General features: G+C 48.7%; 1 long non-coding RNA gene across 2 annotated transcripts; it reads right to left on the minus strand.

The window, feature by feature from the left end:
- Positions 1 to 27,510: 27,510 nt before the first annotated feature.
- LOC100988233 (uncharacterized) lies at positions 27,511 to 60,594 on the minus strand. Of its 2 annotated transcripts, none has more exons than XR_158581.6 (3): positions 57,612 to 60,594; positions 51,073 to 51,206; positions 27,511 to 30,680 (listed from the first exon to the last, which is right to left on the minus strand). It is a non-coding gene; the product is annotated as an uncharacterized LOC100988233 (long non-coding RNA). The 2 variants fall into 2 exon arrangements; XR_004665445.3 differs by lacking the exon at positions 27,511 to 30,680 and adding an exon at positions 34,569 to 34,804 and having other exon boundaries at positions 57,612 to 60,593.
- Positions 60,595 to 63,652: the final 3,058 nt, after the last annotated feature.

Here is a 63,652-nt window from a genome sequence, read left to right on the forward strand (position 1 = left end):
ATATATATATGCTTATTGCTGGGAAACTCCAAGAGGTCCAGCATTCTTACTGTGGCATTCACACATCCAAGAAACAATTATTGAGTGCCCACTGTGTGCATGCTCCACCTAATGTGTTAGGTGTGGAAGCACAGGAATGACTGACATCATCTTATTTATAATTTGCTGAGTGCTTATATATATAGCAGTAGGGCCAAGGGCTGTACATGCATTTTCTTTTCTTTTTTTTTTTTTTGAGATGGAGTCTCGCCCTGTCATCCAGGCTGGAGTGCAGTGGCGTGATCTCGGCTCACTGCAACCTTCGCCTCCTGGATTCAAGCGATTCTCCTTCCCCAGCCTCCCAAATAGTTGGGATTACAGGTGCACGTCACCATGCCTAGCTAATTTTTGTGTTTTTAATAGAGATGGGGTTTCACCATTTTGGTAAAGCTGGTCTCGAACTCCTGACCTTGTGATCTGCCTGCCTTCGCCTCCCAAAGTGCTGGGATTACAGGCGTGAGCCACCACGCCCAGCCTGTACATGCATTTTCTCACTTTCCTTTTACATCCCAATGATGTAGGTACTATTATTAGTTTTTTGTCTTACAGATGAAGAAACAGAGGGCAAATAAGAGATGGTGGCAAGATTTCACCCTAGGTCAGTCTGACTGTGGCAGATTGTATTTTCAAAGATGACCGCCATCCTTATAATGTGATCTTGACCTTCTTCCACGGAGTGGTAGGATCTATGCCCCCTCCCTTGGAACCTGGAGTTTTTGACTGCCTTACTGATGGAGTATGCTAAGCCAGAAATGACATTATGTGACTTCAGAAGCTAAGCCCTAGGAAAGTGATGCACTTCTGCTTGTTTTCTTGGGATGCTCACTCTTGGAATCCAGCCACCATACTGTGAGGAAGCCCAATTTAGCCCATGCAGAGGAACTAGTGAGAGGCCACATGGAGGTGCTTCAGTTGACAGCCCCAGGTGAGGTCCCAGCAGACAGCCTGACTCCGCCACCAGACATGTAAGTGAGGGAGCCTTTGAGATGACTCCAGTTCCAGCCTCCATCCACCTGTGACTGCATGAAAGACCATGAGCAAAACCATCCAGCTGAGCCCATCAACTCTTGGAACCAAGAGAGATAATAATAAAATGATTGTGTTTTTAGGCACTAGGTTTTAGGATGATTTGTTATGCAGCAAGAGATAACCAGAGATTGTCTCCAAAAGCTGTTCTCCCAGCCACTATGCTCCACGCATCTCCTACCAAAGTGACCAGCCTGAATGGAGAGGTGGACAAGCAGCAGGCAATTCCATCACATGTGGTTGGCTATGGAGTGAGCACAGGCAGCCTATATTTCCAGCCCCACCTGGATCTGTACCAGGAAGATTCTGGAGAGCTCCAGAAGTCTTCCCAGAGGTGGCGACACCTGCTCAGCTTTAAAAAACAGGCATTCCTAGGGCATCTCAGACACAGGGAACAGCCCATAAAAGGACTTAGGCTTCAGAGACCTTGGCATCTTTGCAGAGCAGCCTCAAGGCCTGGCCAGAGGAAAGGCAGCACCTGCTGGGGAGGGAGGTAGGAAGCAGGTGGTAAGGTCGCTGGTGGGGGCCTGGATGTGAAGGGCCTGGACCATTCCTCTGGAGAGGTAGAAGGTGTTGCAGAAGGAGCGCTTGCTCTATACTCATGCTCGGAATCAAATCCCAATTCAGGTGACCTTGCACAAGTCACTGTATCTCTTCAAGTGCTATGAATGAGCAACTAGAAACCAATGCTAATACTGTAGTTACCACGTCTGTTCCTATTCTGGGGCACAGGGTGTGGGTTCCAGCTCTGGGTTTTCCTCACTGTCCATGGAATCTCCAGCAAGTCCCATCCCCTCTTGGAACTCATTTCCTCCCTGGTCTCATAGGAGAATGATTCTGGTCTTCCTTCCCCATGATGCATAGTGTGGCTCTGAGACACAAACGTTTGAGGGGGCTGCACACACTGTGAGAAGGAGGCAGGCTGCAGAGGGGCCTGTGTCTTTATGTACAGATAACTAAATAATGCCATGGGGGTGGGGGTGGGTGAGAGGCAGGGGGAGGACGCAAATGCAGAGTTCAGCGCTGTGGGTCCAATAGATGGGGAGGGAGGGGGCTTGAAGCTGTGGAGAGGAAGGAAGACACCACTCTGACCCTGAGGTTAATCATGATTACTTCTCCATCAAATCCCACCAAATTAAAAGGAAGTGTGTATAGGGGAGACAGAGAGAGAAAGAAGGACAAAGAGAGACGGTTGCCCAGGTGGCACAGTCTTGGCTCACTACAGTCTCGACCTCCCAGGCTCAGGTGATCCTCTGAGCTCAGTTTCCCAAATAGCTGGGACTACAGGCATGCACCACCATGCCCAGCAATTTTTTGTGTTTTTTGAAGAGAGCGAGAGAGATTAAGAGAGAGAGAGAGAGAGAGAGAGAGAGAGTGCTTTGCAAGCTGTTGCTGGAGAACCATGAGAGTGATTTTCTGAAATGAAGATGAAACTGCTGAGAGAACAAGAAAGTATCGCAGGTTCTGACACTCATCCGCCCTTCCAGCTTTCCCTCTCCCTACCCCTCCATCACTCTCCACAGGGCTCACTTGCCATTTTACCTTTACCAGGGCTGAGCTTTGGCCTCCTGGGGCTGCTCCTCCCTGGGGAAGAATGCTGACCTCCCTGCACAGAGAACACATCCCCCTCCAGGGCCCAGCTCCTGTCCTGGGAGGACTTCTTGTATTCCCCACCTCCCTACATAGGTTCTTCTGCTACTATTACCTTGGCTAAGCTGGCCACAGGGGATGGGACATGTGTCCCCATCCCATGACTGTGAGTTCCCAGAAGGTGGACCCAGCATAGCTGGATCCCAGAGCTCACTTCCAGACAGCCCTTCTCTCCTATCCAGGGCAAGAGGACACTGTTGGGGAAGGGACTGGGCATGGGGGTATCGGGGTCACCCCCAGAGCAGTGAGCTTTCACCTGCCCTGGAGTTGATGTCTACTTTGCCCATCCCCACAGTGGCCCACTGCACAGATGGGGAGAGAGTGGCACTCCCCGACACTGTGCCAGGCCCGAGCCTCAGCACTTTACCACTTCTCTCTTATTCCACATAGAGCACAGTACTTGTCCAGGATCACCTAGCTGGGAGGGGACAGAGGATGAATCTGAGCTCAGGTAACTTGGTTCCAAGCCTGAGCTCTTCAACCCTGTGGGTCCTGAAGCTCAATCCTTTTTTCTGGCATAGTGGTGGAAAGAGGTTTATTCATTTATTCAACAAATGGCCAGGGACACACAGGTGAATAAGACGGAGGTCGCCTTGTGCAGGTGGGGTTAGGGTGTGGTGGGGAAAAACATAGTGAACCAATCATGATGCTAAGGATTGAGGACTGAGGCCCTTGTGGTGCAGGGGACTTGAAGGAGTTGAACTGCAAGAGCTATCCTGTGGGTAGGAGGGGGACAGGGGTGGGAAAGTTCTCAGGGAAGCTTCTTAAAGGAAGGACTTGTCACAGCCTGGGAGGAATGTTCTAGCAGATTGGCAAAGGGTGGTGTCCAGGCAGAGGGAATAGCATGTAGCCAGGAGGCTGGCAGGGGCATGTGAGACACAGCAGGGAGGGAAAAGGTGGGGGAACTCAGGCCAGTATGTGCAGAGCCTTGGAAGTTTCTGGAAGGACTTTGAGTACTTAGGACTTGCTAAGCATTTCACATGATTTGAATCCTGACATCACCCAATGAGGGAGCTCATGTTTGATGCCCAGTTTGCAGATGGTGTAACTGAGGCTCAGAGAGTTGCATTCACTTGCCTGAGGTCACACAGCAAGTTGACTCCTGATTCTTTGCTCTTTTTTTTTCTCTGTCTCTCTTTTTTGAGATAGGGTCTCACTCCAGTTGTCCAGGAGGCACGATCTTGGCTCACTGCAGCCTCCGCCTCCCAGACTCAGGTGATCCTCTGAACTCAGTCTCCTGAGTAGCTGGGACTACAGGCACATGCCACTATGCCTGGCTAATTTTTTGTTTTATTTTGTGTAGAGACGGGGTCTCGCTATGTTGCCCAGGCTGGTCTCAAACTCCTGGGGTCAGGCGATCCTCTTGCCTCAGCCTCCCAAAATGCTGGGATTACAGGCATGAGCCACCGCACCCAGCCTGATTCTTTGCTCTTAACGCCCCCTGTGGCCTCTTCTCTGGCTCTTTCTGTGGGAGGTTAGAACCAGGACAGGAGAGACCCCAGTCCTCCCCTGCAGCCTCCTCAGCCTTGGCTCCAGCACCCTTAGAAGGAGGAGGAGGAGAGGCATGGACACTGAACTCCACAGCCCGAGGAGAGGGAGGAGGCAAGAGAGAGGAGAGGAGTGAGGCTGAGGGTTTGGCTGCTGCTTCTGCCTTTTCCAGGTTGGAGTGGATTAAGGGCTTGCTAGGAAACAGTTTTCCAGGATAACAAGTGGTCCTTGGAGGGTCAAAGTCCAGCGGCCTCTCCCCTCCCCCGTGGGACTGCACAGACACCGCAGTGAGGGGAAATGGCAGGCTTGTTGTGCAGGACAAAGATGGAGTCAGAGTTGGGGGGAGGAGAAGGGGAGGAGGAACAGGAAGGAGAAGAGAAGGAGGAGAGGGAGGAGTGGGAGAAGGGAGAGGAGGGGAAGGGCAAGCTTTTCAGTGGCAAATATTTGATTTCCAGAGTTGACCCATTTCCAGCAAGGACAGAATGATGAAGGGTGACATGCATAGGTCTCTGCAAGAACACAGGAGATCATACTCACGCCAAGCCATGCACCTCTCAGGGACCCCACAACCACCCGGCAGCCGAGCCACACTGGGTTAGAAACCGCAGATGCAACCCACGACCTCGTTCTACAGACTGAGAGCAGAGCCAGGGAAGAGGTGGGGCCCATAATGGTATGATGGCAATTCTAGCTACGGTTAATTGAGCACTTACTCTTTGATGGACCTTGAGCTCGGCACTTTCTATTCAACAAATAATGCAGCTTCATTAACTGCCTTCTATTTATTTAGGTATGGCCCTATCCATTTATTTATATGCCTTTGTGTTTCTCATATAAATTCCTGAGGGAGGTGAAGCTGTCCCTTTATCTGCTGGGAATCTCATGCTGGCATGCTCAGCGCCTGATGCATATTATCTCATTTAATCCCAACAACAGTCCTATTGTAATCATGATTTCTATTTTTTTACTCTTAATTTTTTGAGACAGGGTCTTGCTCTGTAGCCTAGGCTGGAGTGCACTGGTGTGATCACAGCTCACTGCAGCTTCAAACTCCTGGACTCAAGCAATCCTCCTGCTTCAGCCTCTGGAGTAGCTGGGACCATAGGCATGAGCCACCGCCTCCGGCCCCATATTCATAATTATATCTGGCACTGATTTCATTCTTGCTGCCTGCCCAGCATTGTGCTAAGTGCTTTCACATGACTGACTTTGTTTAACCCTTATAATAATTCTATGATGTGTTAGAGAGCTTTGCCATTTCCCTTTTGCAAATGAGAAAACTGAGGCTCTAGGAGAACTGATTTGCCAAAGGCCACTCAGCCCACAAGTGGCATTGCCAGGACACCTGCCTGACTCCAGCGCCCTAAGTAAGATCCTGAACGTCAAGTGCGGTCTTGTCCAGGGATGTGAGGACTGCGGAATACGTTCCCCCTGAGAACAAGGAGACGTGGGCTGCAACTGCAGTGTGTGGATTTAGGTTAACTTCAGGAAGGACTTCCTGACAATCTCATGGGCCCAGAGGAGTTTCAGATGTGTCCCTGAAAGCAGGGTCAGCCTGTTCTTTCTGGCTCTGCCAAAGGCAGGGAGGTGGCCCCATGGCCTCTGGAGGCTGTTCCAGCCTGGGCTGGGCTTTGCAGTCCCCTGTTTCTCCCTTTCTCCCCGATAGGTGCATTGGGGTCTGCCTGGCTTTCTCTCTGGGTGGGGGCTTTCCTCCCAGCCCCAGGCTCCAGGGGCCTCTCATCCCCATTACCCTCCCCCAAGGCCACCCTTCTCTCTGTGCCCACCCAAGCCAGCAAGGTTGAGTTCCTTCCCTATGCCCCTCTCTCCTCCTTTTCTCAGGACACTGCCCACTCAGCTCCCCCTCTCAGAACATTCCTGATGTCCAGGGCGTGGCCTGGCTCAAAGAAGGTGTTCCAAAAAAAAAAAGGCTGGAGTGCAGTGGTGCGATCTCGGCTCACTGCAACCTCCACCTCCCAGGATCAAGTGATTCTCCTGCCTCAGCTTCCCGAGTAGCTGGAACTACAGGCATGCACCACCACACCTGGCTAATTTTTATATTTTAAGTAGAGATGGGGTTTTGCCATGTTAGCCAGGCTGGTCTTGAATTCCTGACCTCAGGTGATCCGCCCAACACAGCCTCCCAAATTGCTGGGATTACAGGCATGAGCCACCACACCCAGCCAGCTGAATATTATTAATATGGGGCCGGGGGCAGTGGCTCATGCCTGTGGTCTCAGCTGGGCAGGAGGTTTGCTCAAGCCCAAGAATTCGAGGCTTCAGTGAGCTATGATTACACCAGTGCACTCCAGCACACTTAGTGGTCCCAGCTATTTGGGAAGCTGAGGCAGGAGGATCACTTGAGCTTTAGAAGTTCAAGACTACAGTGAGCTATGATTGCATCACTGTGCTCCAGCCTGGGTGACAGAGCAAGATCCTAAAAAAAAAAAAAAAATTCAGCAATGACTTGAGGTGAGGGTCACTATGTCAGGCTAATTTTTAAAATGTTTTCATAGAAATGGGTCTCCCTCTGTTGCCCAGTCTGATCTCAAACTCCTGGCCTCAAATGATCCTCCCACCTTGGGCTCCCAAAGCTGGGGATTACAGGCATAAGCCACTGCCCATGGCCAGTTTTTTTTTTTTTTTTTAAATTAAGTTAAGGCCAGGCACAGTGGCTCATGCCTATAATCTCAGTGCTTTTAGAGGTTGAGGCATGAGGATCACTTGAGCCCAGGAGGTGGAGTCTGCAGTAAGCTATGATTGCACCATTGCACTCCAGCCTGGGTGACAGAGTGAGACCCTGTCTCTAAGAAAAAAAAATGAGATCAGCCTTGGAGGGTCCTTTAGATATTCATTCATTCATTTATTCCTCCAATCACTATTGCCCGAGCATCTACTGTGGGCCAGCCAATGTTCTAGGTGCTGGGGACCCTGTGATGAACAAACCCGACAAACACTCTGCCCTTACGAATCTCACCTTCTCATGGGTGAAAGGCTGAGAGCAAACAAACAATAAGTAGATACTATACTATTTCAGAAGGTAGTGGGCAGGGGGTGGTTACAGCAGGACAGGGGTCAGGGAGTACCAGGGGAAGGTTGGGTGCATTTTTAGGTAAGGTGGCCAGGGTAGCCTCATAGAGAGAACATGTTTTTAGCAACGACTTGAAAAGGGTGAGGAAGTTTGCTATGGGGATATAACAGGGAAAGAAATGCAGGCAGAAGCAAACAGCCAGTGCAAAGGACCTGCGGTGGGCAGCCAGGGGCTGGGGTAGAGGGAGGGAGGAGTGCGCAACAGGGGTTGGGGTGGCCAGAGGGGCTGGCAGCAGATCATGCAGGCCTTGTCTGACACGGAGAAGACTTCGGCTATTTCTCTAAGGGAGATGGGAGCCATGGGAGGATATTGAGCACAGGAGGCACTGATTTATTTGTCTAACAGGATTCCTCTGGGAGTTGTGGGGAGGTGGACTGTAGGGGGCCAGGGTGGTGACAGAGACCACAGAGGAGCTACTGCAATAGTCCGAGTGGGAGATGATGGTGGCTTGCACCACACGGTGGCACGGTGGAGTGGATGGAATTGGATCTGTTCTGAATTTTTCACTCACTCACTCATTCATTCATTCCATTATCTATCCAACCAACCCATAATTTTTTTTTTTTTTTTTGAGACAAGGTCTCACTCTCTCACCCAGGCTGGAGTGCAGTGGCACAATCTCGGCTCACTGCAACCTCTGCCTCCCCACCCTCCCCGCTCAGCCTCCTGAGTAGCTGGGACTACAGGCATGCACCACCACACCTGGCTATTTTTTTTTTATTTTTAGTAGAGATGGGGTTTTGCCATGTTGCCCAGGCAGGCCTGAAACAATCCATCCTCCTAAGCCTCCCAAAGTGCTGGGATGACAGGCGTGAGCCATGGCACTTGGTCCAACCCATAAATATCTATTGGGACCCTCCTATGTGGCAGACAGGAGGGGAACAAAAAACAGTATGCAAAAGAGACCTAGACCCTGCCCAAATGGAGCTGAGGTTTAGTGGAGAGACAGATACTCATCCAATAAGCATGAAATCAACATATCGTTACACACTGCAATAAATGTCAGGAAGGGGAGGGCCAGGGGGCTACCAGAAGACTGTCACAGCCCCAGCCCAGGGACCTTCTGGCTCAAGCCCCTCATCACGCATGTGGAGAAACCGAGGCACACAGAGGGAGCATGACTGGCTCAAGGTCACACAGCAGGTCCTTGGCAGAGCTAGAGAAAGAACTCAGCCCCGTGCCTCCCAGCAGGTAGCTGTCAGCAGCCCCATCACCGCTTCCAGAGCTCAGGCCTCCCCCGCCCCCACCGCAGCCACCCGTGGTTTATGGCCCCCGGAAGCCCCTCCGAAGTGTCTCATCAGCGAGGCCCCGGGCCACGGGAGATGGGCTCGTCCCAGCTCGGGCCAGGCAGCCGCCGATCGATTGCGCGTGTGCCGCCCCGATACTCCATCTCATTAGGCCTTCGTTTTCATCTCCCGGCTTCCTGGCAGCCTTCAAATTATCCCATAAAATTTATTTACTATTTCATGAATACATAAGCAGCAGGCAGGCACAAGCTTTTTATATATTTACACTGTATATATTTCACGGGAGACTTATAGCTGTCTCTAAGGCAGAGGGGGGAGAGGGAGAGAGACTGAGCAGACGGAGCCGGCAGCTGGTGGCAGAGGGAGGAGACAGGAGGGAGGCGCGTGGAGGGCAGGCGGGGATGAGGGGCCCACGGTGCCCACGGCGGCACTGGGCCACACTGGGCTGACCTGACACTGCTGGGCAAGGGATGGGGGAAGGCTCCACTTTGGGACACGCATTTCACGTCAGTGAGGCAGGGCTCCTGGGCTCTGAGGTGTGGGGCTGAGGTTGATGCTGCAGGTCAGTGGTGCTGGGTGTGAGGCTCCAACCTTAGAACAGTCTAGTATGGAGGTACTGATGGGTCACAGGGGATCCTCATGCTGGTGGAGAGCTGGACCCTCATTCTGCACCCAGAGTAAGCCCTGACTCTTGCTCTAGACTAAGCCCTGATCCCAGTCACAGAGTCCTGATCCCAGTCACAGACTGAGTCCTGATCCCAAGCACAGACTGAGCCCTGATCCCAGTCACAGAGTGAACCCTGATCCCAGTCACAGACTGAGCCCTGATCCCAAGGCATAGACTGAGCCCTGACCATTGTTTTAGCCTGAGTCTTGAGCACAACCACAGAGTATCCCAGTTACAATGTGAGCCCTAATCTTAGTCCCAGCATGACTCTTGACCCTAATCCCAGACTAAGCCCCAACTCTGGTCAAAGATTGAGTCCTGACCCGAGTCACATACTGAAGCCTGATCCTTGCTCCAGACTGAGCCCTAACCCTGGTACAGACTGAGCCCTGACCCTAATCCCAGACTAAAGCCCTATTCTAGTCATAGACTGAACCCTGATCCTAGCCATAGTCTGATCCCTAACCCTATTCCCCGTACCCATGACTCCTCACCCCAACCTGCCATCTCTCAAGGTTTCACTCATGTACACAAGCCACAAGCAGCCTCTCCTCTTCCCCGTGAATCTGCATGGGGACTGTGTGTGGTGACCACATGGTGGTATTGCCCTCCCCACCCCCTCCACATGAGGCATGGCCGTGTGACTTGCTTTGGCCAGTGAAATGGGAGAAGCAGTGAAGCGTGGCCCTGTAGGCTGAAGTCCAAACATGGCAACGTGTGCTTCCACCTCCCCATCCCCCATCCCATCATCTACCAGCTGTGTTCCACCAGTGAGCGCTCCCATCAGCCTGGCACCTGGTGGGGAGGACGATGTGGGGTGTAGCCCTCACCGACCCACAGGGTGAGATGTCAGCCTTTGATGAGTTGTTTTCAGGGACTGAGATTTGGGGGCTGCTTGTCATTGCAGCATAACCTGACTGATACAGCCAGAAACCCCTTTTCCTCTGAAGTCAGCTGCTCAGGGTTCTGTCCATTCCTAATCTCCAAGGTTTTGCCCTACAGAAGGCAGAGGACAGGTGCAGAGAAATCACTCAACATGTCAGAAAACCTGTTGCACAAGACTAGGCACACTGTAGGTGCTCAATAAATGCTTGCTGAATGGGAAAACATGTATTTTTTTCTCCACACTTCTGTCTCAGTCCTTTAGAAAATCTGCTCATCCCAATACAGTGAGATGCCAGTCCAGGAGCCTTGAAGGACAGTAGTTCTGCCCAGAAAGTTCTTCTGGAATCGAATCCTGTCTCCAATATCAGCCGTGTGGCCTTGGGAGAGTTTCTCTCCACTCTTGGTGCCTCTGAGTGCCCTATGTATATGGAATGGAGAGAGGAATCCAAGCCTCTGTGTGTCTCACATCCTGGCTTCTCCAGAGATCTGGCTGGTCAAACCCTCCAAATGTCAAGCCACTGGTACCATCTGCTATCATTTTTGTATTTCTCCACTCAGCTGTTCTATCTTCATTGTTATCACTGTCTTGACCATCCTCATCACTGCTAATGTTCACTGAGCACTTACTATGTACCAGACCCAGAGCCTTTACTCATTTTAATCTTCTTAATGACTCTCAGAGGTCAGTTGTTACTCTTTCATCTACCCATTAATTCATTTATGAACTCTCTGTTCACCTAATGATCTCTTTTATATCTCCCTCTCTCCTTCCTTCTTCCTTCCCTCCCCGCTTCCTTCTTTCCTTCCACTGTCTCTTCCCTTCCTCCTCCTCCCTCCCTCCCTCTCTTCCTTCCTTCCTCTTTCCTCCCTCCCTCCCTTCCTCCCTCTCTCTTCTCCCTTTCTACCTCCCTCCTTTTTCCCTTCCTTCCTCCCTTTCTTTCTTCTCCCATACCTCCCTCCCTCCTTCTGTCCCTCTCTCCTTCCCTCATTCATTCAAAAGCAGTCTATTACAAGGTGAGGAACATGGGCTCTGGACTCTGACTGTCTGGGTTCAAATTCTGGTGCCATCTTTTACTAACTGTATGACACTGGGCAAATTAATTCCTCTGTCTGCCCTGGTTCCTGCATCTGTAAAATGGAAATAGTAATCACTTTTTCCTCCAGGAATTGGTGCAAAGATGAATTGAGTTATGCTTCAAATAGTACTTGGCAGAGTTAGCAGTGAGTAAATGCTGGTCATGATTATTCACAGAGCCACTGATAAACCCACATGTACCAAACCCTTCTCAGGGTTTCAGTGAGGGACAAGACACAGGAAAGTAAACAATGACAGTGAACATTGGAATGGTCACTATGTGCAAGGCACTTTATGCCCATTGTCTCAATTGTCACAGAAGCCCCGTGGGATGGGCACTGTCATTACAACTATTTTGGGAATGAGTGAACTGAGGCCCAGAGGGGCTAAGCAACTTGTCTGAAGACACATGGTTCATAGGTGATGAAGCCAAGATTGGAGTCTCTTTGGCCTGGCTGCTAAGCTTGTGTGCCTCACCATTAGGCGATGCAGCCACCATGCAATGCATGCATTCAAGGGCAGCAGTACTCTCCAAGAGGGTGTGCAGAGGCCTCTGCATCGGGGACTGAGCAATGAGGCTTCCCCAGGCCAGGGGGGCAGTGGGGTCCTCTGAGCTGGCCCATCCAAGGGAATCTTCTGGAGTCTCCTTGTAAACCACCAACACCCTGACCTCCATCCAACTCCAGCAGGACTTGCTTTCCCTGTGGGTCCTCTGGCCTCTCCCACTCTCCCAGGGAGGCTGTGAATCCACATGCTGCAGAAGCAGGGGCTGCTAGAACCCCACCCGCCCTCCCCGCTCTCCTCCATGAAGAGAGGAGCTCCGTAACTGCACAGGGCTCAGTGTGAAGGGCTCCGAGGCAGGCACACATCTCACATTGCAGCTTCTTTTGTCCGGACCATGTAGCACTTATTATTAATGGTAATAATAATTATAATTGCTTATTGATCTCCTCCAATGCACCCGGCACTCCACCCAGCACTGAATTCAGGTCACTGCCCAGCAGACACACAAATCTATGCCCCGTGCAGTGCATCACACAGTGTTAGTGCTCAATAGACATCCAATAATGTGACCATGTCCACATGTACGGTCCTGGCCTGCCACGTCCAGGCGCACAGGCTTATGAGGTTCATGTCTAACCAGAGAGCCTCCCCATCAGCCACATGGAATCAGTCTTTGACCCACAGGCATTTATTAATTGCTTTTTTTTTTTTTTTAACATTTGCATTGGACCAAGAAAATGCTGTCTTGGAATATGAGAAATAAAAGGAAGATGCTGTCCTCTTCCTCAAAGACTGTCTAGGACAGCGCTTCTCAACCTTTAACATGCACACACATGCCCTGGAGACCTCATTAAAATGCAGATTCTGATTCAACAGCTCTGGGACCGGGGACTGTGCATTCCTAACAAGCTCTAGGAGCTGCTGATGCTGCTGGGCTGGGAGGTTGCAGGCTGTGCCCTGAGCAGCAGGATCTAGTTGAGGACTGACAGTGTTCACTGCAAATAAGTAAACATCCAAAGGGGGCAATGGGAGAAGGCAGAAAGAACACATGTTTTAAAGCCCAAGATTGGGCTGTTTAGCTGTGTGACCTCAGGCAAGTGACATCACCTCTCTGGGCCTCAGTTTTCTTGTCTTTAGAAAACATGGATGATGTTACCTACTGGATAGACTCATCATAGTGGTTTTAATGAGACAGCAGATATGAAAGTGCCGTGCACATGGGAGGTACTGAATGCCTTTCTCCCTCCCTCCCTCCCTCCCTCCCTCCCTTCCTTCTCTCCATCCCTCCCTCCCTTCCTTCCCTCCCTCCCTCCTTCCAGTTTTTGTCAGCATATGTAACCTAAAGACATCAAAATGATTCAAATTATTGCCACTTTTTAAAGGGAAGATGGTGAAGGTGAGGGTGGATGGAGAAGAAGCCTTCGAGGCTGGGAAGGCTGGGGATTGGTTTTGAAGGATGGATCTAGCTTGGCTTGACAGGGCTGGCCAGGCGCACACCATGAGAGCGCAACAGAGGCTGGGGATGCCCCACATCCCCTTGCTGAGCTCAGAGCTCACCTGCAGCTGGCGAGGACATTCTGTGAGCTGCCAGTTGCCCTCATGCCCCTCCATGTGCCCGCAGCCTCCTGCTTTTCTGGCCAAAGGTTTTCACCAAGGTGCACAGGGCAGCCAGGAAATGCTGGGGATCTAATATCTCCAAAAGCAATGGGAGTAGGTGGAGAAATGCTACAACTTCCATGTCCCTCAGTGGGAAAGTTCTGAGGCAGGATCTGCATGGCTCGTCTGAGGGTCCCCATGGACTGACACCCTGTAAGTAACCTGCGCCTTAACAAAAACTGCACTGTTTTCCCCTTCTCTGCCTCACTTTCCCACTTTCTTCCCTCCCAAATAAACAACCTGCACCCAAGTCCTTGTCTCAAGATCTGCTTTTGGGGGACCCCAAACTAAGGCAGATGGGTCGTAGGCAGGAAGTCACCGTCATCCTTCCAGGGATTCAGGTGCAGAGAGCATCACTAGGTTTCTCCAGCCACAGCTTGCTTTCCTTGGTGCTTATTAACACGAAGCCTTTCTCTCTCTCTCTCTCTCTCTCTCTCTCTCTCTCTCTCTCTTTCTCTCTCTGTGTGTGTATGTGTGTGTGTCTCTGTCTCCCTCTGTCTCTGCCTCTATCTCTTTGTCTCTCTGTCTCTCTCTTCTCTCTCTGCCCTGTGTACCTTCCATCTCTCATGTCATTTTCCATGGAGAGTTCCTACTCTGGCCACACTTCAACCTCAAAAGTATCAGGTGTATCACCTCAAAAATATGAGGTGAGTTAAATCACCTCAAAAAATAGTGGGCAAGGCAGAGATGATTATCCCTCCCATTTCACAGATGAGGAAACCGAGGCCTGCAGAGGTTTTGCTTGTTCAGGTGTTCATTCAACCAGCCTATGTTGGATGTCTGCTATGTGCCAGGCACTGGGACAGGCAACACCTTGGACAGGGGCTCACCTAATGATTCTGAGACATCATCGAGCACCAGGGCCCTTCAGGGAGCTTATTAAAATTCAGATCCAGGCTGGGCACCTTGGCTCATGCCTGTGATCCCAGCACTTTGGGAGGCTGAGGCGGAAGGATTGCTTGAGCTCAGGAGTTTGAGACCAGCCTGGGCAACATGGTGAAACCTCATCTCTACAAGATATACAAAAATTAGCTGGGCATGGTGGCATGTGCCTGTAATCCCAGCTACTCAGGAGGCTTAAACACGAGAAGCGCTTGAACCCTGGAAGCGGAGGTTGTAGTGAGCGAAGGTCACACCAGTGCACTCCAGCCTGGGAGACAGAACGATAGTCTGTCTCAAAAAAAATGCAGGTTCCAGGGCCCCATCCCCAGAGATGGCAATTCAGTGGGTATGGTTCAGGAGAAGACCAGAAATCTGCAGAGTAAGCCCCCCGAGCTCTACCAAACACTGCAGGTGATTCTGAGACAACGGGTCCTCCCTGGAAAGACTCTGAGAATCACCAATTCAGAAGAGGTAGATTTGGGCCAGGACAGGAGGATGCACAGGACCCAAGGATGCAGCGGAGCCCCACCCCAGGGTGGGAGGCAGGAACTCTCCAGCCAGTGGTTTCCCAGTGCTGGGGCCCTGCCCTTCCAGCTGTCTGGTCTCCCTCTGCCAAGATCTCAAGGCTGTAGATCCTATCCACAGAGCTAGACCAGCTGAGCACTCACATCTCCCCAAGGGGAGGTTTGTCAGGTGACTTGGGCCAGACAGGGACCAGAGTCAAAAAGTTTGAATTTTGTAATGTCCTTTTCAATGGATAAAGCACTCTACAGTGTATAAAGTGCTCACCCACATCGTGAAGCACTTCCCAGTGAGTAAAGGTTTCCAGAGTGCTTCTGCCCTCCTTGCCTTTCATCCTCACAGCCACTCCTTGAGGGGGACTTCTCATCACCATTTTGCAGCTGGGGAGACTGAGTCTGAAGTAGCCAGCCCAAGGGCCCCAGCAAGTGAGTTGAGACTGGAACCCCTGGGCTCTGAATCTGAATTCTGAGCTTTTTCTGATCGGGAGGTCATGGAGGACAAGACGTGGCCTGAAGGTGTTTCTAACCTCAGATGACCAATGCTGCCACCCATTGATGGGGAAAATGCCCAGCACAGGGCATCTTGCCATACCTTCCCCCCTCCTAGCATCCTCTGGCTCCCGGCACTTGTAGCAACAAGTCCTCGTCACTAGTTGAGGTCAGCTGCCTGCACATCCTTCCCGCCAAACCTGCCCTCCACTTTTCAAAAGGCTCCCATTAGAAGACCAACCCCAGCCCTTTATATCTAATCCTCATACCCCTGCAATATAGGCAGCTTTATTCCTGCTTCACAGAAGAAGAAACAGAGGGTCTGGGAGGTCAAATTGCTTGCCTGAACTCACATCCACTGAACCAGTGTGGCAGACCTGAATCCAGGTCTAAGTCCTATGTATGTGCTTCCCACAGCTGGGCTGCATTCTCTACCCTGTCTTCGAAGCCTGGATCCCGACCACAGTCCTCAGGACCATCCTCAGGCGGGTGGAGACGGTGGTCGGTCCATCTATCCACACCTGTCCCCAGAGCGGAGGGAAGGGGGCTGCATTGCATCATTCAGAGTGCCCCCTGGTGGAGCCCTCATCGCTGAGAGTTTTGGGATGTTGTTATTGCTGAATACTACAATTAATTGCAGAGACAGATTAATTGCAGATGATTCTAGGACAAGGGGTCCTTCCTGGAAAGACTCTGAGAAACAGCAATTCAGAAGGAGAGGCAGATTTGGGCCAGAACAGGAGGCACCGGGCCCACGGATGCCACAGAGAGAGAGACAGAATTAATTGCAGAGACAGAAACAGAGAAAAACAGATGGAGACAGAGACAGAGAGAGAGAGAAGAGGATGGGCTGAGAGGGCCCTTTGCTGGATTCCTCTGATGGCTGCGTAGAAAACTAAGAACAGATTTTTTTTAGGCCAGGCATGGTGACTCATGCCTATAATCCATCCCAGCACTTTGGGAGGCCGGTGCAGGCGCATAACTTGAGGTCAGGAGTTCGAGACCAACCTGGCCAGCATGGTGAAACCCCATCTCTACTAAAAGTACAAAAATTAGCTGGGTGTGGTGGCACAAACCTGTAATCCCAGCTACTCAGGAGACTGAAGCAGCAGGAGAATTGCTTGAACCAGGGAGGCGGAGGTTGCAGTGAGCCAAGATCGTGCCACTGCACTCCAACCTGGGTAAGAGATCAAGACTCCGTTTCAAAAAAAAAAAAAACAAAAAAAACCAGACTCTCTCTAACCTGGTGAGTGAGTTTCTGTTCAAGAAATGACCAAAAATCAATCTATAAAGGTTAGGTTGGGACTCATAAGATGTGGCAAGGCCACCAGTGGCCCAGAGCCTCTGAGACTGAAACAAACTAGTCCTGGGGGTCAGAAGAGGCTGCCACGTACAGACAGGCAGGTTGGTCCCTGCAACAAAGGTACCAAGCCAAGGAGATGTCTAGTGAGGGGGAGCGGTCTGTCTACCAAGCCATTGCCCCAGGCCCAGGGTTGTGCCCACCTGGAAGATGAGAAGCCTTTCTCTAATATGTACAAAGATGCCCTATGGGCGAATGACAGTGCTGGTTCAGAGGGAGTGGGAACCTGGTGACCGTCAGTCTGGAACTATCCCCAAGCTAGCAAAAGTCTGGAAGGAAAAGGTTCAGTTTCAGCCTCATTGAAATATACGGGAACCTCAACCTCCCACAGGAGAGAAACACAGAGCAGAAAAGGAGATGACTTTCATTTGTTTTGATTTTCAAAATACCTTATTTGCTTGAAGATGAGAGATAAGCCATTGTTGCCAGGTAAATGTTACTTTAATTTGTTTTTCCTCTTTCAGGAGACTTGTCTTGTTTCAGTATTGATGGGAATGATATTTTAAAGTGATTTTCATTGGAAACTTTCCTTTGGAGATTCAAAGTCTAGAATGGGAAAGCAAATCCTTCCCAAACCCCGAGACTATCTAAATTCCATCCATCCGTGCATCTATTCATCCACCCATCCATTCATTCATCCATCAATTTTCCATCCATCCATCCATCTATCCATCCATCCATCCTTATTCATCCACCAGTTTCCCATCCATCCATCCATCCATCCATCCATCCATCCATCCATCCAGTTTTTATCCATCCGTTCATCCTTATCTATCAATTTTTTTTTTTGCTTTTTTTTTTCCTTGAGATGGAGTCTCGCTGTCACCCATGCTGGAGTGCAGTGGCACGATCTCAGCTCACTGCAACCTCTGCCTCCCAGGTTCAAGCAATTCTCCTGCCTCAGCCTCCTGAGTAGCTGGGATTATAGGTGCACACCACCATGCTCAGCTAATTTTTGTATTTTTAGTAGAGATGGGGTTTCGCCATGTTGGCCAGACTGGTTTTGAACTCCTGATCTCAGGTGATCCTCCCATCTCAGCCTCCCAAAGTGCTAGGATTACAGGCATGAGCCACCGCACCCAGCCTATCAATTTTCCATACATTCATTCATCCATTGATTTCTATTTATCTACCCATCCATCCATCCATTTATCCAGCCAGCCAGCCAGCCAACAAATGCCTTTATTCATTCATTGACTTACATATCTATTAAGCACTTACTGTGTGCCAGGCCCTCTCTAGGCACTGGGGATCTAGTGGTAAATTATGCAGATGGAATCCCTGTTCCCCCAACCTTTTTTTTTTTTTAATTTTTGAGATGGAATTTCACTCTTGTATCCGAGGCTGGAGTGCAGTGGCCTGATCTCAGCTCACTAGAACCTCCACCTCCCAGGTTCAAGCGATTCTCCTGCCTCAGCCTCCCGAGTAGCTGGGATTACAGGTGCCTGCCATCATGCCTGGCTAATTCTTTTGTATTTTTAGTAGAAACGGGGTTTCACTACGTTGGCCAGGCTGGTCTCAAACTCCTGACCTCAGGTGATCCACCCGCCTCGGCCTCTGGAAGTGCTGGGATTACAGGCGTGAGCCACCACACCCGGTCTTAATCCCTGCCCTTCTGGGGCTGACATTCCAGCTAGGGAAGACAGACAAAAGACAAGTCAAATAAGTAACATCATGTCGGTCAATGCCAAGTGCCACACCAAGAGTTAAGACACGGTGATGTGCTAGACAAAGACAAAGACCACACTGAGACCACATGGTCAGAAAAGGCCTCTCTGAGGGAGTGACACATATATGAGATCTGCCTGGCAAGCAGGAAGCTCTTCCATGCAGATGATCGCCCAATATTTGCTAATTACAATATGGCACACCAACATCATCAACATGAAAGCTCTGCAAAGCATTTTATAAAACCTGGAAATATTCACAGCCAGGCTCATGCCGGTTGGCAAGGCCAGTCTCTCAAGGTGATTGAGAATACACAGCTGGTCCTTGGTAACTATCTTCAGCTGACATCAAAAACCACGTATTGATTATCACTGATGACAATGATGTCCTCCATTTGAGGGGTGGAGTGAAGTGTAGTGTGGTGGGAAGATCAGAGGGATAAATTCCCTCGTCCCTTCCTCTGCTGCTGCCACTCCTAATCCCTCCTTTTGAAGCTTCTGACAGCATGGCCCTTGGAGATCTGGCTCTATCATTTCCAAGCTGTGTGACCTTGGACAAGTAACTTTGCCTCTCTGAGCCTCAATTTCCTCATTTGAAATGAAAACCTCCCTATGTTCTTGATTCGAAAACATGCATTTCCCCCCATATTTCAATGATGCCAAAATCAAAATAGGTTTTTTAATCCAGTGCCTCTCAGACTTCAGTGGGCACAAAAATCCCCTGGGGGTGTTGTTAAAAATGCAGATTCTGATTCAGGAGGTCTGAGGTGGAGGCCAAGATTCTGCACTTCTCCCAAGTTCTCAGGTGACGTGGATGCTGCTGGTTCACGGACCACCTCTCAATAGCCAGAAAGCAGCGGACTTAATACATTTAATGTGGTTGCTATTAAATCTAGGGGCAAAGCTACAGTTGATGGAATTTTCGATTTCAGGAAATGCATTAACCCTGTGTTTCATTTTATTCCCCCAGTAACCCCATAAAAATGTTTGTAAAGCACCCAGCACACAGCTCGGTACGTCGAAAACATTAATAGATGTTAGCTCACTCCTTTGAAAACCTCAGGAGCTGGTGCGGGATGTGAAGGCAGACACTGGACTTTGAGGTCCATCTATAATTGGATGCTATCCCCATGAGGCCGAATGCAGGAGGGGGCGGGACGCCGGCAGGCTCAGCAGAGAGAAAAATGTTAATTCCTCTCTCCATCCCCACATCCTCCAGCTCAGGGACGTGTTTGATCAGGCCTGCATCAAACGACACATTTGCAACAAGACAAAACTGAACGCAGGGGACTTGAGCCTGTTTGAATTGGTCCCACTCACCCCCCGGCCACCCCCCACCCTGACCTCCTTCAGACGGACACGTGCAAAAGCTTGTTTCAAGCCACAAAAACTGAGAAGCACCTGGACAATTCTGCCTGCTATGAGAGACTCCAAGAGGAGGGGCGGGCAGGAGAAGCAGGAAGGGGAAGTTGGGTTTTATTTAGGGACTGGGAACTTGGGAGCAGAGAAACAAAGAGAGGAAGAGGGTTAGCTAGAAAGGAAGTTGAGGAAGCAGGGTACTATTTATAACCCTCCAACCACTCATAACAGGAATGATGCCATCTTGTAAACAGCGTATTCAAGTTCGCACCTTCCAGTCCATTCTCTCACCTGATATGGGCAACAGCGCTAGGAAGAGGCAGTAAAGGGCTTTATTACCTTTTATTTTTCAGCTGAGGAAACTGAGACTTGGAGACTTATGTGCAATTACCCTCAAGCAAGTGGTGAACTGGATTCAGTCCATGCAGGTGTCTGGGGTGGGATACTGAGATGCTGCGTTGCTCATGAGCTCCCAGGTGATGAGAAGGGGCCTGGTCCATGGACTACACGTGGAGCAGCAGAGATGTATCGACTTGTCCATTGAAGAGACACAGACCAGGAAATTGATCTGCTGCCACCCCAGAACTGTGTCATTTATTTATTCTGCCCATACGTATTGGGTGTTTCTCCTGTCCCAGGCATTGTATTGAGATACAATAGAAGACTAGAAGACGAAATAGGCCTGCTCCCTGACCTGGTGGACTTTAGACCTAAAGCAAATAAATTAGACTCTTACAAAGTGTAATAAGAGGGATTTTGCTTACAGCACACAGAAGTACATTATATTGTGGGGATGGATGTGATGTGTAAAAGGGCCGCAGCGAAGAGACACGGGTCGGTGTAGCAGAGGCAGGATATCTGCAGACAGGCTTGAGTGTCAGACTCTCACTTCTCTTGAGAGTCTCTGAGAGTGGTATGCCTTAGTATGTCCATACAAGTGGTGGGAAAATTACCCCCCAACCACAGTATGGACGCTGAAGCCCAGCCCTCAGTTTATTGTGAGAGTTAGCTCTTTGGATTTTTTGAATTGCAAAGGATGTCATTGACCCCAGTGTTACCCTATCTTCACGGGGTCCTCCGAATTTTCTGGGCATATGGTTGCCAGAGTTGGCAAATAAAAACACAGTATGGTCAGTTAAATTAGAAATTCAGATAGACAAGGAATAACTAGGGGCATATAAGTATAGCCCAAAATTTGGGATATACTTATACTAAAAAATTTAGCAACCCTAACTGGGAAGCTTTTAAAAATATCAGTGTCCTGGCCACAAGCCCAGATATTCAGGGTCAACAGGTATTAGCATTGTTTTGAAACTCCCAGGTGATTTTAATCAGTGGCTAACAGATGAGATCCACTGATTTGAAAGTGGCAAATCCAAGCTGGTGAAAAGAGCTAGTTCCACAGGGCAGTGATCACCTGGCCTTATTGCTATGACCCTGGAAGAGGCTGGGAATCTTCTACATTCAATTTAAAAAGCAGTCTTGGGGTTAAACATACTACAGATGATTTTCAGCCCCTTGCCAGTGCCTAATAAGAACTATTTTGATGGGCCAGGCGTGGTGACTCATGCCTGTAATCCCAACACTTTGGGAGGTTGTGGCAGGCAGATCACTTGAGCTCATGAGTTTAATAACATCCTGGGCAACATAGTGAAACACCGTCTCTACAAAAAATACAACAACAAAAAATTAGCCAGGCATGGTGGTGTATGCCTGTAGTCCCAGCTACTTGGGAGGCTGAGGTGGGAGGTTGGCTTAACCCAGGAGGCGGAGGTTGCAGTTAGCTGAAAGCATGCCACTGCACACTGGTCTGGGCCACAGACACAGACCTTGCCTAAAAAAGAAAAAAAAAAAGAGAACTATTGTGATGGACTAGCAGCTGTGAATGAAGGCAGCAGCAATGAGTGAAATGGTAACCAACTCCTTAGTCTAATATTTAATATTATTATTATCGCTTTTATTGGGCCCTTACTCTGTGCCAGGTACTGTGTTAAGCATTTTCACAACATGCTGTCAGTTTGTTAACTAACCCTCACAGCAATGCTATAAGATAGGCACTATTATAATGCCCATTTCAGAAATGAAGAATTTGAGGCCCAGAGAGGTTAACTATTTTTCCCAAGGTCACATAGTCCTTTGATGAACTCTGACTCACTGGCCAGACTGATGTGACTGGCTTGGTGGAAATCTAAAGGGAGAGGGGTTGGTAGAGTGGGGAGTGTACCCCCTGCCCTTATCAGCCCTCCACTGGGCCAGCTCTGTAGAGGATGACAGCAACTCCAAAACTGTAGGCTTTCCTGGGAGGAACAGTTAGAAGCTGACATCACCTGGATACATAGTTCCAGACTTAGTAGATCCAGAACACCTGTTGCAAAACCTTTTTTCTCAAAAACCCTAGAAGAGAACTCTGGACGAGAAGGAAGCAAACTTCTTGGCTACTGAGAAGGACAGTGTGTATGCTGGTCCCAAGGACAAGAAGGAGAGCTGTCTCTTGAGTCCCCTGTAGCAGAGAAGGGGAGGTTGTCAGGACCCCATGCACTGAGCATCTCTTCTGTATTCCCTGGTCTTCCCTCTCCCCCAACCTCTTTCTGTCTCTCTCTCTTTCTCTCTCTCTCTCTCTCTCCAGGCTTCTCCATACCAGTTACAACTACTTAGATCTACACATATGGTTTAATGTGGTCACCTTGCACCTGCTGAGTTTACATATCCTCGGTCAGCAACAGATAATTTAATGTGGTGATCAGAAAATGGACAAGTGAAAGTGTATTCGTTTGGAAGTCTGGAAGGTGTACTAGTTTCCTGTTGCTGCTGCCATTTGGGCACTTGGCTTAGCTTTCTGAGCCATCTTCCTTTTTTTTTTTTTAGTAGAGATGGGATCTTGCCATGTTGTCCAGGCTGGTCTAACTCCTGGGCTCAGGCAATCCTCCTGCCTTGGCCTCCCAAAGTGTTGGGATTACAGGCATGAGCCACTGCACCTAGCCATATTTCTTTTCTTTTCTTTACTTTTTTTATTTAAAAAAATGATAACATGTTTTCAGCTGAGCACTACCATCAGCCTATTTCCTGCCTGTAGAATTCTGAGAGACAGATAGCCTTTTTCAGTTTGTCGTCTCTCTGTCCCTCTTAGTCCAAGGTGACAGTGTTTCTGCTGGTATAACAGTCTCAGAAACCTTGTGGATTTCCCATGCATGTCACAGAGATTCACTTCATTAGACAAGAGGCTCCTCTACAGATCTTTCCTGGATCGTCTCATCTCTATTCCTGTCTTCTGCTGAGACGGCTGAGGGAATCAACAAGTCACATGTTTAATCCCTCCAAAAGCCCTGTATGTGACTCAATACTGTGACCTTTGGGTCTTTCTGAGGCACTAGTAAGGTGCTTTCCAGTCATACCCTTGGCTTTCTCTCCAGAGCACGCTTTGCTGACAGTGAATCTACTAATGTTAGTATCATTTGCAATCTGAATAATCTGATAATATCTCAAATCTTCAAGTCCTGGTTCCTTTTTGTTTAATAGTTCTTCTCTGAATTTTTTTCTTTCCTCTCACATTTTACTTTAAGCAGCAAAAAGAAGCCAGGCTACACTTTCAACACTTTGCTTGGACATCTTCTCAGCTAAAATATAGAAATTCATCATTTGCAAGTCCTGGCTTCCACATAATTGCAGGACAGAATTCAGCTAGGCTTTCTTACACTATATAACAAGTATCCCCTTTCCTCTACTTTCCAAAAACGTGTTTTTATTTCCTTCTGAGCCTTCATTGGCAGAATTGTTAGTATTCATATTTCTATCATCAGAGAGTTTTTGATGATTTAGATACTCTCTTAAGATGATACGGACTTTCTCCATCATGGTCCACTATTCCTTCTGAGCCCTCACTGGCAACAGCTTTAACATCTTTTCTTTTTCTTTTCTTTTCTTTTTCTCTTCTCTTCTTTTCTTTTTTCTTTTCTTTTCTTTTGAAACAGAGTCTCGCTCTGTTACCCACCCAAGAGTGCAGTGGCACAATCTTGGCTCATTGCAACCTCTGCCTCCCAGGCTTAAACGATCCTCCCACCTCAGTCTCCCAAGTAGCTGGGGCCACAGGTATGTCCCACCACACCTGGCTAATTTTTGTAGTTTTTGTAGAGATGGGGTTTTGCCATGTTGCCCCGGCTGGTTTCCAACTCCTGGGCTCAAGTGATCCATTCACTTCAGCCGCCCAAAATGCTGAACAACCACATTCGTATCAACAGTCTGTTTAAGGCAATCTAGGCCTTTTCTGTCATGTGCCTCAAAATTCTTACAGATTCTACCTATCACCCAATTCCAAAGTCACTTGCACATGTGTAAGTACTTGTTACAGTAGCACTCCACTCTTGGTACTAAAATTTGTAATGGTTTTCTATTGTTGCTGTGAAAAATTACCATGTACTTAGTGGCCAAAGACAACACAAATTTTTTCTCTTACAGCTCTGGAGGTCAGAAATCTAAAACCAGCCTTACAGGGCTAAAAGCAAGATGTTGATAGGACTGACTGCTTCTGGAGGCTCCAAGGAAGAATCCATTCCTTGCTCTTTCCAGGTTCTAGAGGCTGCTTTGGCATGCATTGGCTCATACCTGCATCATTGCATTTTTTCCTTCTGTCTTTACGTTGCCTTCTTCCCTAATGTGGACTCCTCCTGCATCCCTTTTATAAGGTTACTTGTGGTTACATTAGGACCACTCAGATAATCCAGATAACCTCCCCATCTCAAGGCCCTTAATCTAATCACATTTGCAAGTCCTTTTTGCCATATAAGGAAACACTCACAGGCTCCACATGGATCTCTTTTGGAGACCATTATGCAGCTTACCACAAAAAAAAAAATACATCAGGTTATGAACTGGTTATTAGGGCTAGGTCTGGGGTCGGGGAGGGTAAGGAAGTGGAAGGTATGCAAAAAGAAGAGGACAAAGTGAGGAGACAGGGTGTGAGGGAGGAATAAAGAAAAAAAACCCTCTATTATAAGAAAAAAATGACCATATTTAAGCCAGCACGTGTGACATGAGCCCATTCATTTAAAATTCCATTTATATAAAATTAGATATATGTGTGTGAGTTAATACACAAAGAAATGAATGAAAGAATGGTCACCAAATATAAATGGCTAACAGGATGATGGGCTTTCAGGTAATTTTTATTGCCTTCCTTCTATTTTTATGTAAAAGTTTGAATATTTTTTACAATCAGCATGTATTATTTACATAATTTAAATATTATAAAACTATTTTATGTGACAGTTTTAAAAAATTAAAAAGAAAAAAGATTAGATTCCCAATTCCAAACTTTAGGTGAGAGAGGATCTGATTAGCCCATCTTGGATCAGGTGATCACCCTTGATCCAATCAGCCTGGGAGGCAGGGTCACATGACACCAACATGGCTCCCAAGGGCTTTCTCCATTAGGGGATGAGGGAATGTGAGGTGAAGAAGGGTGTTGACCTGGCACACGCCCCAGAAATATTGATTACTCCATGTTAGGGATTTTGTTAAAGAAGAACTGTATGTGAGCCATGATCAAAGTGTTATAACCTTGAATTTGCTATTTTAATTTCTGACCTAATCTGAGTCAAGACCAGCCATCTTGATGGAAAGCTCAGCTGTAATTCTCAGCCTTTCCTGGGTATGGATATGGTTTTAGGCATTCTTCCTTGGTGAAAGGCTATAGCTAAGATGACCAATGGTTTCTGCTGAGAGAGTGATGGGGCTGGCCCCTGAGCCAGGTTCCCAGGGAGGGATGATTTGTAGACCAGAGTTCCAGCCCTGACTGGGCTTCCCATGGCTTCCCAGACTCCCTCCTGTAGCAGATCAGTGAGGTGAAGTTCCAGAAGACCTTGTTTCCAGCCCTGCTTCATGTCTTACCAACTGTGTGACCTTGATCAACTCATTTAACCTCTCTTGGCCTCAGTTTCCTCATTTGTAGAGTAGGGATAATAATGCCTACTTCTTGGAGGTGCCCAGGGGATTCCTGGAGATGATATACATAAAGGATTTAGTACAGAGAAAATGCTTGATAGTTTTTTATCTTCATGATTATCATGATCATCATCATCATCATCACTATTAACAGCCACAATGTGCTTGGATTCCAGAAAAGTCACACACGAGCATCCTGGGTCCAGATGCAAACAAGGCCCTCAGAAAGAGATACCAGGAGCCAGGAGCAATATCTGCCCCACTGGGTGTGTGAGGATTGAGGAATGAATGCCCATAAGTGTGAAGAGCTCAAAACAGTGTCCAGAACAAAGCACACACCCAATAAATGCTAGCTGTAGTGAATACCTATAAAGAGAGAGGAGAGGGGGGGAAGGAGGGAGGAGGAGGGGAGAATAAGAAAGTCACACCCACACCCAGAGAAAAAACAGAGGAAGAGGGAGAGGGAGGGAAGGAGAGACAGAAAGAGATGGAGAGAGAGAAGGGGAAGGGAAAAGGGGAAGAGAAGGAGGAATGAAGGGAAGAGAAGGAAAGGGACAAGAGAGAAAAAGGAAAACCAAACATAGATGAGGAGACAGAGGCAGAGACATGGAAAGATAGAACATGAGACAGTATGTATCTAGGGGTCTCTTGTCCTCTCCCCAGATCGCCACCCAAGCTGTTCCCACTGCCACCCTTTTATCCACCTTCCCCAACCTGGCGTGAAAATCCACACCTTCCACCCGTCCATGCCAGGTTGCAGAGGGCTGTCCAGCTTGTTCCCTACCCACAGGCTTACTGATGGGGCTGTGGTGGGCGCTGGCTGTCTCTGCAGTCATCTGTCTTGGACTCATCTAGATCCTATCGGTTGTAAGTACCACCGACCACACTGACCTATCTGCTGCCCCGCTGGCCTCCACCCCGGCTTCCCTATTGGTCCATCAGAACAATAAATGTCCTGCTGTCACTTTCTATTTGCCCACCACCCCTCCTGCTTGGACCCAGGACAGGCAGGGCCACAAAAGGAGATTTATACAATAAGATCCTATCCCTATGCAACTGTCATCCTCCACCCATCTGCAGAGGGGCAACTAGGGGCAGGGGGCTCTGTGGGGGCACCTGCAAGGGGCTCCACCATGGTCCTCACCCCTGGGCAGCAGCAGCGGCACTGATGGATGAAGAGGCCAGCTTCCCTTGCACTGTCTGCCTGCACTCCGCTCAATACTTCTCAGAGTGGCTCTATTTGTGTCTATCCGGGCACCATTGGAGTGGAGTGGATCCTGCTGCCACCTCCCCCTCCTCACCTCAGCCCCTCCGTCAAGAGGGAGGCAGTGAATTCAGCCAAATCGCTTCACCAGCCTTCTGCCTTCTGGTGCCCTGGGCAGTGAGCATGGCTGTGGCAGTCATGAGATGAGAAGGCCTCCCAGGACATGTCACATGCAAGAGGGCATGTAGATGATGGGTCAGTTTGAAAACACGTGCATCTACTACGTGCCAGGAACCATGCAATACATGCGGGATCCGAGGCTCCATTAGACATGTTCCATGCCCTTGGGGAGTCTGGTGAGTTAGGCAGGGAATGTGTCCAAAACCAAATAAGGATGAAGGAAGCACCAAAGTAAGTGTCCCTTTGTGTGCCACGATCACTTGCTTATCCTTCAAATATTCAGTATGAAATGGTCACAAGTTTCTGCACTTGGTCACTGAGAGGCTGGGAGGATGAAATATGTAGAATGCTCAGCACAGTGCCTGGCACCTGACAGGCCTGCAGTAAATAACAGGCAGCTGGATTGAGGCTGCCGGGGTGCAAGTTCCAGCTCAAGCTTGAGCAAGCCCTTAGTGTCTTTTTATTTCTGTTTCCTCACCTGTAAAATGGGAAGAATCATAGTAAGTCCCTCATCAGGTTACTGTGAGAGTGAAATGAATTAACATGCATGCAAAGCTCTTAGACCACTATCTGGCACGTCCGAATCTTGTGGAAGTGCAAGCTGTTTTTATTATTACAGCAGTGCCCCCTGACCTGAGGGGGATACATTTCAAGACTTTTAGTGGATGCTTAAAACCATGGATAGTAATACACAGATGGTCCCCAACATATGATGGTTAGACTTATAATTTTCTGACTTTACAACGGTGTGAGAGTGATATGCATTCAGCAGAAAACATACTTACAGTACCCATACAACCATTCAATTTTTTACTTTAAGTACAGTATTCAATATATAAGAAGAAGCTGGGCACAGTGGTTCACGCCTGTAATCCCAGCACTTTGGGAGGCCAAGGTGGGAGGATCACTTGAGGCCAGGAGTTCAAGACCACCCTGGGAAACAGTACCTCGTCTCTACAAAAATAAAAATTAAAAGATTAGCCAGGTGTGGTGGCACGCACTTGTATCCTAGCTACTCAGGAGGCTGAGGTGGGAGGATGGCCTGAGCCCAGGAGTTCAGGGTTGCAGTGAGCTATGATCATGCCACTGCACTCCAGCCTGAGTAACAGAGCAGCCTGTTACTCAGAAAAAAAAAAAATTAAAATTAAGAGATGAGATATGCAATGCTTTGTTAGAAAATAGGTTTTGTGTTAGACGATTTTTTTTCAACTGTAGGCTAGTGTAAGTGTTTTGAGGATGTTTAAGGTATGCTAGGCTAAGCTCTGATGTTTGGTAGGTTAGAGGTATTAAATGCATTTTCAACTTAAAGATCTTTTCAACTGAACGAAGGGTTTATCAGGACATAACCCTATTGTGAGTTGAGGAACATCCGTACTGTTTTTTCCTATACACACATGCCTGTGGTAAAGCTTAATTTATAAATTAGGCACAATAAGAGACTAACAACAATAACGAATAAAATACAACAATTGTAACAATATACTGCGATAAAAGATACGTGAATGCGGCCTCTCTCTTTCTCAGAATATCTTAGCATACTGTACTGTACCATGGGTAAAGGGGACTACTGAACATGCTAGCTATTGGTTTTACTTTCCTCGATGCTGCAGTTCTTTGGGAGCTTGAGGTTTCACCTGCAAAATGGGGATAATAGCAGTTTATCTACCTAATAGGTGAGGATTAAAAGAGATAATGTAGGGAGATAATGTATATTCAGGGCAACTTGAATCTATGTTCCTGGGTAGAAACATTATTTTTAATAAGACAGATAATGTATGCAAAATGCCATCTTAGTCCATTTTCTGCCGCTATAACAGAATACCACAGACTGGGTAATTTATAAGGAAAAGACATGTATTTCTCAGTTCTGGAGGCCGGAAGTCCAATAGCAAGGTGCCAGCATCTGGTGAGGGGCTTCTTGCTGTGTTATCCCATGGTGAAAGGAGGAAGCACAAGCTAACATGAGAGACAGACAGCAAGAGAAAAGGGGGGTCCACTACTGCGATAAGGGTGTTAATCCATTCACGGGGGCAGAGTTCTCATGACCTGATCATCTCTTAAAGTTCTCACCTTGCAACACTGTTGCAATGGCAATTAAATTTTAGCATGAGCTTTGGAGGGGACATTCAAACCACAGCAAATGCTTATCTCAGGCGTGGTGCTTAGCAGGCACACAATATACTCGTAGTGATGATTATCTGTTCACACAAGCTTGTGTTGGAATAATTAAGGTATTTGACTTCTCTGTCCTCCAGAGGAGGTTCATAGTGACGTACGTGGTAGCAAATATGTATCATAGGTGCTGTAACTACATAAAACAAAGGCACATGGGTCTGGGCAGCTAGGATAGACAATTCCAGTCTCATCTACATCTACTCTTCAGGCAGAGGAGGCATCCTGGCACCTCCATGCCTTTGTGCTGGTAGGATTTTCCTCCCTGTATTCATTTCCTAGGGCTGTCATGATGAAATGTTACACACTAGGTACCTTAAAATAACAGATGTTTATCATTTCACTGTTCTGAAGGCCACAAGTCCAAAATCAAGGTGTTGGCAGAGTTGATTCCTTCTGGAGGCTCTAGTAGAGAATCAGTTCTCTGCTGTCTCTCTTTTCAATTTCTTTTCTCATTTCTCTTATTTCTATATGCATTAAGACTCAATCTGGCTTAATGCCAAAGGGTATTTATGAACTCAAGTAACTGCAAAGTCCAGGAGATCGTGGTGGCTTCAGGTGCAGCTGGACCCAGGGGCTCAAATGATATTTTCAGGCATCTGCTCTCCCACCATCTCTTGGCTCTGCTCTTCCCTTATTGGCTTTATTATCAGGCAGGCTCTTCTATCACAGATGCACATATTATCAGTAGCCCAGCAGAAAGAGAGTGCCCCTTTCAGAATAGTTCCAGGCAAAGCCCTGCATGTCACTCCCTTGGTCTGGCTTGAGTCCCAGGTCCAGAGTTGAACCAATCACTGTGCATTTGGTTGTCCAGGCTTGAGACCTTCACTCATTTATAACTGGGGGAAGGAGGTAGTGCCTTCAAAGGGAAATTGGTTTGAAGTTTCTATACAAAGGGGGAAGGTATGATGAGCTTGCCAAAATACTGACTATGCTCCCCACTCTCCTTCCTTTCCTCTGATTCCACCTCAAATGCTGAGCTGGACTCATGATGTGTGCAGAGACCCTGAGTCCTGGGTGTTCTCCAAGAGCACATGCTAAGTGGTGGGTGGGGTGAGAAGAGACAAGCGTTTGAAAGTTGAGATGTCAGGGCAGAAGAAGACCACTCAGCACCAAGAGTTTCTTTTCAGGGAATAAAAATGTTGAGACTTGAGGCCATCAGGTCCACTGCCTTAGTAGTATAAATGGAGAAACTGAGACCGAGGAGGTGAAGAGACTTGCTTGGGGTACCCTGTGAGTCAGTGGCAGAGCAAGAAGCAAAACATTCATCTCAGATTCCTGGGCTGGTCTTCATTCCTCCACACACTTGCATGGTCAGATGGGTGGTTGTTTTGTGGGATGTAGCTACCTGCTTGAAGGAGACTCTGGAGATGGTGCCCAAGAAGAGGTGCCATTTTGGATGGACACTGAAGGATGAGTAAGCTTTTGCCAGGGTAGAAGGAATGGAACCCATACATCCAAATCCATACATCCTTCCATTCTCCCTTCTTCTCTTCCTTCCTTTCTCTCCCTCTCTCTTTCATTTGATTCTCCCTCTGGCCCTCCCTCTGGTGTGACTTTGGAGGGAGTGATCCTGGCTAGCACCTGGGAAGAGAGGGAAGAATTTGTTACAGCATCCAGGACTGAACCCATGAGAACCTGAAATGGAGGGGTAGTGATGAGACCAGAAGTCATAGCGTTCAAAAGCTTCCCAAGAAATGCAGGTGTCCAAGCATGGAGGGTGCAGCTTCCCAGGAACAAAAACAAAACAAAACAACAGCCTCAAAACCAGGAACTGTACCTCCCTTGCCCAGAGTGGCCACTAAAAAAATTAATTTTATTGTGGTAATCATTTTGCATTGTATTCATATATCGAATAATCACATTGGACATCTTGAATATATGCCATTTTAACTTTTCAATTATACCTCAATGAAACTGGAAAATAAGTAAATAAAATAATGAAAGACAAAAATTCCAATTCACCAGTGAGTTCAGGCGCAGTTCCCTGGGGATAGCAAAGTTTGTGTGTTACAAATGCTTAAGGAACAAAAGGGAAACCTCGGAGTTGGAGAAAACCATTTAAAGCTACATGCCAGCCTCTACTTCCCCTCTGTCCAACGCCACACAATTTATAATCCCAGTCTCCCTGGCAATTAGCCCAGATCTCCCTCCACGGGGAGGGGTAGTTAGAGCTGGTCATGTGACCACGGGGTCACATGGCCCAGAGCTGGGCAGAAGCAGTCCAGGTCCTCAAAGTGCTCCATGTGCTTTGCTCTGTGGGGCTGATTTGTCGCCCCTTCTGTCCCAGCTTGGCCCGCTTGGAGGAACACCTGCTGTATTGGGGTCTGCCTCTGCACTTCCCAGCCTGGTTTGCCTTCTCCTGTGCTAGAGGGGAATGACTGGGAGAAGAAGCTGGGGTGGTAGGCTTTGTGGCCTTGGCAAGTCCTTTATCCTAAAAATGGAGGCTCCTAAGTGAGCCTTAGTCCTCTCCTAAGTGAGCCTAAGTGAATGATCTCCTAAGTAAGCCTTAGCCATTTTCTAAGTGAGCTTCACCATGGCTTTCCTCAGCTGCAAACTCCAGGAGCTGCCCCTCTCAGGGACAGCAACAGCTGAAGTCCTCATGGAAGGGGGAACCTCTCCATCCTCATCCCCTCACCCCCTGCACCTCTGGGAGGTTCCTTTCCCACACCAAGCTTGTTCCCTCCCCACTTTAGGTTTCTGCATTTGCTGTTCCCACTGCCTGGCACACCATTCCCCCAGCTCCTCCAGTGGCTAATTTCTTCTCATCCTTGAGGTCTCATTTTAATTGTCGCTGTCTCTTGTCATCCAATTACTGCCTACCCTCACCCCAGTTCCCATCATTGCCTCATCACCACATTTCTCCGTCTTCACAGCACTCACCCTATCTGAAACTATTTGTTCATCTGTCTATTGCCCATCTCCCTTCTAGAATGCAAACTCCATGACGTGTGTCCCATCTTACTTGTCTTATTCACAGCTGAATCCCCATTCCTGATAACTGTGCTCAACACAGTAAGGACTCAATAAAGTTCATGAATGACTGACTGCCTCATTTTGCAGATGAGGAAACTGAGGCTCAGGGAGAGTAAGTGATTATCTTAAAGTCCACCACAAACTATCTGCAGACTCTGAAGTCCTTATTCCTTTCTTTAGGTTATACTTTTCCCCTCATCTGTAAAATGGGGACAATGATGGCTCCTGACTCTAATGAGAAAGTTACAGGACCTAGGAATACCCCTTCCTCTAGGTGGGAACTCGAATTAGAACAACACAAGCCCAGGTTTCTTCTCCCTCTTCAGGTGGGAAGCCTTTCAAACAGTGCTAGCAGTGCCCAGGGAAGGAAACCATAAAACCCGTGACAGCATGGTTTATTGCACCCATGCAAACACACCCCCAGGCCAAATCAAGTTTCTCCCAAATCATAAAACCCTAGAATGTCAGCGCTGGCAGAGAACCGGGGGACTGTGTAGCCTGGAGGCTCCCAGACCTCACTCAGCAATGGCCTTACTTGGGGAACAATTTTGAAACTCAGATTTCTAGGCTCTACCCTGAGCATCTATGCTAGTTGGAAGTGCAGAGGGTTTGCTGGGCTCTAACACCTGGAAAAAACAAAGGGAGGAAGCAGGATGGGGCATGGGGTCGGGTCAGACCACAGATGTGCAGATATGACACATTTCTGCCAGCCCAGTGGGGAGCTGCAGATCAAAGGTGATTAGAGGAGTCCTCAGTTGGGCAGAAATGACCATGGCCTTGGTGCCACTGCCATGCTCACTGGCCAGGTGCCACCCTAAGGAGATCATGCCCTCAATCTCCCAGGGCCTCGCTCAGCCACTGGCCAGGGGCATCCCAGAAAAAGCATGACCTTGAAGGAAGCAAACACAGATGAGCTGGAAGTTATCTACAGAACACACCCCCGCAGCGGGGCAAGGAGGCTTTTCTTGAAGGGAAGGCAGCGCATCTCCATGCTGCTGCACTGCTCAAATCCATAAATCATAAAATCCCAAATCATAAAACCCTAGAATGTCCCCTGGAGGGACCTGAGATTTGGTATTTTAGTAAGTTCTCTGAGTGCCTTAAGCTCCTAAATGACTCCTTTTCCAGTGCTCTTTCCTTTGCTCAAGCTTCTCCAGGCCAGCACAGTCAAGATGAGCATCCATCCCATATCTGGTAGCCACATTTCAGGAGAGATGGAAAGAGGCAGGTGGCCCAGGCTTCAGGATCTGAGAGAGATGGTTTAGGGCCTTGGTTCTCAACCAAGGGTAATTGTGTCCCCAGGAGACATTTGGCAATGTCTGGAGACAGTCTGGTCATAACAACTGGGGCAGGAGGTGCTAGTGGCCTTTAGTGGGTGGAGGTCAACGATGGTGCTAACATCCTACAATGGATAGGAGAGTCCCCACCCCAAATAATTATCTGGCCCAAAATGTCAATAGAGCTGTGGTTAGTAAATCCTGGTCCACGACCTTCCTGAAATAAGGGATGGTATTTGGTGAGTACTAGGTGCATTTTCCTGATTTTGGCTTCCCCAGTTTGGGCTGTGACCCAGACTAGGTTAGGACCTTCTGTCCTCTGGGCTCTGGCTTGCCAGAGCCATCTGGTGCCTAAACCTGCCATCCTTGTGTTCCCTCCAGGCCTTTGCACTTGCTATTCCCCCTGCCAGAACAATCTCTCCTACCCACCCCCAGCCTTCTTCATCACCTGATGCCTTTATTCATCACTTACTCTGTGCCAGGAACTGTGCTCAGTACTTGCCTGGTTTTTCTCATTTAGTCCTCACAAGCACCACCCTCTGAAGGTGGTGTGATTGTTGTCCCCTATTTAGAGATGAGGGAACAGAGACATAAAAGGGTTAAGTGGCTTGCCCAAGGCCACACAGTCAGGGAGTGATAAAGCTGGAATCCCAGCTCAGGCAGGCTCCAGAGCCCAGAATCCTAACCACTGCACCACCCTGCCTCCAACAGTTGCCTTCCCACACTGTCTGTCCGTGCACTGGTCCGCAGCCTCCTCCAGGCTCTGGGCTTGGTGTGGGCAGGGACCTTGTGCCTGGCATGGTTCCTTTTACAGAAGGGGCCCTCTGGAAACATTTGGTGAGTGGATGAATTCATAGCATTCTGGTCTCCTTTCTCAAAGCTCTATGGCTACACTCAGGTCAGCATCAGAAGGCAAAGAGCCTGTGATCCACCGTTGAGTTAGAATTGAGCATTCGAGTTCCTGGTTCTCATTGGAGAGTGATGGAAGAAATGACCACTTGAGGAAGGCTTCTCTAGGTTTGGTGGAAGCCATAGACACCTATGTTCATTACTGTGACTCCATGTCCCTTCTGTGAATGGTCACAGGATAGAGCTTGCTTTTGAGGACATCATGTCTAGGGAAACACTGGGCCCCTTCCTCACCTTGGTGTTTCCAGTGCTGGGTGTGGTGCCTGCTGAACAGTGGTGCATTAGATTCCAAGGGCAGCTGTAATAAATTGCTACAAACTATGTGGCTTAACACAACAGAAATTTATTCTCTCATGGTTCTGGGGGCCAGAAATCCAAAATCAAGGTGTCAGCAGGGCCATGCTCCCTCTGAAGTCTCCAGGGGAGGATCCTTCGTTGCCTCTTTCAGCTCCTGGTGGCTCCAGCCATTCCTTGGCTTGTGGCTTCTTCACTCCAGTCTCTGCCTCCATCTTCTTGTGGGTATGCATGTGGTCTTCTTCTCCTTTTCTGTATAAGGACATTTGTCATTGGATGTAAGACCCACCCTAAATCTAGGATGAGCTTATCTTGAGATCTTTAACTACATCTGCAAAGACTCTATTTCCAAATAAGGTCACATTCACAGGCATCAGGGGTTAGGAACTGGACATATATTTTTGATGCCGCTATTCAACCCATGATAGTGAAGTAGTTACAATAAAACAACAGTATTGGTATCAATGATACTGATATCCACGGTTAATTATTCAGTTCCAATCCTGAGTCCTTTCCATATGCCTTGGCCTTATTAAAGACTTTTTTTTTTTTTTTCAGAGTCTTGCTCTGTCGCCCAGGCTGGAGTGCAGTGGTGTGATCTCGGCTCACTGCAACCTCCGCTTCCTGGGCTCAAGCGATTCTCCTGTCTCAGCCTCCTGAGTAGCTGGGACTACAGGCACCTGGCACCATGCCTGGCTAATTTTTTTGTATTTTTAATAGAGACAGTGTTTCATCATATTGGCCAGGCTGAACTCCTGACCTTATGATCCGCCCGCCTTGGCCTCCCAAAGTGCTGGGATTACAGGCGTGAGCCACCATGCCTGGCTGGCCCTAAAGACTTTACCTGCAGCGTCTTCTTTGATACTCACACCAACTCTCACTCCTCCCCAATTCACAGACAAGGAAGCTGAGACTCAGAGAGGCAATGTGACTCTCTTCCAAGGTCTTAAATTTCCAAACCTGGCTGTGCATCTGAATCACCTGGGGTGGGAGAGCTTGTCTTAAAAAAAAAAAAGCAGATTCTTATACCTTATCCACAGATGCTTCTGACTTATGAAGGTCTAGGATGAATAAAAAATCAGCATTTTTATCAAGAGGAAATTTCCTCCTAGTTAGGTTTGGGAATGTGTCCTGGTTACTGTTGCTGTGTAACAAATTACCCTGCTCCTTAATGGCTTAAAACACTCATTTTAATTTGTTCTGGGTTTTGTGGGCCAGGAACTTGGGAAAGGCTCAGTTGGGCGGTTCTCACTTGAGGGTCTCTCATGCGGTTGCAGTTCACATGTTGGTTGGGGCAGCAGTCAGTTGAAGGCTCAGCTGGGCTGGATGTCTGAGATGGCTGCCTTCTGGTGACTGGCAGGTGATGCTGGCTCTCTGTCAACAGGGGCTTCTCCAAGTGGCTTCTTCAGCATGGTGGGCTCAGGGGCACTGGACTTCTCAGAGAGAGGCTCACAGGCTCCAGGCATGAGGAGATCACACAGCATCACTTCTTCCATATTCTTGGTTATAAGTGAGTGACAAGCTCATCCAGATTCAAGTAGGGAGAGGAGGGGGACAGAGACCTCACCTCTCAGCAAGAAGACAGTCAAGGAATTTGTGTTCATTTAAAAAAAAAAGACTATGACAGAGTGGCTGCACATTACCTAGCAATACCTTCCTTTTGTCTTTTGGCCGAATGTTCATTGAAGTAGGTTATTTTAAGATGAACATTATCCTGGAAAAAGGACGTCAAGCCAGGCTGGAAGACCTCACTCCTACCTACCCCATCCACCCGATTCCCACCCCAACCAGACTGGAGAAATGTTGTTTAGTCACCAAGTAGGGGGACAAAAAAGAGAATGGAAACTTCTATGTCGGCTCTGACACTTTCTCTCCCTCAATCCCATCCATGCCATCTGCTGTGGTCTAATGTTTGTGTCCCCCCAAAATTCCTTGCCCTTAATGTGATGGTATTAGGAGGTGGGGCCTTTAGGGGGTGGTTAGGTCATGAGGGTGGAGCCCTCATGAATGGCATTAGTGCCCTTAGAGAAGAGACCCCTGAAAAATCCCTTACCTCTCCCACCACGTGAGGACACAGCTAGAAGGTGCCATTTATGAACAAGGAAACAAGTCCTCACCAGACACCTAATCTGCTGCCATCTTGATCTTGGACTTTCCAGCCTCCAGAACTAAGAGCAATAAATTTCTCTTGTTTATAAGCCAACCAGCCTATGGTATTTTTGCTACAGCAGCCCGCATGGACTAAGACACCATCCCTCGTCATGGGAGAGAGGAGGAAAGAAGGAGGTCTCTGTGTTTCAGTATGAACCAGTTCTAAAGGCAGCCACAGCCTTCTGGTTCCCGAAAACAAAAGTGGATCGGGGGTTGTCTGTCCCTTGCCCTCCCTTGACAAACACTTCTCCCTCTATCTTTCTGGGTGACCAGCTCCTATTCTCTTTGCCTCAGTTTCCCCTCTATATCTGGGCTGAAACACAGATTGCAAACTTGTTAACAGATTTCATGTATCCCTTTTAATGCTTTTAATCTGAATGTGCCGTCATTTTTAAAAATAAGAAAATTTCACCTTTAAGCAAAATCTGGTTTAAGCAAAATCAGCACAGCTGGCCTTTCTGAGCCCCTCTTCCTGCATGGCAAAGACTGAATAGTGGCCACCCCCATACAGGGGCCGGGGCTCACATGTTGCCCATCCCTCAATGCCTTTCAAGTGTCTTCCCACCTGCCCAGCCCCTGCAGGCATTGGAAGCTGCAAGCCATGGTGTACATTGTACATTGTGAGTTAGATAGCTTGATGCCCACTCTGCAGATGAGGAAACCGAAGCACAGAGAGTTTAAGCAACTCCCCTGAGGCCAAATGCACAGGCGATTTCAGGGCCCAGATTCAGGACTCCTTCTCCCTTTTCTCCACAGGCACTGCCGCCTCTGAGTGGTCAGCACTGCCCCTCAGAGAGAGGCCTACCTGGTTCATTTCCCAGAGAAGCACCTGAATGATGCTCCTCCCTGTTTATCTCTTCGAGGGGCTAGGCTATTTCAGGGCCAACCTCCTCACCATCTTCACCTGCAAGGCATTTCTCCTACAAGCTGGGAGAAGCCTGTTTCAGAGAAGATTCAAGAGACAGAGCAGATCCTGCTTAATGAGCAGTGGGCAGCAATGGAAGAATGAATGTCCAAGGAGTGGGGGAGGGGATGCTGTAAGGAGAACCGGTGAGGGCACCCAGTGACTTCACGGAGCTGGCCACCCTCTCTCCTGTTGGTGCCTCAATCCACGGGGACTCCAGGTAAGAACTACCTGTGCCATGAGGGCCCTGTCGGCTCTCAGCTCCCATCAGGCTCCTCCTGTGCCCAGTGCCCCCAGAGAGCAAGGGGTCCGGGGGTTCCTGCCATTCATTCACTCATTTGCTCATTCATTTAACAGCACAAAGTGTATTTACTGAGCAACTACTATGTGCCAACACCAGGAACTGCCTTAGGACTGGGAACACAGCAGAGAATAGGTAGAAAAAGAATTCCTGTCCTGGGGGAGGTGACAGTCTGTTGGAGGCGGCAGATGGTAAATAAATACATTGACACACAAAATCATATATAGGAGGACATGCTATGCAGGAGGAGCAAAACAGAATAAAAGGCCAGACAAGAACGATAAGGGTCCCTATTTTACATGCGAAGAAAGGAGAGGAGGGGAGGGGAGGGGAGGGGGAGGGAAAAACCCCACTTCCCTGCAAAGGGACATTTGTAGAGACAGGGGTCTTGCTATGTTGCCCAGGATGGTCTTGAATTCCCGGCCTCAAGGTAATCTTTCCATCTCAGCCTCCCAAAGTGCTGGATTAAAGGTGTGAGCCACCATGCCTGGCTGGGGCAAACGGGCATTTGAGAAGCCACTGGCATGAACTAAAGGAGTGGGCCATAGAGGTGGAATGTTCCAGGCCAGGAACAGCAGGTTGGAGTCCCTGAGTGGGCTGGGTACCTGGGGCACCCAGGCCAGGGTGGTAGGGATCAGGGGAGATCAGAGAGATCACAGGCAGGATCTGGTAGGTGCTTGGTTTTAGCCTGCGTGAGATGGGAGCCGTGGAAGGAGTGATAGGATCTGACTTAGGTTGTCAGAGGCTCACCCTGGCCACCAAGTGGGAAATGGATGTGGGGGGCAGTAAGGCCAGGATGGAAGCAGGGAGACCAGGGAGGAGGCTCTGGTGTCATCCAGGTTAGAAGCAGTGGGGGCTTGGACCCACGTAGGTGTAGAGGCAATGGGACAAAAAGGTCAGACTCATGGGGAAAGTGACAGGTTTAGAAACCTCCACCCCAGCCAGCTGTCCCTCCTCCCTTTCCTGTATAGGTGGAAAAGGAGCAATAAGTGATAGGCCCATTTCCAGATTCCTGGATGGGTGAGGGAAGGGCTCCCAGCTCCTCAAAAAAGATGCCCTGCTGGGAATCCACTCAGCCTCCCAGGAGATGGGGCCTGGGAAGCCACATTGGGGTTAGCAGCAGAGCTGGTGAGTTCAGTGCTTGGGCAACGGTATCAAGTGAGACCCACATTTCCCCTCTAGTCAGCCTCTCTAATGCTGGTCAGCCATCTCAAAATGCATGTCTTTTGCAAGAAGGGTCTATTGTGGCTCATGACATAAGGGCTAAGTCTCCACTCTGCCACTTACTAGCTGTTCGACCTTAGGCAAGTGGCTGCACCTCTGTGAGCTTTAGTGTTTCCATCTGTAAGTTGGGGACCTTTAAATAGTGCTTATCATCTCAAAGGGTTACTATGAGGATGGAATGAGATAGCGTAATGAAAGCGCTTAGCACAGTGCCCGGCACTGGCCCTGTCAGAAATGGCCATGATATCTAGGAGCTCTTCCTATCAGGAGGTAGAGTCTGTTTCCCCAGTCCTTGAACCTGACCTGGCTCTGTGTCTTGCTTTGTCTCCTAGAATGCAGGGGAAGTAATGTTGTGCCCATTTCAAGCCTCAGCCTTAAGTGGCCTTGTAGCTTCGGCTCTTGGAACCTGATGCCTACAAGCAAGGAAGCCTGTGCCAGCCTGTTGGATGATGAGAGACCCCTATCCCTGTGGACAGCCAGCCAGCCGCCAGACACGGGAGTGAGGCCTAGATCATTCAACCAATGTTCAACCTACCAGCTGCCTGCAGACACATGAGCAAGACTGGCCAAGACCAGCAGAGCCAGCCCACACCAAAAGTGTCACCCAGCCAACTCACAGACTCACAGACAAAATCAATTGTTATTCTGAGTCCTAAATTTGGGGGTGGGTTGCTGTGTCATAAACACCAACTGACCCAAAGCCAACTCAGCTTGTGTGCCTTCCTGTTGTCTAGGCTTAGCACAGGTGCCATACTAAATAATGCCCCACCCCAAATGTCCACATCCTAATCTCCAGAACCTTTGACTATGTGACCTTCCATGGCAAAAGGGATTTTGTGGGTGCGATTCAGTTAAAGATCTTGAGCTGGGGAAATGATCCTGGATTATCTGGGTGAGTCCAATGTTGCCACAGGGATCTTTATAAGAGGGAGGCAGAGTCAGAGAAGGAGATGTGATAATGGACGCAGAGAGAGAGAGACTGGAAGATGCTACACAGCTGACCTTGAAGAAGGAAGAAGGAGCTACAGGCCAAGGAATGCCGGTGGCCTCTACAAGCTGGAAAAGGCAGAGAAACAGGCTCCTAGAGCCTCCAGGAGGAATGTAGCCCTACTGATGCCTTGATTTGGGGACTTTTTTTTTTTTTTTTAGAGATAGGGTCTTAAAAAAAAAACCCTATCAAAACTCAGAACAATGATTGATTTTGTTTGTGACTCTGTGAGTTGGCTGGGTGAGTCTTTTGGTGTGGATCTGACCCTTGGCTATATTGCCGAGGCTAGCCTCGAACTCCTGGATTCAAGCGATCCTCCTGCCTCAGCCTCCCAAGTAACTGGGACCACAGGCATGCACCACTATGCCCAGTCTCAGGACTTCTGACCCTCAAAACTGTAAGAGAATAAATGTTTGTTATTGTAAGCCACCAGGTTCGTGGTAATTTGTGACAGCAGTAACGGGAGGCGAACACAGCATACTAGGTCTCTGTGCCCACTGCACTTCCTGCCTTCTGATTAAAAGCAAGCTGGGAACCCGTTTTCCTTGAGACAGATGACCCTGACTATTGACAGGTATAAGGAATCAGAGTAAAAACAGCAATCATAATAACAGTTACTATTAATTCTTGAACCCTTATCACATGCCAAGCACATTAGGCTAATGGCTTTGTATATGTTATTTCATTTAATCTTCACCTAAGTCATTTGAGGAAGTACTATTTCCAGCCCCATTTTACAGATGGGGAAACCGAGGCTCAGAGAGTTTCTAAAACATACCCAAGGCCACACCACTAGAAAGTGGCAGGAGAGAGTCACATCCGGGTCTGTATGATCCCTGACGATCAGACACTCAAACCTTCCCTGGGCTCAGCTCATGCAGGAGGAACCCTCTTCTCCCTCCCATCTCTGTTTTGCCTCTTCCCCAGGTCGGGCAGGGGGGCTTCCCATACATTTCCCTTACTCTCAGCCCCTTTTTCTTTCTCCCTAAGCCTCAACAAAAGGCTCTTTCACTCTTCACATGCCATTTTATCCGGCACAGACAGCCTGGCATTTTTGAGAGGAACTTTATTTTCTTTTGGCTTTCTCTCTGTTTTGTAGCAAAGAAAATAGAAATTGCAAAATTATAGACAAGTTCTCAGACTGTAGATTTCTGATCCCAAGAATTCCCTGCAGCCAGGACCGGTTGGCACTGATGACTGGCACAACACCTGGCTTCCCCTCCTCCCAGCTCCAGGCCTCCACCTGCTGGGCGGCATCTTGTCTCCCATCCTTGCGAGAGATTTACCTAAAATTAACAGTACACGATGATCTCACTTGTAGAGGACGTCTGTGACTCGTACTTGACTCCTTGTTATGTGAGAAGCACTCCAGTTCTTTTAGGGGAACCGCAGCTTGCTCCCTCTCAGGCCAGGTGGCCTTGATGTAGCTGACTCCACCCCCAACTTGTGGGAGAGGCAGGTGACCCAAGGCCAACGACAGTGCCACATCCCCTCTCCCATAGTGACTGGTCCAGGCACGGGCATGTGCCCCAAGATGAGCCAATCTGAACTGAGGAACAAGGATGCCTGTGTCTTTCCTGGCACTATCGGGTAAAAGTCACTCTCATTTTTGTTGTGGTCAATGGCTGAGCAGCTGGCGACCATCGTTGCCAATGTATGGGGAGAGGGTGCCTGAGGCTGAAGCCAACACAGAGGAAAGTACAAGTGAGGTTTCAAAAAAGACAAACTCTTGAGGCCATTGTTTGAGGACCTGGATCCAGCTGTGCCTGAAGTCCTAGATATAACCATTAACTTTTCAGTCAATGCGAACATAAATTGCTTTTTGCTTAAGCCACTTTGTGCCAGGTGTCTATCACATCAGCTTGACCAATGTAATAGCCAACGTTTATGAAGACCTGTTTATTTTATTTTATGTTTTTGAGACAGAGTTCCACTCCGTCACCCAGACTGGAGTGCAGTGGTGTGGTCTCGGCTCACTGCAACTTCTGCCTCCCAGGTTCAAGTGATTCTCCTGCCTCAGTCTCCTTAGCTGAGATTACAGGCGCCCACCACCATGCCCAGCTTTTTTGTCTTTTTAGTAGAGATGGGGTTTCACCATATTGGCCAGGCTGGTCTTGAACTCCTAACCTCAAGTGATCCACCCACCTTGGCTTCCCAAAGTGTTGGGACTACAGGTGTGAGCCATTGCACCTGGCCAGAACTGTTTTAGTTTGGGTTCTCCTGAAAGCAGAGCTTGAGACAAGGACTTGGGTGCAGATAACTTATTTGACCAGTGATTTCTGGAAGCAGGAGTGAGGGATGAGGGAGAGTAAGTCAGGGAAGGAGGAACGTCAATGTAAAAGTGCCATTACAGATAACAAAGACTCAATCTCTCTGGAACCTGTTGAGGGGTGTAGAGAATGCTTTCCAGAATTGTCTACTGAAGACCAGAAGACTGCAACAGCATCCACTGTCCTTCACTGTCACGAGGGGCTGACCCCAGGGGTGATGTGGTAGGCAGAATGATGACCTCTAAAGCTACCCATTTCCTAATCTCCAGAGCATGTGAAATGTTCGGTTACATGGCAAAGGGTATTAAGGGTGCAGATGAAATGAAGGTTGCTAACCAGCGGACCTTAAAACAGGAAGACCATGCTGGGCTATCTGGTGGGCCCCGTGTAACCACAAGAGCTCTGATAAGTGGAAGGGAGGGGATGAGAGAGGGACAAGCAGAGATGGCAATGAGAGAAAGACTCAGCCCAAAACATTGCTTGCTTTGAAGATAAAGGAAGGGACCATGAGCCAAGGATTAAGGGCAGCTTCTAGAAGCTGGAAAAGGCAAGGAAACAATTCTCCCCTAAGCCTCTAAGGGTGCAGTTCTTGATTTTTAGCACAGCGAGTCCCATGTCAGGCTTTTGACCTCCAGAACTGTAAGATAGTGAAGGGGTATTGTTTCAAGCCACCCAGTGTGTGGCAATTTGATACAGTCGCTATAGGAAAGTAATACAAGTCATAACCCTCCATGTCCAGGCTGCATTGTGTATGGTTGAGTGGACTCCCATCACATCCAACAGGGCCTAAGACCAAAAGAGGAAAGACACACAGCTCATGCTGGAGGCTGTGTGCTGTCACCATGGTGAATCTCAGTTTGCTTGCACAGAATGGCCCACTGCAGCTGCAACTTAATTAGAGTTGGGCCAAAGGAACACCATGACATGGGTAACCAGAGGCAGCTGCCACAAGCAGTTCCTTTGTGCCAAGCACTGTGCAACTGAGTAACTCCATCCCTGCCCATGCCAGACATCACTAATCAATTATAGCATTCTTGCTCCATAAGTCCAGACATGGCTGCAACATCATTCCTCACATAGTGCTCCAGGCAGGCATTACCGATGTGATTGGAGTTGGAAGGGTCAAGAGGTTCCATGGCCATTATTGGTTGAAGATGAAGGAAGGGGCCGTGAGCCCAGGGTTAACGGCAGCTTCTAGAAGCTGGAAAAGGCAAGGAAACAATTCTCCCCTAAGCCTCTAAGGGTGCAGTTCTGGATTTTTAGCACAGCGAGTCCCATGTCAGGCTTTTGACCTCCAGAACTGTAAGATAGTGACGGTGGTGGATGAATCCACCATCCTCCTCAATAGCAAAGCTTCAAAATCCTAAAATTGAGAAAGGAAAATACTCTTGGGAACACAGCTCTGCCTAAGAGAAATGTTACTAAAGGGATTCCAAATTCTTCCCTATCTCCACCCTATGTCCACATTACCCCAAGATTTGCCTCTTCCCTTGGGTCTTCTTATTACTTATATGACTACCACATGCTAGTAGATTACTAGTGTCTACAACCATGAAAATTGCTTCTACTTATTGAGCACCTATTCCATGCCAGACACTGTTATAGACCTGTCGCCTAAATTTTAGAACATTCTCAGAATGAAGGTATTATCCCTACTTTGAAGGTGAGGAAATTGAAGTTCAGAGACATTAAGTGCCTCTTACTAGCCTAGGGTCGTATCATTGCCACTCCTAGTAAGGGAAGTGCTCCCTTAAATGAACAAAACATAAAAGCAAGCTGCTTGCATTTAATGATACAGCATGAGGGGCCGGGCGCAGTAGCTCACGTCTGTAATCCCGGCACTTTGGGGAGGCGGAGGCGAGAGGCTCCCTTGAGCTCAGGAGTTTGAGACCAGCCTGGGCAACATGATGAGACCCCACCTTTACAAAAAATAAAATAAAAAATTAGCCAGGCGTGGTGGTGCACGTCTGTAGTCCCAGCTACTCAGGAGGTTGAGGTGGAAGGATTGCTTGAGGCTGGGAGGTCGAGGCTGCAGTGAGCCATAATCACGCCACTGCACTGCAGCCTGGGCAACAAAGCGAGACCTTGTCTTAATAATAATAATAACAATAATAATAAAGTATGAGGACGGGGCTCGGATAGCTTTAAAATACTCAGAGCAAAAATGGGAGAAGTATGTGAAAAGGGGACTCATTCCCTCATTTATTCATCCAGAGTTTCCTAAGCAGCTACTATATGCTGGGTGCTGGGCCTACGGCACTGACTCTGCCAGATATAGTTTCTATCCTCATGGAGTTCACAGTCTCCTCGGGGAGGAGAGACCACACACAGGCCAATACACAAACAACAAACTTCCAGATTGTGACAAGTGTCCTGGTGGGCATGAGGAAGGTGCCAAGATAGAGAACTTCAAGATGGCCTCTTTGAAAGCAGCTCTTTTTCTCCTTACAAACTCCCTCCCATCTGCTTTCTGGGCTTCTCCCAAGCAGGTCACTTTTATCCTCAGTGCCCAGTGGTACAAGTCCATTTTCTCAAAAAGCTACCCATTTCCCATCATGGTTCTCATTTCAGTCTCCCTAATCATTTTGGCTCATCTTCCTGTATTAATTAATTAATTAAACATTTATTGAGCTTTGACAGTGTGTATGAGGATGGCCGTATAGTTCGCTCTGACTCTGTGATTACCCCCATGAACTCTATTATCCTGGGCTCCCAAAACCATGGTGACTGAGGTATGAGGTCTACAATCCATATGTTAATAGACTGCTAGAGCCATAAGGATCCTGGAGTTTATTTGCAGAGTTTGAAAGTTCACCAGCACTTTGGAAGGCTGAGGCAGGAGGATCACTTAAGCCCAGGAGTTGGAGACTGGCTTGGGCAACATGCTGACACCCCATCTCTACAAAAAATACAAAAATTAGTCGGGTGTGATGGTACATTCCTATAGTTCCAGATACTCAGGAGGCTGAGGTGGGAGGATCACTTAAGCCCAGGAGGGAGGTCGAGGCTGCAGTGAGCTGTGATTACGCCACCATACTCCAGCCTGTGTGACAAAGTGGGACTCTGTCTCCAAAAAACAAACAAACAAAAACCCACAAATTCCTACAGAGGGCAGGCAGTCACCATGAAGGTGTGAAAAGTAGCTGGGTGTAAGACAATAGGGAATGGTGGAAACTGTGGTAAACTGGAGACCTCATACTCTGCTTAAACATGGGGACTACTCCTCCTTTCCAGCACATGGCTGCCATGTGGAAATACAGGTCCAACATGCAAAGATTTTCCTATTTTTTTGAGAACCCAGAAATTAAACATTTTTTGCAAACTCTCCCAACTTTTAAATGCTGGCAATTAATGCAACTAAAAATAAAAACTGAATGGGGAACAGGGGGCTCATTGCCCATAGGCTGATCTGACTCTCCATCTATAACACTTTTTGTGTTACAGATGGGGAAACTGAGGCTCAGAACAGAGAGGTGGTTTGTCTAAGATTTCACATGGCAGCTCAGTAAAATTGGCCCATTTTCCTTAGGACCAGAAGCCCATGGCGCCTCTTTTCCAGGGTCACCAACCCTTCCCCAGGAACTCCAGGGCCAAGGAATCTCCCTGTGGATGGGGACCAAAGTGGGAGGTGGAGGCAGAGTTTTTCTAAGTTCAGGACTCAGCATGGGCACCCACATTCCTGATGCATTTTTCAGAGGCTGGAAAATGATTCCGGGTGTGTGGACACAAGAGTCCATGTTTTCACTCCAGGTCTCCCCCTTTGTGTCTCTCAGTCTCTCTCTGTCTCTGTACCGTCTATCTGTGTCTCTCAGTCCATTTCCTGGTCTCTCTTCTTTCCGTCTCTCTCATCGTTTCTGCCCGTCTGTGTCTGTCTCTCTTCCTCTCCTTTCCCTCTCCTTCTCTCTCTTCCTGCTTCTCTCTCCCGCTTGTGTCTCTCTGCTCTGTCCGTTCCTCTCTCTCTCTCCGCATCTCTCCCTTCAGCTCTGCTGCTCTCCCTTACTCCCTTCCCACACCCCCATCCCCCCCAGGTCTCTCCTCTCCTGCCCTCTGAGTCCCTCTGGCCACCATGGAAAGGTTACTGTAAACGGGAATGAAGCTGAGGGCAAAAGTAATCAACCCCCTGGCTGACCTCCGATCCCACTCCCCACGCCCAGGCTGGCTCCAGCGGTGCCCCCTCCCCCGCCACAACCCCGGCCCCCCTCCCTCCCCACCCCCAGGTCCCCTTGCTGACAAAAGGCCTATCTTCTCTCTGCCTAAATGATTTAAATTCTAATCAAACATCATTTATAGTACATCTCGGAGCCGTCTCCTGGGAGCTGCTCCCACATGAGACGTTGCCATGGCAACCGGGGGGTCTTGTTTCAGAAATGTCAGATTGTATTATTGTCTTCACACTTCTCTGATAACCTGGTGTCTCTCCCTCTCTCTCTCCCGCTCCCTCACTCACACCACCATCCCCAGGATTTTATTCCTCCTCTTTCTCTCCCCCTCTCGCTGCCTTTCTAACCTCCATTCAACCCCCTAGACTCTTCCCAGGACCCCCCCAGTCTTCCTCCAGCCCCAGGACAAAATGGCCTGATCGATTTCATCCTCCAGCCTCTCGCCAGGCCCAAGGCCCCCTCCCGTGCCTCTGGCCCCGGGGCCTCCTCCCTTTGGGAAAGGTGTCTTCCCCGCCACCACCCCTCATCTTCGGCAGACACGCTCCCCCCTCTAGGGGTTTGCTGGAGTGCTCTGCTGTCATTTTATTTTGCTAGATATGAAAATGAGACATAGATTTTTTCCAGCGATGCGTATGTGAAGTTCTAATCTGGCTTTTCAGATTTTTTTTCTTTTTGGGGAGGAGGTAGTGGTGGGAGAAATCAGGCACCAGGCTCTTAACAGGATCCAAATGGAGAAGCACAGCATGGGGCAAAAGATGTGATGAGGTGTATGCCCTTGTGCATGTGTGCATGTGTGTGTGTCTTCATGTCCGTGTGTGTGCACGTGTGTGTGCATGTGCCTGAGTATATGCATGCAAGAGCATGTATGTGTGTATGTGTGCTCATGTGAATGTGCACTCATGCCCGTGTATGCATGTGTGTCCATGCATGTGTATGCATGTATGTGTGTGTGCAGGCCAGTGCCTATGCCCTATGTGCATTGTGTACATGCGTGTGTGTGTTCATGTGTGTCCATACCCATGTGTGCATGTGTGCATACATACATGTGTGTTTTTTGTGTGCATGTGCCTATGACCATGTGTGTGCATGCATGTGTGTGATATAGGAGATGTCTTTCCCAGCCTGGCTGTTGGCACCTAACAGACAGCTCTCAGGAGCTATGCACTTGCCCTGGTTGTCGCACAGTCCTTCCTGTGCATAAATGGGCACGTTTCAATGATATTTTCACATTTAGGTTAAATTCTTCACCCTGTCTGCTGCGGAGATGCATTATCCCTGCCATAGCCCAGAGAGATTTCTCTAAACCCAATGATCCCCTCATTCCACAGATGGGTAAGCTGAGGCCCCAGGAGGGGCAGTGGCATGTTCCAGGTCCAAGGTCACAGGAGGGCCAGAGGTGGCACTGGAGCAGAAGTTTCCCTCTGCCAGGCCACTCAGGAGACTGGCCGGGTCTCAGGGCTGGAACTGATGGAGCCCCACTGCCCCTCAGAGATGGCACCTTGGAGGCACAGGCTGGCAGCATTTGTGCAGCCCCTGCAGGCTTTTATAGGGCTGGCAATGATGCTCACTGCGTGCCACACACTGCTAAGCCATTACAAGAATTATGTCATTGAATCCTCAGAACAACTAGGAGGAGGGTCTATCATTATTCCCATTTTGCAGCTGGAGAAACTGAGGCTCTGAGTGGTGATGTGAGGCAGCCTAAGTTTGCAGAACCAGTAAATGGCAAAGGTGGGATTGTCTGTGGTTCTACAGTGCACCTTTTCCATTCACCACACTGCTTCCTGCAGTGAGGGACAGAGAAAGCCCTGCCCCCTTGAGTACTCAGAAGACTGGGAAGTGCATTTGGCTTTGTCCCTGACACCCCGAGAGTCACATCAGCGAGTTCAGGGATCAATTGCAGTGGTCAGGAGCAGCAGTGTGGGGTGGAGGGCCTGGGATGGAGCAACCACAAAACGTGATTCAAAATGTCCCCAAAAATCTTATTCCCCTATTTCACAGATGAGGAAACTGAGGCTCAGGGAGGGTCAGGAACTTGTAAACGGCAAGGATGGTGCCCAGCTGGGTCTGAGCAACTCTGGTGATTTCTACTGTGTGATGAGGAGCAGACAGCCTGGGTCTGCCCCTCCCTGGTTGAGTGACCCTAGGATCACTCCCTGCTTGTCCGGAACCTCAGTTTTCCCATCTGTAAAATGTGGATCAAAAGCGTACGACCTATGTAGGATGGAAGTGAGGATGACCTGAGTTAACACTGGCCAGCACTGGTGCCTGGTGCAGGGAAGCCCTGGATAAAGCTCTGTGTGTGATGCGTGTTTTGCAGCCGGGAGCGCCTCTGCTTGGATCTAGGCCTCTTCTGTGGCTGTTTTCTTTCTGCCCCTGTCCCTGCAGCTGAGTGAGGTCAAATCCTTAATACCTGCCAGATTCCCCCCTTTCCCTGTTTTTTTTTTTGCCCATCTCTCCAGTGAATGGGGCCTGGAAGAGCAGTGTGTGGGCTCTTATGGGCCTTCCACCCCTCTAACCCCATGCCTGGTACCTCTGCAGCCCCACCCCAGCACACATAGTAAGAGAGAGAGGCTGCCAGGGCCCAGAGTGTGCCACCTGTGCAGCCACGCACAGGAAATTCTTATTAATTTTTTAACATTTTAATTTCTCGTTGGATTTTAAGAAGTATGGACCTGGTCTCGACCTAGACACAGCCAGACACGGAGAAACACGACCCGCTGTCTCTCACTGACTCTCTGGTTTCTCACTGTCTCTGTCTCCCTGGGAGTGTCTCTAGATCTCTCTGTGTCTCTCACTGTCTCTGTGTCTCTCTCTGGTGTCTTCCTGTCACTGTCTCGCTGGGTCTCTCACTGTCTTTCTGGGTCTCTCAGTCTCTGTTTCTCTGTATCTCTCACTTTCTGTGTCTTTCTTTGTGTCTCTCACTGTCTCTGTGTCTCTCTCTGGGTGTCTCCCTGTCTCTGTCTCTCTGAGTCTCTGTCTCTGTGTCTCCCTGGGAGTGTCTCTAGATCTCTCTGTGTCTCTCACTGTCTCTGTGTCTCTCTCTGGGTGTCTCTCTATCTCTGTCTCGCTGGGTCTCTCAGTGTCTCTTTGGATCTCTCAGTCTCTGTCTCTGTGTCTCTCACTGTCGATGTCTCTCTCTGTGTCTCTCACTGTCTCTGTGTCTCTCTCTGGGTGTCTCCCTGTCTCTGTCTCTCTGGGTCTCTCACTGTCTTTCTGTATCTCTTGGTGTCTCTCACTATCTCTCTAGGTCTCTTACGGTCTTTGGGTCTCTCTCTGGGTCTCTCACTATCTCTCTGTATCTACCTCTGGGCCTCTCTCACGGTCTCATTGTCTCTCTGGATCTCTCACTGGCTCTCTGTATCTCTCTCTCTCTCTCTGGGTCTCACTGTCTCTCTGTCTCTTTCTGGGTCTCTCACTGTCTCTGGGTCTCTCGCTATCTCTCTCTGGGCCTCTCTATATCTCTCTCTGGGTCTCACTGTCTCTCTGTCTCTGACTCCAGGCGTACGACTCAGCCCCAGGGACAGCATGTGGAAGCGAGAGAGACAGGGAGAGAGACAAGGCGTCCCCGAGTCGCTGAGTCCCAGCCGGAGAGTGAGGAGGCGCCCTCGGGCCCCGCCGCCCCACCCGGCCCCCGCGGCCGCCCCCAGCATGTTTGTCCAGGGCAGGCCGCATTGATCCGCCGCGGCCGCGCCACCGTCTGATAAATCCCGGCCGCGGTAATGAACCTCCCCGCACACCGCTCACAAAGCACACACTAGCCCTGGCCCCAGCGGTTAATATTTAACTGAATAAGGGCCATAAATATGGAAAATGGGACTTTTAATTAAATAAGCAGCTTTTAAAAGGGCCCTTGGGCGGGAGAGGCTTTTGTTTAAATATGATTGATTTGACATGTCCTTTAGCTCTCACACTCTCTCGAGCTCCCTTCCGACGTTAACTCTTGGCCCCCGGCCCCGGTAGCAAGTTGGCGAGGCCAGACCCTGTTCTGCTGGAGGGAGGGGGCTCCCTGCTGGAGGAAGCGGGGTACGGTGGGAAGGAGGTGCCCTGGGGACTGGGATTGAAAATCCGGCTGCCCGGGCCTCCCGCATTTGGCTTCACCCCCATTACAAGCTGCTTTCATTTCGCAGAATGCGCATTTCACCCTAAAAGAAGGGGCTAGTGGGCTAAGATGCCTCCAGATCCGGGGGCATAGGTTCCCTTTTAAAAGCCACGCCACCAGCTGCCTGTCCTTTGGCGGCTCAGCTGGTGGTCCTTCCCTCTGTGCCTCAGTTTCCCCATCTGTAACATGAGGATAACAATAGCACCTACTCCACAGGGCTGTGTTCCGATTAAGCACATCCCAGACCATGGGAGGGCCCACCGTGTTTGCCAGGATTCCAGCTGAAGGCTCTGTGACTGCTGCGAGGCGCGAGGCCACAGAAGCAGCTTGATGGGCACATTCTCGTATTTAGCGCGGACCCCTCATTTGCATTTTGCACTGAGCCCCGCAAAGGAAGTAGCTAATTCTACTCATACTCACCCAGAGGCTCACAATCTTGGTGGCTTATGACTCATCTGAGGAGCTTGGAATGCTCCAATTTCAGGCCGGCAAGAATTCAGCAGTCAGGGAGGTCTGTCTTCTGCCTCCAAGCTAATGGCCTTTACCTTTCAAAACTTTTCAAAAAAAGAAAGAAATCATATCCTATTCTAAATTTAATATTTATGAAGCACCTTCCATACACCAGATTCTGCACATGCCTGACCTCAGAGCCCTGTCATCTGCCCTACTTCCTGGGTGAGGAGGGATCTGATGCCCAGAGAAGCCAAGTAACCAGTCCAGAGTTGCCCAGCTAAGGAGCAGCTGGGATTTGAACCCACGCTGCTTTGCCACCAGTGCCTTAAGCCCCCTGTGGGCCTAGCCTGGTGCAGGCCCATGCCCTGGGACTCATGTCTGATCTGGTCCTGGCTTCTCTGAGCTGACGTAGAAGTCACCTTCCTGGATAATTCTGACATTCTCCATTACCTAAGGAGGGGGATGATGGTGGTCACACAGCCTCCTAGTTTATCAAGACTCTACCCCTTATGCCCAACCACCATTTCTTGCTCTCCCCAAGTCAGATAACTTAGTTTTTGCTTATTCCCACTCATAGGCTGCCTCTTCCAGGAAGTCTTCCCAGATGCACTCTGCTTGTTATGGTGGATCCCTTTTCTAACTCTTCCAGTATTGGTGAGTATAGTGAGCATAGTGAGTATTTAACTATGTTCTACTGTATTGTCATTTCCTGCAACCACCCATTCACATAGTCAATTACCATTTATTAATGACCTATGATTTTATTTCTCCAGCTTTAAGATGAACTTTTTTTCTTTTTAACATTTTGAAACTGGGATCTAGTACATATATAATGCCCATTTTCATTTGCTCCGGCACTTTGGAAGGCTGAGGCAGGCAAATCACTTGAGGTCAGGAGTGAGCCATGGCCAACATGGCAAAACCCTGTCTCTACTAATAATATAAAAATTAGCCGGGCATGGTGCTGCGTGCCTATAGTCCCAGCTACCCAAGAGGCCAAGGCACAAGAATCGCTTGAACTTGGGAGGTGGAAGTTGCAGTGAGCTGAGATCACACCACTGCACTCCAGCTGGGGTGGCAGAGCGAGACTCCATCTTAAAAAAGAGAAAGAAAGAGAAATACTCCAATTAAATGGATGCTGCCTCTTTTAACGGATGGCATTTTCAGACTGTGGAAAAAAAACCTTGTGCCTAGCCCTGTGCCAGGTGTTGGAAGGATTGGGGGAAATCAGACAGACTTTTACTTTGCTTTCTGCTCCCTGAAAACTTACTGTCTAGTGCAGAGTATATTAAGAACACACCCTTCAGCTGGGCATAGTGGCTCACGCCTGTAATCCCAGCACTTTGGGAGGCTGAGGTGGGCGGATGGTCTGAGGTCAGGAGTTTGAGACCAGCCTGGCCAACATGGTGGAACCCCGTCTTTACTAAAAATACAAAAAATTAGCTGGGCATGGTGGCAGGCACCTGTAATCTCAACTACTTGGGAGGCTGAGGCAGGAGAATTGCTTTAACCTGGGAGGCGGAGGTTGCAGTGAGCCGAGATGGCGCCATTGCACTCCAGCCTGGGCAACAAGAGCTAAACTCTGTATCAAAAAAAAAAAAAAAAAGAAAGCACCCTTCTTTCTAATTCCCAAAACTCTCAATTCTCACTTGTTCACTCTTTTACACTTTTACTTAACCCTCTGAATTCTCATGGCCAAAAATGTGTTCCTCTCTTCCTAGGAATGGGGTGATTTTAGTGAAGGGAAGAGGTTATGGACATTAAGTGTTTATATTCTGCCAGGCCCTGTCCTAAGATTTATCACGTATTATCTCATTTAATCCTCACCACAACCTAATAAGGTGAGTGCTACTGTAATCACTACCAGTTTGCAGATGATGAAAGGAGGCTCAGAGACATTAAGTAACTGGCCCAAGGCCACACAGCCAGTGAGTGACAGAGCCGGAGTCAAATTCAGGCAGGTCTGGCTCCAGAGGCCTCACCCCTAACCTCAGTTCTTTCCACCCTTCCTTCATCCTCTCCCACCGCACCTGTGAGCTCCAGGCTCATCACAGAAAGGAGGCTTAGAAGCTCATCTTCCATCAACAGTGCAGGGGGGAGACAGCCCCGAGGAGAAAATGGAAGCCGACGGTCTTCCAGAGGGGCTGTAATCAAAGGTGTCATGTAGAGAAAGCTGGAAGAGCCACAGAGCTCCAACAGGAGGTTGGCCTGGAGCTCTGTGTCTAGTGACTAGTCTGTAGGAGACCTCTCCTTTGGCGGGATGTCCAGTGCCAAGTCCCCAGGGCCAGCTGCAAGGACAGTTTATGGTTCACGCACCCCTCTGTAGGGGCGGCCAGCGGGCTGGGGATGGTCAGCAAAACTCCCTGTCTGTGCCGGCACATCTGTTGCCATGGTAACTCCTCTCAGGCATCACCCGGTTCTGGGTCTGTTTCCCGGGCTCAGTGTTGGGGTAGGTAGGGCTGAGGCTGGTTTTGGGGTCGAGGCACAGGGCTGGTGCTAGTGTTGGGGAAGAGGCACAAGGGCCATTTCTCATGCAGACCACCCACGGCGGTGGCAGGGGGTCGGGGAGCACTGAGCGAGGCATCTGTATTCCTTCCTTGTCAGCCCAGAGCAACAGGGGACAAAACCCTGTGTTGAGTACATTTCAGAAGAGACCTCCTCACTAGAGAATCTCCTCCCTACACCCCTCAGGCTGATGGTTGGGGCCCTGTACATTCCACTTTCCCGGTGACTCTCCTGCCGGCTCCGTTTCTCGCCAGCACACTCAGATGCACTCACTACCATCTCCTTGTAGACTGTTGTCCTCCTGACAGGGCTCCCTGTCTGGCAATCTGTCCCCACGGATACATCGTCTACAGGTGAGCTTGATTTATCTATCTATATAGAAACAAAGTCTCACTCTGCCGCCCAGGCTGGAGTGCGGTGGTGCCATCATAGCTCACTGTAACCTTGAATTCCTGGACTCAGTGATCCTCCCACCTCAGCCTCCCGAGTAGCTAGGACTACAGGTTTGTGCCACCACACTTGGCTGATTATTTTATTTTTGTAGAAATTGGGGTCTTGCTCGTTGCCCAGGCTGGTCTCGAACTCCTGGCCTCAAGCCATCCTCCAACCTTTCACTTTTGAGTAGCTGGAACTATAGTTGTGCACTGCCATGCCAAGCTAATTAATTTTTTTTTTTTTTGAGAGACAGAATTTTGCTGCATTGCCCTGGCTAATCTTGAACTGGCCTCAAGCGAACCTCCCACCAAGGCCTCCCAAAGTGCTGGGATTAAAGGCATGAGCCACTGCACCCGGTCACAGGTGTGTTTTCTTGAGCCAAAGGCCTCCACTTGCCCTGTCCCTCCCTACTCCTTCCCCAAGCACTGGTCCATCCAGGCCTCCCTCCGCTCCCTCCAGGCCACATCCATGCCATGGGCAACGTGACGCCCATCAGGCCCAGTAAACACCGGAAATCAGTGAAGCAGGGAGCAAAGGTCGGGGTGAGGCCAACTCTTTTTGGTGTCAAAGGAGATTACGAGTCCGGCTCTCAAAGTTGAGGGCTGGGGCCAAAATCAGCCTGTGATCCCAAGTGGGATGAGTTCAGAGGTCGCCAGCTGATTCCTTTGTGTGTCAATATTAACATGAGAGTCACCTAATTGGGGGTGGGTCAGCCAGTGGCCAGAGCCAGGACACACATCAGGAGAAGAGAAAGGGCCCGATCATACCCCAGGCAGTGTTGGGTGCTTGGCATAAGCCAGCTCATTCATTATATTAATATTACTACTAATAATACTAATATAGGAGGAGTAGAAGAATATCAGTAGCCACATACATTGAGTATCTATTAAGTTCAGGCTTGGTGGCTGGCACTTAATTCATTAACTGGCTTCATTGTTCCAACCTCTCTAAGAATTAGATTCTGTTGCTCCCTCATCCTACAGTCAAGGAAACTGAGGCTCTAAATGGTAAACCAGTGAGCCATGTTCACACAACGCGAATGGAGGAGCAGAGACTTGGACCCAGCCGTCTGTCTCCTCGCAACACAGGGATGACATCTCCGTTTTATTGACGAGGAAAGCAAGTCTTCCAGATGGATCAAGGCTGTCCAAAACCACACAGCTAGTCAGTGACAGGGCTGAGTTACGAACCCAAGTAGGTCTTCTCCAGAGCCCACAATATCCTTATTTTATTTTATTCTTTTCCTGTCTCAAGAAAAGAATAAAAGGCTGGAGTGCCTTTCATATCTCAAATGCTCAGTAGCCTCATGAATAAAATGGGGATATTAATATTCCCCCTCAGTGCAGATGCAACATGAAAATATGTGTTAAACCTTTGCACATGCTGTTCCTTCTGCACAGAATGCTTTTCCTTGTTAAAATTAGCATCTTCTTTGTTAACCTAGTATCTAACCTGGACTCTAGGCTGGAGTACAGTGGCATGATCATGGCTTACTGCAGTCTTGAACTCCTGGGCTCAAGTGATCCTTCCACCTCAGCCTCCTGAGTAGCTATGATGACAGATGTGTGCTAATTAACTAGTCTTGGCTAGTTTTTAATTTTTTTTTTTTTTATAGAGACAGGGGCCTCACTATGTTGCCCAGGCTGGTCTCAAACTCCCGGCCTCAAACAATCCTCCTGTCTAGGCCTCCTGAGTCACTGGGATTACAAGTATGACCCACCACACCCAGCCTTCATCTCATTCCTTTTAAGCTCATCTCTTCTATGGGTTCTTTGAAGGCCACTTGTCCTTCTGTGTGCCACTGTTCCTGCCTTCCTGGACCTAAGGGAACAGTGACAGTCCATTGGCTGATGGATGAAGACCTGCCATCTGCATGGCTCAGGCTAGTCATATAGAGACCAATGCTCATCTCCATTGGTTTTGGGTCGAATGAACCCACGTGGACACTTGCTGGAATCATAGCATCCTAGTAATTTCAGATGCTCACTTCTATGTAGGCTGAGTCCAAAGAAACATTACTTACCTAAAACTTTTTTTTTTCAATTTTTAATTTTTATCTTTGGAGACAAGGTCTTGCTCTGTCACCCAGGCTGGAGTGCAGTGACAGGATCCTAGCTCACTGCAGCCTCTAACTCCTGGGCTCTAGCCATCTTCCTACCTCAGCTTCTCAAGTAGCTAGGACTACAGGGACGCACCACCACACCCAGCTAATTTAAAAAAAAATTTTGTAGAGATTGGGGCCTCGCTATGTTGCCCAGGTTGGTCTCACCCTCCTGGGCCCAAGCAATCCTGCCATGGCCTCCCAAATCACTGGGATTATAGGCCTGAGCACCCAACCTCCTAAAACTTCTGATTAGAGTCTAGTGCAATAGCAGTTAATGCATTGACCATTTCTCAAAGACCTGTTCTGTGCAGGGTACTGGAGACATAGTGGTGAGCAGAAACTGACACTTCCCTGTCCCCCGGAACTTACATTCTAGTGGGGGAGGTGAACATTAATCACATAGTCATGCCTAGAATGACACATTGATTCTTTAATGAAAGCTCCAGAGGATGGGACAATTTCACAGAACAACGGGCCTTGGCCAACGAGGTTAGGGAGATAGCTCTGACAAAATTACTCTTGAGCTGAGACTCTGAAGATGAATAGATGCTAAGTCAACAAAGAAGAGAAGGAAGAGCATTCTGTGCAGAAGGAACAGCATGTGAAAAGGTTTAACAAACATTTTCCTGTTTCATCTGCACTGTGAGGGGAGATATTAATATCCCCAATTTACAGATGAGGCTACTGAGACTTTGAGAGATGAAAGGCCTCGCCCAAGGGCTTCAGGTCTGGAGGGAGCAGCAGGAATTTGATCGAAATCTGCCTGCCTCGGCCCCAGCAGTCTGATGCCACATTTTGACACTCTATTCCACACTGATGCTTAGAAATAGCATCACATGGCCGGGTGCAGTGGCTCACACCTGTAATCCCAGCACTTTGAGAGGCGGAGGCAGGTGGATCACTTGAACTCAGGAGTTCAAGACCAGCCTGGCCAACATGGTGAAACCTCGTCTCTACCAAAAATACAAAAATTAGCTGGGCATGGTAGCGCATGCCTGAAATCTCAGCTACTTGGGAGGCTGAGGCATGAGAATCGCTTGAACCCGGGAGGCAGAGGTTACAGTGAGCCCAGATTGTGCCACTGCACTCCAGCCTGGGCGACAAAGCTAGACCATGCCACAAAAAAAAAAAAAAAAAAAAATGGCATCACATGTTGATGGGAGGAAAGCTGCTTTTGGGAAAAAAAAATAATGCAAACAGGCCAGACATTTGTGTCTAACGGAGCTTTTTAAGTTGCTGTAGTAGAAACCCAACTCACACTGACTTAAGCAAAAAAAAGGAAATTTATTGTCCCATGTAACAAGAATCCAGGATGGAAGACTTTAGGCTCAGCTGGACCCAGAGGCTGAAACAAGATAATCAGGGCTTTGTGTGTGTGTTTCCCTTCCCGTGATCCTGCTTCCTGGGTGTTAGCTTCCTTCTCAAGTCCCACGAGATGGCCCCCCGGAAGTCTCTTACTTACCCCCTCCTCGCTGTTAGCAGTTGCTGAATTTCAAGAGACTCCTCTTTTCCAGCCGCTCCAGGGAAATGTCCCTGGGTTGGCTCCGATTGGACCAACTTGGTCATGTGCCCATCCCAAAGCCAATCAGTGTAGTTAAAGAGCTGACATGTTCTAATTGACCAAACCTTGGTCACCTGCCTATCCTGGAACCAATCAATGAGGCCAGGGGCTGGACTCCTTTGGCAGGTGCTAGGTCATGTGATCACCCTTGTATCGGAAGATGGTTCAGCCTCACCCAAGCTCTATGGACTGAGCATGTAGGAAAATAGGAACAAGGAACAGGGAATGCTGGAAAGGAAAAAAAAAAAATGGCCGGACCCCCAAAAAACTCAAAATAGAAAAGTCAGCCAGGCGTGGTGGCTCACGCCTGCAATCCCAGCACTTTGGGAGGCTGAGGCAGGTGGATCACTTGAGGTCAGGAGTTCGAGACCAGCCTGGCCAACATGGTGGAACCATGTCTCTACTAAAAATATAAAAATTAGTTGGGCGTGGTAGCACGTGCCTGTAAAATCCCAGCTACTCGGGAGGCTGAGGCATGAGAATCGCTTGAACCCGGGAGACAGAGGTTGCAGTGAGCCAAGATCATGCCATTGCACTCCAGCCTGGGTGACAGGGTAAGACTCTGTCTTAAAAAAAAAAAAAAAGGAAAAGAAAAGAAAGCTTGGGTTTTATTGAACACAGGGATGCTTATGAAGATAATTTAACTTGCCCTGCCCTCATGAGGGCTCTGTCCAGCAAACATCCCAGAGAGTCATAGCATCGTTTAATTTCCCAAACTTTTATGGTTGAATCTCCCATTTTTATCTCATACCCCGGGTTTATCCCAGTTTCTGCTAGAAATTAAGATGCTCCCTACTTCTGAAACTGCCAGTTCTCCCTCTGGATGGTTTCTCTACCTCATCTGGAAAATGGAGATCATTCTAATACCAACCTCACACACTTCAGGGGTCGTGTAAATAAATAAATTTAGCCCAATACATAGGCACATAGCATTATGTCAGTGTTAGTGTTAGAGCTTTATCACGCCCATTTTGCAGACACATAGCCTGAGGCTGAGAAAGAAAACACAGCTTGCTTTGGGCTACGTAATGGTTGGTGGAATCAGACGCGGCCAGATGTGGGTCTTCAAAGCCTGAGCTTTGTCATCTCACCTCTGGAAGGGTAAATCTATGTTGTTTGTTGTGGTTTTTCCTTTAGCTGCTTGGGCCAATTCATAGAATGGATGCATTTATGCACACCTCATTTTAATCACAATTCTGATTAGAAGATCCCTTAGACATGGATTCATCCACACATGGGTAAGCCGAGGGAATGTATCCATCACTAGAAATTAATGCTGTGTTCTACTGTGCCCTACATGAGAATCAGAATCATCAGGTCTAGCAGGGATGGGAGCACAAGGCAGGGATGCAAAGGAGACATCCCACATAAGGCACTTTCAGAAAATTGCTCTAAGTGCTTCTAAAGGCCGTTACAATGGCTACTCTTTCTTGAGTACCTACTATGTGCAAAGTACATTAACACAGTCTCATCAAATCTTCCAACAGCCATATGAGGGAAGTATTATCATGCACATTTTAGAGATGAGGAAACAGAGGTTCAGAGAAGTGAGGTGACTTGTGCAAAGTTGCAGTTACATGGTGGAGCCAAGACTGGAACTAAGGTCTGTCTCCAACTGCCCCAGGAATCAATGTCATAACCCTGACCTTCCGTCTTCTCTTAGGATGTCCTATGGTTTACATAGCTGGTTCTTGATTGATTGATGCTTAAACGGGTTCTGGTTTTTCAGCAGGGCTGGGCATTTGCGCGACTCCAAGAATGGACCCTTCCTTAAAGTTTGGGCCTTCGGCACCTCTCTTGCCTCACCTGGTTCCACTCCTGTTTTTTTTTTGTTTGTTTGTTTTTTGTTTTTTGTTTTTTTGAATAACAGGCAATATGTTGATTCAACAAGCATTTACTGAACACCTGCAATCTTAAATTAGACTCCCTTTCTAGGAAGAGCCTTAGAGCTTTAGGATTCACATGAAGTCTTTTATGGAGGCTGCATTTGCAGGAGAAACCCACGAGAAGTTAGGGAAGCAGGGCTGAGCAGGAGAAGAATCTGGGCAGACATGATTGTAACTAGAGTCCAGCCTCAGTCAGATCCCATAGGGAACTGTGGGGTGTTACTAGTCACACAGAGTTGCCCCCATCCCTGAGGCCAAGGGCTGGCTTTTTGTACCCCTGTATCAAACAGCATTGGCTGTGGGCCGCCTTAGGGGCTGCACGTGGCAAAACTTCCTACTCAATGGCAGCTCCCATTAGCAGAGCTCTGGTTCCTTCTCTGGGCAGCCTAGAGGAACAGTGAGGGACAGGTCCATGAGTAAAGAGATCTGAGTGGGATACCAGCAGCATCTACTATACCTACTATGTCTTGGGCACTGTTTGCCCTTGTGGTATTACCTACATCATCCAGAAGGGCTATCATTTGCCTAACATTTTAGACATGTGGTCAAACTGAATTCTCCCTACAATCCTATGAGGCAGATACAGCCCATTTAACAGATGAGAAAGATGAGACTCAAGGAGATGTTTGTACCAGAGCTGAGAAAAACACAAAGCCCATCTTCTGTCTGAGTCCGGTCCCCAGGTCTGGGCAGCTCCCCGCTGTGCTGTCCTCTGCCTTTGAGAAGGTCAGCAGGGAGGCGGAGACCCAGCCAGCAGCAGACAAGAGCTGTAGCCGGGGACGGCTTTAATGGCCCTGGCATTGGCTGACATTTGGGTTTCACTCTCTGTGGGAAGTGCACTAATTACTCCTGTTCACTCAGAAGTCCAACTTAACTACTGCTTGGGTTTTATGGAGTGCTTTGGGGTTGCCATTTCTTGAGACCACGATGGTGACAGGGAGACTTGCCTCTTCCCGAGTCTCCAGTGGTGGCTCGTATGTGGACCATTTACAAGCCAGATGCTGGGGGAGCCTCTTTGATCTGTTCTCTCTGTGCCAGGCACATCATACACAGCTCTGTCACCCTCCCAACCATCCTAGGAGGTAGGTTCAACAAATCCACCCCATTTGGCAGATGAAAAGACTGAGGTCCCGGGAGGGTAAATGGTTGCCCCAGCTCCCTGAGCTAGGAAGTCTGACGTCGGAGCCTGGATGGTCTCGACATCATGGTCTCAGCCTTTCTGACGGCCCTCAGCTCCCACAGGGAGAACTCTTCTCATTACCCGTGCTAGGTCTGCAAGGAAGATACTGAGAGCCCCACTTGGTAGGTGGGGAAACTGAGTCAAGAAGCCATAGAGCAAAGAGGTGAAAAGCACAGGCCACGATGAAGTTAGACTATCTGGTTGGTAGCCTAGCCTCCTTACACACCAGCTGTGTAGCGTTGTGCACCTCTCTGGACCTCTGTTTTTCATCTGTTGGGAGAATGAACTGTAAGGACAACAAACGGAGAATGGAAAGTTCTTGGCACATGCTGGTGATTGCTAGGGTAATGAGTCCAGGGTGAGTTTGGGGCACTACTTTATGTCCCCACCTCTCCCGCTCTATGCTCTACCTGACCCCCACCTTAGTTCCTGGGTCTTTGCCCCAAAAAGCAACTGCTCTTAAGAAACTCTCTCACTTCAACAAGTGTCCTGAGTTCCTGTGACTGGGGACTGCCACGATTTCTGCCTTTGGGGAAAAATATCATGGAGGGAACAGATACAGGATTTGCTTCCAGGGAAAAGGGGGAGGGGTTTCTCAGTCTCGTGTTAGAGACATGCTAGTTTCTCATCACATGTTAGACAAGAAGGAATTGCCTTATCCAATGGTCCCCTCCCCATGCCCCATTTTATAGGTGGGGAAACTGAAATGGCATCAACAAATATTCACTGATGAATGAATGAATGAATGAATGAGTCACATATGAAAACAGGAGGCAACACCTGCCAAGCCCTAGGCCAAAGGCTGGGATCTGGCAGTGAGCAGAGCTGCCTGGTAAGGTGACTCAGCCTGTATTCTGCAGACCTTTGTGGATGCTGGTCACTGGTCACAAGGTGGCAGGTGCCTCCAGAGTGGCCCTTGGTCTAGGACACAGTCTTTGCTCCCAAGGAGTCCATGAATGGCTAGTAGAGACAAAAGACGACCATTCCACGTGATAAATGAAATACAGTTGGCTCTCCATATATCCATGGTTTCACATCTGTGGATTCACCCAACCTTGGATAGAGAATATTTAAAGAAAAATAACAAATGCCAATATACAATTTTAAAAATGCAAAAAATATGGTATAACAAGTATTTACAGAGTGTTTACATTGCATCAGGTATTATATGTAATCTAGAGACAATTTAAAGTATAAGGAGGATGTGTGTAAGTTACATGAAAATACTATTCCATATAGTATATGCCTTATATCAAGGACTTGAGCATTCATGGATTTTGATATCTCTGTGTGTGGTGGGGGAGGGGTGGGTGTCCTTGAATGAATTCCCCATGGATACTGAGGGACAATTACAATAACAGTAGGAGGAAGCACCCATTACATGCAGGGCACCACTCTAGGTATCAGTTGCATCTTCTCAGTAACTCTCAAAGACGGTGTTACCATTCCCATTGCATAGATGAGGAAATGGAGGCTCAGAGATGTTAGGTAATATGCCCGAAGTCACACAGGACCCAGGTGATATGGAATCCAAACCCAATCTCTTTAGGTCCAGAACTGCGTGGCTGGGACTGGGGACTGCCCACCTCTTCCCTCTGCCCTTGAGGGGAAATGAGTCTCTGAAGAGGCAGGAATGTGAGCCAGCTGAGGTTTCAGCTCTGGAATGTGGTACCCGGATGGGCAGCAGTCAAAGCAGAGCCCATCCAAGCCAGAAGCTTCTTAGCAAACTCCCTCCTCCTCCCCATCTCCTCCTAGGACGGGATTCAAACTGAGCTTAGCCCCTTTGTGTTCCGTCTGGAAAGCAGATATCCTGCCCCCATGGGGGCTCCGGCTTCCATCCCACCCCCTACCTTTCCCCAGATTCCAGTGGCTTTCAGTGCCCCACCAGGCCTTCTAGACAACTGACAGTTTACACCGCCCCACGCTTTCCCCTGTGGTCAGCGCCAGGCAGCGGTAACAGGATTAACAACCCCATGGAGGCAGATCACTTAATTAAACTTTGGGAGGAAGAAGGCCGTCTCCTCATCACAGCTCTAGGGGAAGGGGAGGGGGCTTCTAATGGGCCAAGTTGAGGGGTTGTGTCCCCCTGCAGTTAATACTGGCTCAACCAGTGGCCGAGAACATCCACCCATTATCTTCTACCTGTACATCCGTCCAACAGTCACTGAGAGCCTCACCTGTGCCCTGGCATGTGTTATCACTAGGGATAAATCAGTGGTGGACCCAACTGGCTTTCCTCTATCCACTCTTCCCACCTTTTGCCACCCCGTAGTTCATTCCTCACACAGCAGCCAGAGAGATCTGTATGAACCGTAGTGGGATGGTGTCTCTGCCCTGCTTAAAACCTTCCATGCCTTCTGTGGCTCCAGCTCTCCCCCATCTCCATGTTCTCCCCTTGACATGTGACTTACACTCCACTTTTTGATGGGAGGAGGAGGTGGGGCAGTTTCCCCACCCCTTGAACCTGGGCTGGACTTGGTTTGACAAATAGAATTTTGCAGAAGTGACATTGTGACAATCCCAAGACCTTGTGGCTTCCATGCTCTCTTACTAGTAGCCCTGCTTCCACTTTGAGAATAAGCCTAGGCTGGAGGATGAGTGATCACATGGGTGAGAGCCAAGTCCACCCAGCAGTGCCATTCTAAACCCATTGCCAGGAAGCTGACCCTCAAACAAGTGGGAAAGGCCAGCCTAGATCAGCAGAGCCATCTATGTGACCCCTAGCTCACCACAGAAGCATGACAGGGCCCAGACAAAGCCAGAAGGACTATGACACCTAGACTCATGAACTAATACTTAATGCTTATTGTTTTAAGCCACGGAATGTTGGGGTAATTTGTTTTGCAGCATTATTGTAGCACTCACTGACTGAGACA

This window comes from Pan paniscus, chromosome 10 (genome assembly GCF_029289425.2).
Source record: "Pan paniscus chromosome 10, NHGRI_mPanPan1-v2.0_pri, whole genome shotgun sequence".
In the NCBI taxonomy this organism is placed as follows: domain Eukaryota; kingdom Metazoa; phylum Chordata; class Mammalia; order Primates; family Hominidae; genus Pan; species Pan paniscus.